The 72,089-nt window shown below is 36.1% G+C and overlaps 1 protein-coding gene across 1 annotated transcript; it reads right to left on the reverse strand.

The window, feature by feature from the left end:
* Nucleotides 1-2,547: 2,547 nt before the first annotated feature.
* On the reverse strand, nucleotides 2,548-58,660 carry LOC115946506 (rho GTPase-activating protein 7-like). The gene is made up of 5 exons (XM_034064810.1): nucleotides 58,441-58,660; nucleotides 43,554-44,721; nucleotides 6,673-6,822; nucleotides 3,901-4,041; nucleotides 2,548-2,628 (listed from the first exon to the last, which is right to left on the reverse strand). The coding sequence occupies exons 2-5, from the start codon at nucleotides 44,607-44,609 to the stop codon at nucleotides 2,548-2,550; spliced, it is 1,428 nt and encodes a 475-aa protein (XP_033920701.1). The 5' UTR covers nucleotides 44,610-44,721; nucleotides 58,441-58,660.
* Nucleotides 58,661-72,089: the final 13,429 nt, after the last annotated feature.

Consider the following 72,089-nt stretch of genomic DNA (forward strand, 5'->3'; position numbering starts at 1 on the left):
AATAAATAAATAAGTTGATATAAAATAAAGGTATGATTCATCAACCAAAATCTATCACATTTCAAGCGGCATGACCCACTGTGAAAAACCTGCTCACAAATTCATTGACATATTCCATGTGTGTTTGCACACCTCACAGGACATTGAATTTACCATAAAATATAATGCAGTGGGAAATGTAAACATTTCAAACAGTTGTTGCCCTTGTAGATACCATAAATTTTAGCTTCTTCTGTTAAGAATCAGTGAAGCAAAGCAGCAAGAAACTTGAACTCTATTTCTTAATTTACAAATCTATAAATTATTCTTCACAGAATAATTTGGCTTTCTCTATATAGTTGAAATTTTAATACCTAATATGAATCAAAAGCGCATGTGAAAGGGTAAATTATTTTAGTACACACAAATGAACAGTCTACAAAACTGTTGTCTAAATAATATAACCTTTTGTCCCAACCCAGTAAAAAGATTTATGAAAGTGGACTCCTGAGCTCATCCAGGGATTCACTGAAATCAGTAGTTGCACCTGAATCTCATTCTAGTGTTCAGTAAGACCAGGTCATTTTGTACTTGCAGGCATAACTGGTACCTAAAATTTTCTCATGGACACTGGTGCAAAAGCCTGTTGATTTCATATTTTTTTAAGCTGATTTCAATTCTCATGTGATTAATTCTTGCCAAGTGTATATCCTCAAATGTTAATATGAAAAAATCATTTGTCTATTTTGGAGAGTGGTGAATAAAGGCCAGAACATAGAAATGTGTTAATTACAGAAGCAAGAAAATTCTTTATTCTGTAAACATAAGTAATATAAAGACGTCAAAACCAATTATTTCTCCAATCCTAAACTGTGTGGGGAAATATAACTGCTCAGTCATGTGAATCCTTGTTTCACAAGGATTGTCTATTTGTGTACCTTGGCAAACACATACATTTTGAGTCAATTGTTATACTGTGAACCAAACACTCTATTGATCACATTGTGCTATTTCACCCTGACCATGAAATATATCAGCAACATCCTAAATTCAGGATGAAGGTTATTCAACTCCATACTTTTCATAAACCCAAAACACCATGTACATCTGGATAACAAAGGCTTTTACGCTGCACCCTATAACTTCCTATAATGCTTGTCATGACTGTATTCAGTAAGGAGTACTCTGTATGTGCACACATGCACTTTACATAGGGATTCACATTGACAAGACTAAATTTGACTATCCATAGGTGAATTTTTATTAAATGCTGAATAACTTGTGTATGCAAACACAACCCCCCATTTTTCTTTAATATCTCCTTTGATATCTACTATTAATGTGAAAAGTATAATTGATACTGAATTTTAAATATAATTGTTGATGTACTCCTGTTTAGATTTTATTAATAAACATTATTAATAATTATATTATTAATAAACACAACACAATAAGCTGTCCTTGGAGACTAAGGGTTTGAAATCTTTGAAATCTGCAGGTGTAAACACTAAAAAGGAAGTAAAATCTTTGAAACAGTCCATCACCATTAAAAGGTATTTTGCAGAGTTTCCAGTGCAGAAAAAAATTTATTCCCACACCACCTACTCTGACAAAAAACCCCAGAAACTATGAGAACAGTCTCCTTTACAGAAAGAACACCACACTGAGGATTTTTACAGAAGATTACATTGAAATCAACTGCACAGAGGCATCCCCAGTGTCTGTTCCGGGCAGTGTTTCAAGGACATGCCATTCAATATACCATATTTGAAAATTCATCCTGGGTAAAGCCCAATGCTAAGCATGGCAAGAATAAGGGAACTTCTTTTCTACTAGTACAGGTTTGCAGTCAAGCAACCAGCAGCAGGCTACCTAGCCATGCAGAGCAGAGGAACAACAGGCATAGAGATAAGCAAGGGTAAGGATCAAGGTATATATTCTCCCAGTGTGTGCCAAGAAAACTTCTGGTGTTAAATAAAGTTTGACTGCAGGTAAAGAGGCAGCAAGTTTCGAACAGCCAAAATCACAGCACATATTACCACTTAGTTTGTGGATCAGAAAGGCACACAAAGTCAAAACAATCTGGAAGCCCAAAGCTAAAAGGAAGAAAAAAATAATGAGGATCTTGCTTTTCCCAACCTGCAGGAGATCTAGGCTCAAGCAAAAAAATCATCTTGTACTTTGCAAGCCTCCTAAGCTAGAAATGAGAATATGGTCTTTGTCTGAACATATTTACTAATAAGAGCCCACCACCAAGTCTTACTACAGAATGTGGTAAGTCGCAGCCCTCAAAACTTTAGGAGAGAGTTGATTTTGGAGAAAATTTAACTTCACCCACTGGAATTTTAAAAAACCAGGGGGCTCTCTATTGCATCCCTACAACTTACACATCAGCAGAGATTTTTTGAATATGCAATGTTAGTCTACAAAGTAAAAAAAAAAGAAGGATCTCTCCAAAATCATATACAATAAAAATTATATAATAAATGAATATTCACAGATATGCTCAACACGATATATCCTTCACAGCAAAAATCAAATAAATACTTATTTAAGGTGAATTAACACTCAATGTCTAAGTCCAAAGGAAGTGAACCCCACCTCTGCAAAGCCAGGTGTTAAGATCTCCTCAAGTATTAGTAGAGAAACCTAAATTTAAAAGGGATATTTAATACCTTAGAGAGTGTCTGTGCTCTTCTCAGGATCTGGAAAAGTAGGATATCACCTTCTAGTGTAACGTATGTACTTATTTGAGAATTTGTGCTGCATTGTGCTCAATGACAGAGTGCAGAGCTCTCTATTTGCTATAGTTATGCACTGATGATAAATTACAAGTGAATTTATTTTTGTACAAGTGAACAATCTCAAATGTAAATGTTTATTAGAACTTCTTTTACTGACTCAATCAAAGACATTAGTTAACTTGCTATTATTGCAGTGCAGTAAATGACAGTTGGCCTCTATCTTACTTTTTATAAACTTGTTATAAATGTATATACTTATGCTAACCACACTTTATGTTTTAATATTTTATCCCAGATTTTCTGCTGGTCTGGTTATCAGCAGTGTCTGAATTTATGAACAGATGGAGAAGGAGTTATGCTAAGACTTTTCAGCCTAGGAAAAGCTTAGCAGAGTCTAGATCTCTGTGCTTCTTGAGGCACTGGAAACAGCAAGTGTAAGAGAACAGAAAGTATGTCAAGTTTCTAGGACATCCAAGGTTTTCTACACATGCTGAGAGCTGAAAGAAGGATTCTTCTGTAGATTTACAATAGTAAAAGTAAGAATCATGCTTCTAATGGCTGTATGTAGCTATGAATGGATGCAGAAGGAGGCTCCTTGCTATATCTGAGCTCTCAGACCTACCCTTCCTTACCACTTAGCATGCACTGGCATCTGCAGGAAGGGGTCTGCTGTTCAAAAGCCTCCCTCTGATCTTCAGCGTGTGAAACCACTTGCTGAATTTGGCCTTAGAATGACATTCTCCCTTCAGGAGGGTAATACCTCTGCTTACAGTACACAGCAGTTCAGCCTCTCAAAAGGACTAGGGTGACTGGGTTTGGCCATCATAAATCAGATTACATGATTCAACCATCTTTTTCTCTGGCTGCATCCTCCATAAGGTTTAGGAAATGTTCCAGGTGATACTTCAAGAAACCTTATCTTTCCAAATAAAATGGAATAGCTCTTTTAATCTATTTTCTCACATAAAACCTCAATTGATAATAATGTGTTTCTAAATGTGAAACTTCTAGGATTACTTGCAACTGAAATGACACCTTGAGACAACCTAATTATTAGTCCTTTTTCTTAGGTGACACACACATACTGTTGTACAATCAAGAAATGAAAAGCATAAAATATTTGACTTCCAATCTGATATCATGAGTGAAGTTAAGAAAATACAATCTTTGTACTCACCCCAGTCTTCGGTTTAGCTCCAGAGCTGGCTACTAAACAGGGAGATGCTACATCAGGAGCATGGATGTTAGGAGACAAGTTTGTTTGTGAATGACTTACTGAAGCAACATCCACTCCACTCTCAGAACCAGATTCAACATCCTGTAACAAAATGTTGCAAGTATCTTTAGTAACTGTGACTATGAAAGAAAAATCTAGTTCTTCTAAATAAAGGAAGTATTCAGACAGGCTCATTTAAATACCTATGCTTAACTCTCTGTGTAAGAGTAGTTCTCCTTATTGTTTTCCATTATGTACACATTCACTTGCTGTCTTTTTCAATGTGGTGGTTTGCATTAGCTGCTGTTCTGAAATTATAAATCACCACTAACATCAAAGGTATAATTCCCCTAAATATTATAATGCAAGGTAAGAGAAATCAGTTCAGGGCTGTAGAAGTCTGACATTTTTCTCTGATGTTCAGTATTTCCTGTGTGCTCCCACCTTCTGTCTCTGGCAGCATTGCAAGCTCAGTGAACATCTGTAAACCATTAGACAGCTGAAATGACATCACCATCCAGCAGTTTATAAAATTCAGAGGTACAGCTCTCTCAATTTTAGAATCAGCAGACACTTATCAGCCAAATGCTATTTCTGGTTAAAATGCCCTTACTTTTAATGACGCTGATTACATTCCTTTTTTTGAGAATAAAAAGAAGAAATATAGTATGTTTTATTGTTGAGGAAGTAAAATTATAGCGCGTGTTTGATTTACTGTGAAGAGTGAGGGCAGGGGATTATACTGCTTGCAGATAAATTGTGACACATATCTGGCAAAGAGCTGCCTATGTGTAGACCCAGCCATATACTGTCAGGTTTATTAGCTGAGGTGTAGCTTGTGTGACTATATCTACACAGTAAAAGAGCCTGAACTGTTAACCTAGCCAACTCCGTGCAGGCAAAATCAGTTTCATAATATCAAGTGCCTAAAATGGATGAAATATGGGCAGAGATGTCTCCGGGGTTGTGCTCCTGAACTGGAAAGAAGTGGCAACCCTTTGATGCAGTAATTCCAGTTAAGTTTCTGGTCTGCCAAACAGTAGATGCCAGTTAGACAGGTGCCTCTGCACCAAGTATGCAAGTGTGCTGTTTTCTGAAAGGGGCTAGAAATTGGAGACAAAGCTGCATTCCAGGTAGGACCATGCTTTTGTGTCAGATATTTCCTGCCAGTGAGTCTTGGAATGCAATGGAAGCATTGGGAAATGCAGTAGAGCCATGGAAATGCCTCTGTAGAAGTCAGCTCAGGTACAGCCACTCTAGAAGCTTCTGCTTAGTAGAGTTATGCTGCAGAAGCACACTTCCTACCCTATTATCCATGTTTCTGAATAATATTCAAATGCTTTTTTTACTATAAAATCAATATGAGATTGAACATAATGCATGAATGTCCTGAAAAACAAATCTTTTTGATAATCTGATTCATAATACTCAAAAGCCCCCAAATTCCTAGAAAATCAGTATATATAAATAGCATATATTCCATGCTTGATGAAAGATCTTTCTGGAGGGTTGCTCTACAGCATGGAAACAGGTGCCACCTCTGATTATCATTCAGGCTTACTTATATAGGCTGTCTCAGCTCTCTATTGCTGTAACAAATTAGCTAAAATGCTGGCACAGATTGGTGGCATACAAAGAACAGATGTTAACACCGTACATTGTATTTCAGTTTTCCTGTACCATCAGTGCTCAAGAAGACACTGCAAAAATGTTGGTATCCACAGGAAAACTGTTTAGCTATTAAAGTTGTAATTAAGTTCTGTCCTTTAAAAATGATATGATATATAATCTTCAGCTGACCAAACCCACAGAAACTTAAATAAAGCTTTTTCTCATCTAAAGACCACTCACTTGATTATAGAGCAATAATGAAATCTGACTTTAATAGGAAAACCCCATCATTATTTAAAAGAAAATGTCCCAAACATAAAGAAATGACCTGAATGTTCACCTCGAGATCTTGGTGCAGTATTTCTCAGGTTTCTTAAATTGAAAAACAGCTGCACCACATGCGGGTGAAATTAGCAGGAAGGCTGCATGAGAACACCTCGGGTTAGCTATTTCATGTTCTTCGTAGCTACATGTGTAAACATTTCTCAGGAAGTAAGAATGCATCAACCATGTTTGTGAGCTGCCCAGTATCCCTTAAGACTACTCTTAGCAAAGAATTATCACATTTAAAAAAATAAAATAATTGAAGAAATTCAAATAACTAAAGTACACACTTCTGCCAGAATCTGACTTTGAATGACAGAAGATTTAATATGTATGTATACCAAAAATCTCATGGACCCTCCCACTAGCAGAAAAACAAGACCTGTAGCTCAGATTTGCTTTTAGTTCTAACTACATAATTTCAAATGACATACACATGTGTTCTGAGATTGGTGTGATCCTGACTTTGTGCTGACTCTACATTTACAGTAAGTGATAATTAGAGAGACAGATATTTTATGAATTTTGTAGATCTCCCTTTTTTCATCTGGAAGCTCTGAAGCTCTTCATTTATGAAATGAATTTATGAAATGATGATGCCAGAAGGAAACAACGAATGCCAATTACTGCCTTTGAAACATATATACATATAGAAAAAAAATACATGACAAATTCTTTACAAAAAGAGATTTAGTTCTGAAACCAAGGAGCTGAAAAATATGAGGACTACAAGAGAAAAAGTGAAATAAAACCAGAGTCTACTTAGAATAATAAGAAAGGGTAAGCGAACTGGCTTACAGGTATATGCCTCCGTTTGTATGTCGGGGTGCTGGATGGGGAAGAGCCTGCACTGAGAGCATTTTCAATATCCTGGTCAAGCTGGTCCAGTTTCATAATTAACAGCACCATTGAGTCCAGTCGTGATCGATCCCGATCTTCTGTTATTTCCTAAAGAACAGAACATACAATTGCTAAATCTGAAATGGCATTAGACGAAAAGGCTAAGCTTAAGAAAGTTCAATTTCTAAATTTGGCATGAAGGTAGAGTGAATAATAAGGAGAAAAATTTCTTTTTCAGGAAAAATACTGTTTTGTGTAATCAGTTCACTGAGCATTGACTTACTGCTGTGAAAATATTTTATATTAATATTTAATATACATCCATTATCAAAATTCAATTTTTAAATAGCACAATTGTTTAACAGAAATGCATCATTACCATTTTCTTGATACACATACTCTTTAAAGAGTATGTAAGCCATTCCTCTAAATATTCACCCCAAGTTAATTTGATTGCACAAATACAAACAATGAAGGTTAATGTATGATCAAAGTGTAGAAAAGGAAGCTCAAAGAAGCCATTCTCCAGCTGAGGATAATCACAACTACTTTTCCTTGTGGAACTCATCAGCATAACCATGTTTTGTCAATTCTGAGAAGAAATTTGTGTCTTGGAAATTCTTGAGAATACACGAGATACAACAACAGTAAACACAAAATCACAGATCCTCTGACAGGAAAGAGAGAAAGATGAGGGGTATTCACATAGCAATCTGAAACACCTAGTTTATGAAGTTTATGTCCCTATACTCCATCTGTAGCAACTGGAGACAAAGAAGGTCCTCAAAACAGCAACTCAAAGCAAGACCTTCAGTTACATGGACTACCTCTCAAGGAGTTCCTCCCCTCTTTTCCCTTTTTCATAGAAAGCACAAAAGTTAGCAGTGAAACAACCTTCCTCAAAATTCAGGAATATAAAAAAATCCACTGGTTCTTATGTAGATTTTCATAATAGGAAGTTGGAAAATATGAAGTTCCATTAACTCACTTAAAATATTTTTTTATAAATCCTTCTCAAGAAATGGAAACAAATATGTTAAAACTAATTTACTGTGTCCAAGAAGCAGAGAACATAAATGCACAAATCAGCCTTTTTTGGTAGTCAATAAACTGTTTTTCAGGTTATACAGTCACTTCTCTAGTTAGTTAGATTCTATAAGCAGTTTTTATAGGCTGCTTCAAAAACATTGCAAAACATGAATTAAATTATTCCTGCTAGGTTAAAGGAAATGTATAGAAAAATAGTAATATAAAACATGGTGTACATGGTCTTTATGTGTAGACAAAGGTGATGAAGGTTAGTCAACTAAACCTTAGAAAAGCAGATATACAAATCTGTCAGTCCATGGCAGAGTTATGAACAGTATACTTAGCAAAGGCCAAACCCAGGAAAACTGTGTATTTAATTTCTTATTGCAACATGATATTTTGGATTGGGTTGCTGACAAAGCTTATGAATTTGCAGGACCTCCTGATGAACCTGAACTGAATTCAGAATGACTCTGAGAGAATATTCCCCCAAAACACCGAAACAATCAGTAGAATGGGTTGAGTTTCACTTTCTTTCAAACTGAAAACATAGTGTCCCAAATGATTCATTGAAACTGCATGTATCTTCACCTTAACTGATGTTAAATTGATGTCTGAAATTTGAAAATGTCAGAAGAGTTATTTTTTCTAATCTGCATGGGTGCAGAAAACCCAATGGATCAAGTAAGTGTTTGCTAACAAAGGAGACATGACCTCCTTTGTGGCATGGGGCTATGTTTGCCGTGGTGGGTGAGATTGTAGCCAGCTTACCCATCCAGAGGGGGCCAGTACTGCTACCAAAACTAGCCTGCCACATAGTCCCTGTGTGTTTATTAGTTTTGCTTGGAAATACACCACTGGAAAGGTTAATAATTCTAAACACTTGACTTAAAAACTAAAAATTGTCATACTACAACAAAATGAGTGGTAGTGAATGAGTGAGGTTTTTTTAGTTTGCTTGGTTTATGTTTGAATTTTCTTTCAGACTAGACAGATAACAGGCATTTTACATGATGACAAAGAAACATCTGACATTTTCCCCAAACAAATAGTTTGACTTTCCTGCCAAGAAAAGTATAAACTTGCTCAGCATGTAACAGATTGATAATGCTAGAGAATCCGCTGAAATAGAGAAGTGACAAAACATTGCTCAAAGTGATATTCAGGCTTGGCACAACAGGCTGGCTTTGCAGGCGAACACCTCTTTCAGAAAAGAATAATATTATCACTATGGAATTTAGCTATTCTGTTCAGAAGCCATAGCACTGGTTTGTGGTTCTGACTGCTGTTGACATCAACCTTGTCATAAGAAGTTTTAACACTCAACTATAATTTCTACTTTTACAATTTACTCAGTAACACAATAATCACCTTCTCTTTGGCTGGGGCTGTATTAAGTCGTATACATGAAAGCCTAAGCATAATACCAAAAATTTAACACATACAAATAAAAAAAGCTAATCTTGAGTTGGAAACCCAATACGACATACTAAATAAATATAATCAGAAAATTAATTTATGTTTACAGTTTTACCCTTGATATTATCTAATAAATTTCTGAGAGCTTTATAACCTATTTGTCTTTTTTGTACCTCCCTTGTGTGTATATTCTGAGATTTTATTACTGAAGTGTGATATGATCTAAAGCCAGGAAGATATTAGCAATTAATTTATTTTCTTTTGAAAACACAGTATTTCCTTTGTATCCAGTCTTTCACATTTTTCCTCAATGACACCTAGTTACCTTCCAAATTAGAATGCAAAAATATAAAAATCTTTACCATTATGAAGTCAAAACTTGGGCTTTTACTATCGTAATTTCTGTTTTAAGACATTTGCATTGGGCAATTCAGGAATGTATCACATATACAGTAGGTCAAACTTGAGATGTTATTTGTCTGGAGATTTTATTTTTTAACGTGTCTCCACACAAAGAGGAAATACTTTAGGTCATGAACTGGAAAAAAACAATACTTCTTTTAATTTGTATCCTCACTGGTGTGATAAAAAGCACTAGTTAAATTTGAATATATTCATATGTTTAGAACAGAAAACATTGTAACCGTTCCCAGAAAGAAGGATACTTGAATTAATCATAAATTAAGTATTAAACCCCCAAAGTTTCTTAAATATTTCTAAAAAGTATGGAAGTACATCTTCCCCCCCCCTTTTTTTAAGGTTGCAACAGTTTTATCCTTATATTATCAGCACCTTACAGTGATTTTAACCTACTTGAACAAATAAACTATTAAAGGAGTACAACACTATTTAAGTTTGAATTTAGTACATCCATTTCGTCTTATCAGGGCATGGTAAAGCAATTGAAACACATACCCTTCACTCACTTGTTCTTTTAAACTCTGTATTTCTCTGAGTGTATTGTTGCCTGTCTCCCATAGCCTCCATTTTACATCACATACATGCATTTTCTTCCTAATGTGTAACCCTTTTCCCCACACACCTCTTTCAGCTGGGTAGAGGTACCTTTTAAGAAGTATGTACTGTTAAGAGTAAAACCTAATTTTCACAGCAAAAATTTTGTACAGAAATAGTTAGCATACAAAACTAACTTTGTGCTCTTTTAATATCCTCAGGGGGATTGAGTCATTCCTACCTTCCCTGTAAGTGCTCCTTTTCAAAGAATCTGCTGGTTTCCAGACCAGAGCAGATGCTCATTAGTGTCACTGGGATCCCCTATAGTTAAGGAAAGGAGGGGACATCCCACTCCAAGTGGTCCCTTGTTAGAGCCAACAGAGTACCACCAGTCTTGCTCCTCCCTGACACTCATGTCAGGGCTGCTCATAATTTCTTTGGAAAGGAAACCTTGATTTTCAGAGGCAAGCCTATTGCACAACTGACCAGGCAAGCTTGATTTCCCACAAGAGAAAGAGATCTTTTATGGAAGAGTTGGCTGAGTTTTGTCTGGTATTCTTGATCTTCAGCCAGCTGGATTGACTTAAAATCTTGTATTTAATATTATGTATTTCAAATAGCATTAAATTACTCATTCCTGTATATCCTTGCAAAACAACAACAACAACAAAACCCCAAAAAAAACAAAATACCCTTTTTGAAAACCAGAAAGTTATGAAATCACTAGAATCTATGATTCTACACTGTGAAGGTTTTCATCTGAACTAAAAACAAAGAATAAAACACAATATGCTATTTCAGAATTAATCTGTTGACTTCTACTAGCAGGTGTACAAATAAGATGTGTAATTTTCATCCTTCTAAATTGCGGTATACTGTTCACAAACTTTGAAAAATACCTCAGAATTTTATCTGCCTCTAAATTTTACGCTCTACAGTACCACATTAGAATCCTATTCTTCATCATATGGGAGGGATTGCAGATGGAGAACATTAAAACACAGTGAAAAAGCTAAAGCACTCTATTCGTTTTTGACATAAGACACAAGGCCTAGACACCAGCAAAAATCAGAGCAAGATTACTATTATAAATCATATTTTGAACTAATATTTAGAATAGGTTGGAAATGGAACAAATAACATAAGCATACACTGGTATACACATGCACAGGTGAAGAGACATACTCATGCAAGCGGCTATCCCTACTCATTCACATGAGGTTTTTTGGAAAGTAGATTTTCTGTTTTTTCTTACAAGAACTTCAGATAGCTGACTCAATTTCTATGGCTATAAGTATTCAATAGACCTGTTTTCCATGTGTTTTTGAATTTCTGTTAAACTCACAAATAATTTATGCTTGCAAAAATGAAGTCTTTCAGGAGCACTTAATTGTTATACGATATAGCAATTGTGATTTTCATTACTATATCTTTAAGTGAAATGTAATAAATATGATTACATCAAAAAGTCAATCTCTGAATAACATACTATCTTATTAAAACACATGCTTTTTATACTTCCATATAAAAAAATAAATAAATCTATCTATATATTTATCCTTTGCAGCATAGGGCTTCAGGGATACTGCTGCACGATGTCAGCCAAATAAACTAACTAGCAAAGATGTTATTTTATTAATGAAGTTTTGCAATTCACTATTGATGAAATGGAAAATCACTCAAAAACATGAGACAAAAATAATGAGGAATCATTATTACATGACTGTGCTAACTCAGCAGGGATGGCAGGCAATACTCATGAAGTGGTTGCTCTTGAAACACAGAAGCTCTGTAGCAAGAAACTAAGTCAATCAGGGTCGTTTTTTAGCTAGTGTCATATTGCCATGGGTAGATATTAATGGAAAACATAGATTTCTCAGACTGTCATTATGGAGTTAACAGCATACCACCTCTCCTGCAATACTAATGCAAATTATAATTGTTGGCACTAATTCAGGTAACCAGTAGAAACAGAATTAAATGTAAAATTAGCAACTCTAAATGGTATATCTTGTCCAATGTATAAGATAATTATCTTACAATACAATTTCATAAACTACAGATGATGGGTGAAATCCAGTTCTCTATCTTTCGAGTTACATTTGTTCACAGTAGCTGGTCTGATGACAACTAAGTCCCAGTAATCATTACTGTTTAAGATCATGTAAGGATTATGACTTTGAAATTTGCCAAAATCAAATCCCATAGAGGCACAGAATACAAGATGAACATAATTTGTCTTCAGTGGGTGAAAAAAATATAGTAAAACATAAAACCATTAATTGTGCTCTTTCCAGCATAAACAATATTCAATTGCTTTCCAATTTCCTTCTTGTTCTTCATATTTTGTAAATTCATGTTATACTTATCCTAAAAGTCACCTTATATGACTACACTTTTCTGGCTATGACTTGCAAAGTAAGCAAAAAACTAGTTTTTACTTTTACAGTGACCCAATTCTCTTTGCTATGAGAGGGAAGACTTACAATTTGTGGCAAATATTATGACAGTAATCTGAGTACTAATTATCAGACTGGAAAAATAATGTGATTAAACAGAACTGTGATTAAATAGAATGTTAGTAATAGTTGACTGATACTGCATTTTTATATCATTTATTTTATTATTTATATTATATACTCAGATCTAGTAATTTTGTGCAAAACCAACAAGAAAATACTTCAGTGAAGTTCTTACTGGTTTGATATTACGCTGTAAATCAGAATGTCAAACAAGACAACATAGTGACCCTTAATCAGACATGAAATCAGCATAAGCAACATTGTAAAATTTAGCTTCGATACGTGTCTGTTGGCATGTGTTTTACAAATACACAAACAAGTGAATCTGTGTACTTATATTTTGTATGCCTACTTTACAGACCAGTAGAAAGGGAGATGGAAATCAGTATTTGAGTTGTGACAAGTTTTTGGACTCCAACTGTTCAAATTCATCCAATCTGGAAGTGCTTGAGAGTTACAGTTCTCTGGATGCCTGATGTGGCAAAACAACTTAGGACATCCAATTCTTAAAAGAAATTTAGGACTTAGGGAAATATAACTGAATACATGATCGATACAACAGATTTCATCTATTTGACCCATTAGTATACTTCATAACTTACTAGTGATTTGTTCCTCCTTAAGACAAGAGACTCCTGGAGATACAAAGGTGGAGATAATTATGAGCCAGCAATGCAACCACATGCAAAAAGAGACCAACAGATCTACACTGCACTAGGGAGAACATTGCCAGCAGGACAAAGGCTGGGAGGGAATCATTCCCTTCTATTCAACCCCGGTGAGACACAGCTGGGTTCAGTGCTGGCTCCAGTACTGGGCTCCCCTGTACAATAGACATACTGAATAGATATGGACATACTGAATAGTGGACATAATAGAATATTATTAATTAGAATGAATATTAGAATATTACTGAATAATGGACATAATAGACATACTGAATAGACATGAACATACTGAATCAAGTCCAGTGAAGATGATTTAGGGTTTGGAGCATCTTCTGTATGAGGAGAGGCTGAGAAGACCAGAACTGGTTAGTCAGAAACTAAAAGGCTCAGGAGGGACCTATCTGATAAGTGAGTAAGAAGATAGAGCCAGGAAATTCTTATTGGTACTGAGATAGGACAAGAGGCAATTGTTTACAAATGGAAAGCAAACACAACACTTTCAGTTTTACACTGAACTGAAGACAATGCAAAGAGGATGGGGGAAGAGGAATGAATTTTAAACCTAGTTTGTCCTCCAGTATATCAACAAAAACACAGAAATAGCTAGTATCCATACGAAGTCTACTAGTGACCCTCTACCTCACAATACCCAAAAATATTGCAGTAGTAGTACTGAGCAGATTCAAATCAGGTTTAAGACAGACATGGGAATTAAAACCCACTAACCACTGTACACTCTAATTTCCCCCAGGTGAGAAATAGAAGTGTTTGCCTTATATGTTTATCATGCTACCCCAGTAAATTAAGCATTTTAATACAGGTTGCACTGTCAACCCAATCTTTTTAGATAAGATGTCTGTTCATTAATATGACTATGATTTCAATAAATGAAAAAGCAGCCTATTAAAAAAATACATCACAATCACCTTGCTGATAATACCTTAATCAACTTGCTTATTATTTGTGTGCATGGAAGGGAGGGTCTTCACTGAGTTTCAAGTCCAGCTAATAAGTTGCAGAAACCTTCCTATATTCACTTTTCTTTGCAAGTGAAATGTTTGCGTAAAGCTAAGAAACATTATGGAAGAAATGTGCTGTTGTACAAAAATTATAACAGTTCCTCATATGAGTGGAGCAAGTTTAGCTGTTTACTTAACCTTGTAATCTTGCCATGAAGGCTTAGCTCAAAGACATCCAAGTTATCATTCATCTGTTTCGGTTTTTTCTTTCCCCCATATAAATATTTAACTGTTTCTGCCTTTTACTTTAGTTTTATATAACTTTTTTTGAGTCTTGGGGGTTTGTTTATATTCCTATTTATTTACAAGTCACATAAACACACACACATGCATGCATGCACTCTGACTTGTGCAAAGAGACTTTGTACATTAATGGTAGGTTTAATTTTGGCATTTTCTAAATGCAGAAGTAAATATTACAAATTTACCTGGAGAGCCTAATTAAAAAATAGATTGGGCTGGCTCATTACCAAGAGTGGCCTGAGAATTTTTATATGCTGAATGACAAAATGTAGGAACATTTTGTAATAGCCTGTAACTCACTGAAATCAGCCCAGTGCTTATGTCTTCTGAGAAACCAGTCATTTATTTAGATACCTAGATAGAAGAATCTCTATTCTTCTACAAGAAATTGGTTTTGAACCAACTCTGGTTTTGCTAATCTTGCTCAAGTTAGCAGTTTACATGAGAGATTCACTTGCCTTCTCTGCCAAACACAGTTTCCAATCCCTCTCATGTCTGGAGGAAGCTGTTAGAAGAGAAAGGGAATCAAGGAAAGCTAAGACAGGGTATTAAGCAAAGAGTATTTTCTTTCCTTGCACACTGAAGCATGACTAGATTATCAGCACTTCTGTAAAAAGAAAACAAATTAAATACGAAACTTCGGAGCTGATGGTGTAAAAAAAATGAGGCGGTGGTTTCAATGTGGAGAGATCTGCTCAAGTTCTTGTACAGAAAGCTATAGATACAGACAGGTGTATACCAACCATATTGGATGTCAGGGAGACCATGTCTGAAAGGACACCCAGGATCAAGGCACAAAAAGTATGAAAACAGATACATAAGACCTACTTTAAATGAGCCACTAGTTAATGTGCTCTACTAGATAACTGACCTACCTTATTCATAAAGTGAGGAAAGTATTACAGCATCACATGAGGTTCAAAACCCATAACCTACTCTCCAGCGTCTTCCAGGTGAGAAATAGAAATGACTGTCTCAATTAAAATACTAACCTATTAAATTAAGAGTTAAATTAAGAATGCAGGCTGAAAGAGGTGAGGTGATGTGATATGGGGTGGGTGTGCCCTACATGTGATAGGATATGGCCTGGCTACAGCCCTATTGTCAGGACGGACAAAATGGAAGACATAATACAGTTGTTGTTTTTTTTTTTAATTTATTGTGCTTTTCAGCATTACTAAATTGCAGCACTGCAGATCTGATCAGGCTTGTAGAAAAATGAAGGAACAAGTAAGTACCATTAGGGTGAAAATGGTATTAAAAAGGTAAGACAGTGGCTAGCAGAGGAGGAAATAATGCTAATCTAAAGAGGACACTTGTGGCACAGAAAACAGAAAAAAATGCAAAAGTGGAGCAAACTCCACAGAAGTCTGGCACAATACAAATCTTTCCACTATTAATATTCTGCCCCTGAATACACCACCTTCCCATGCAAAACTCTTTGGAAATCTCTTATATGTTTTGTTGTTATTTCTGGTTTATTTAATCAGAAAAAATATATATATAATGCACTAACTGAAGGTTTTTAAAGTAATGCAAGTGACCTGAGAGAACTGTTTAAAGATTTTCTTAGGCTTACTGCTGCGGCAGATGTAGCAATGGATAAAAAGGCCATTGCAAACTCACAAAAGCTGTAACAGAGTTATATTTTTCTTGTGCAGACATTTAGTGACAAATAGAGGAGGGAAGTTGAGAATTTAAATTCTCTGTAATAAGACTGAATTTGTTTAGAAAAAGTGAAATTCAAAAGAACACTGTTTCAGAGGCAGAATGTTTTCTACAACAGAAAAACTGGAACAGATTCTCAGAATGCTATATGGGCTTGCATGTGACTTGCAGGACAGAATTCAGTTGCCAGTATATAGAGAAAAAGATCTGTAGAACTGAATTACCTTTTTACTATAAGGTTAATCAATGTGAAAACCACTGAAATCAGTACAACGATGGTGTTTATAGCACATGCATCTCTAAGAGCAAGACTCTGAATAGGGAGACCAGTGTCTCTTCCTGCAACTAAAGACAACACTCAGAAAAAGTTGTGGTCAAATATAACTTGAAGGTCCCAGTGCTTAAAGATCTACTTGCTTGCCTCTGACTACACTGCTGCAGGACTAGTGCTTTGCTGCAAATCCAAGTGTTCTGCATAGCTTCTCTATGTTTACTCCTTAAAGACTGATTGTTAGCTATATAAATGCGCTTGATTTTGCCTCTAGCAATGAATTGAGCTTTTTGGCTACACCTCATCATGGATTGTGCAAGCTGATCATTTCCTTATTTCAAAGATTCTTTTCAAGTACTAGACAAACTCTAATGCATATTGACTGTTGTATAATAAATCCACTACTAAACCTTACAGTAATGATTTAAGATATACTTTCACCTTGCATAAGTCTAGTATTTCAAGATTCAAGTGTGATCAGAACTCATTTAATAACTTTTTATTTTGTCCTGTTTATAGCTTTACTCCAAAATCAGTTTAAAAAAATAGATCTCTAAATCATGATATGGTACAGGTCATGGTTTCACAGTTACTTTATTTTTCTCCAAATTCACAGTTCTACTACAAGTTGTTTTTCTATTACCCACACTCCCAGGCCACCCCTCACCCCACCTTGTGCACTAGCACTAATTTCCAGTAGTAAACCAGTGGGAATCCAGCTCAATATGGTCCCTGGGGAAGGTGCAATGCTAAGCAGGGTCAGTTCCCTAGTCTGGTTCTCCATACAGCCATGCAAATGGCAATGCTGGCCAAGGAAGGCCAAACAAAGGCAGGGCAAAAAGCTGTACTGATTTTTCTTTTTTGCAAGTGCCTGGGTTTACATTTGTGCAAAGTACACATAACTAACCTTGTTGTTACAAAGGAGGTTATGCTGATTTTACAGGCAGTATGGGGTCTGGGAGCTTCTCAAATGTTTTTCTTCGGGACACCACTACAAAGAACTTAGGGGTCTGCACGTTTGAAATTTAGTTGCTGAGGGTCTGAAAAGGCATATTGTAAAAAAAAAGAAGTAGTCACCTTCTGTCCCCTGCCCCTCAATTTACCCATGTGTCCTGCTTTACCTTTTCCTATATATGCAGCTGATGAAATGCCAGAGATTTCTGTGTGTGTGTCACAAGTTTGTAAGAGAACACAATAGCATGAGAAAATCAATTGCTAATTTTTTATATTCAGTGAAAGGAGTATAAGTGCCTTGCTTTCTTGGAAAAAAACTCATTCTTGGGGAAAAAACCCAAGTGAAAATTGAATTGTGTTGGTGACAACTACTTTCCTATTAAATTACTTCTGCACAGTAAAATTTAAACTAAGGATAGTTTCGCGTAACAATCCACCACACACTGAAATTTATGAGAACTGTTATTGGTGACTGAGAAGGTGGTAAAAGTCTTGATCCTAAATGAGGATAAAATTGCATTTGCCAATAAGACTGAACCAAATTTAGAATTCAGGTTTGGGCTAAGGCCCAACACCCTTGAATTCTGAGATCTTGTCTCAGCAAAAGTATTTCAAACAAAAGGGTTACAAAATTAAATGTTCATATCAGACTTCTTAGCTTAATTATATGGAGTCCTAGTCACAGGCAGATCAACTCCTCAAACTGGGACTGGGATCAAATAAGTGGGGAGTGGAAATGTTGATCAAGGAAACTATTACTGCTTTTCAGCCACATGAAGAAAGATTCTAGATAGCTTGAGAAGTGTTCATAAAGCATGCTCTCTCATTTTGAATTCTTAACAGGTAGTAAAAAATGGCAATCAGAGGTTTTGACAAATTACAGAATCAAAGGAAGCTCAATCGCCCTTTATATGGCACACATCATATTTTACAAGGAAGATATTTCCTGGATTAAACAGCCAAGATGCTGTAGTCATGTCAGCTTCTCTTAAATGATGCCTTCTGCAGGGCTGATAATTTCCCAGATTGGATAAATATTACCAAAACACTGTTTACCTCAGACACCCCTTAATAGCATCTGTCTTCTATATTGTTGTCTGAAATTCATCAAAGCTGAGTGCCTGACCATGTGGTTGACTGGAATTTTGTAAAAGCCTGTGGTTCAGACAAGGAATTCCACTTTTGTTTATAATGTATTCAGCTATTCCATGTATGCCTTTGAAATATATTTATGCATACTGAAATTATTTTAGCTATTAAATGTTAGTAAATGGGATTGATTTGTACACAGTGTACAGGACTGAGGACTTGCTCAAACACACACTAGCCTGTAAACTAGCCTTCAGCATTGACTATCCATCCATTCACATCAAAGGACATATCCCATATAGCACACAACAAAAGACAAAGACATTCTGAAAGCATCATTCTTCAGAAACTACCTTTTTGAGTCCTTGAATTAATTCTCCCCTAAAAAGGTTTGTTTAGAGGTAGGCCCAAAGCTGCACCACATGACTGCTACTAAAGAAATTTTCCATATACATTTAAAACCAAATATACAAATTGTATTCATTTAACATTCACTGCTTTCTCAACAGTAAGTTCAGGTTCTCAAGTTTAGTGTCTATTTTAATCTGAAAACATCAACACTAACTGCTCTAAACATTACACAATATAAAATATTACATTATTACACATTTATATACACTATTAATGAGTTAACAATAGAAAGTCATAGAATCATAAAAATACATGTTGAAGGGATCTTGATATGTCATGTCATCTGTTTCCCTGTTAATGATGGGGCTACTGTACTTGATAGACAGTTCTCCAGCTCCTATTACAAACCTCCAAAACTGCCCCAAGCAAAGATTTTATTCCATTGTTACTTTCTTTAGCACTAAAAACTTAATTCTAACATGGAATCACAATCTTTCTGTATCTTGAACTACTTCTTACTTTTGCCAATTTTTGGCCTGCATGACAGAACTTTCTTATACTTAGAGATGGTATTATGTTCTATTATCTTCTAAACCCTCGTCTCTTTTTTCAGGCTCATTTCTTCCCCTCCAAACTGCAATGGCAGGGACAGGCTGATTCTATTTCTGGTTATTCTCACACGTCTTCTTGAGTTTCTCTTGTACTTTCCTCCTGAAGATCAACTTACAAACCCTCTTTGCTTCACTGCAGGTGAAACTGAAGTAAATAGTGCATCTTTAGGAATGGAAAAGTATGCTCAGGACACTGTCAGTTGAAGCTACTTCACCTCCCAGCATTTGCGAGGTGAAAACAAGAGCAAGACCTGCAGGCAGTAAGCAGCTGTCAGATCGCAAGATAACAACAAGCAGGTGAGATGAACAACTGTCAGGGAGTTCAGGTATAGCCAGTCTTTTTTTGCAGGCTGTGGGACTGGCAGGCAGCAACAACTTCATAGCCCTCTGCTGCATTGCTGCTCACTGACCTCCATGGGTGCAGACTTGCCTTGTGCTGCAAGGCCTCAGGCCCCAGAACTGATGTAGCCAACATTTTCCCAAAGATGCACAGGGGTAAGAAGAGAGGCAAATAACAAAAGATGAAGCAAGAATGGATCAAGAAATTCATCCCTCTGGCACACCCCCCAAAAATCTACCAGTGGAGCAGGTCACCCAGAGTTCTACAAGCTCCATCCTGGGAAGTTTTCAAGATAAAGCCCTGACCTCAGCCCTTATTTCAGTAGAGACGTCATGAGGTCCCTTCCAACCAATTACTAAGGCTGTCCTTAAATTTTACATCGTTGGGTGGAAACTAATTATTATCTACAAAAATTAATGCTAAAGTCAGATTGGGTATAAAGTATTGTTAGTATTACTGAATTCAGGTTAAGCATTTTGCTCAATGATTGACCACTTAAGAGTTTGTACTGCTGTTGGATAGGTATTGCTGCTTTCATATATAGCCTTACACATAGGGAGTATGCTTGCCAGTCATACCCTGGAGCCATGCCCACAGGCAGATTAATTACGCTACATTATATGATAACTAATCCTCTTCAGGAAGTAAAACAAATAGCTTCAAAAGTGAATAATACTGTATAGTCTTTCATAAAGCACCTATAACTTATTGCAACTAAAGTGAAAATTTAGCACCAAAAGCATTCCATAGGGATATCACTATATAATTATCTTTCACATCATGTCATAACTCAGCCATGATGGATATTATGTGAGCTATACCAAGACTGTCTGTCGATTTTTACTTCCTCCATCAGTAACAGCAAAAAAATATGATTCCAAATTCTATGCACAGGTATCAGATGGAAAACCAGATTTAGATTTTATTCTTCCCCACTGATTATTTTTCTACTTCCAGATTTTCTTTAACAATGAAAGAATTGTAAAAGTCTCAGACAGTGAAGGAATAAGTAGCTCAAAAAACCTAAGTTTTTCTTACTATAAAAACATCTCATATGGATACATCAAGGTGATGAGAAATACTAAAGGAAACAAAAATTATTAGAAATATTGATGTGACAGATTATTGTGTATCATACCTGAATTCTTAACACATTTATCTAAAAAAACACAGGCTATGTTTGCACTGTCAATTAAGACAGCAATAAGGAATAAACAAGCAGGAAATGACAGCCTGAGCTGAAATCTGAGCCCCCCTTTCCAGGGAAAGAGCTAACTAGCAATGTGCTATCTGGACTTGAGTCTTGCTGAGACTGGACTGTAGCCACCACCTTTTCTTTTTTGTTTCTGAGAGTTTCAGCTGGGCTGCAGCAGGTAACAGCATTAGAGCTCAGCTCTGACAGTCAGCATCAGAAGGAAGGAAGGAAAAGTGCTGTGCTCTGCTCTGGTCCCAAGGGGCTCCAGCCTCCCAGCTGAGCCTGAAGCACGGCTATGTGCCTGTACATCTCCCCTGTGTTTTGGGGAGCTGATGACTGACAGCTTCCCTTCACAGCTGCTGCCTCCCAGGAAGAGAATGGGAGAAGTGCCCGTCTCTCAGAAAGGATATGCTGCTCAAACTGAATTCAGACGGTCAGTCTGTGTCAGTGCGCCTGTCCACGAAGGACCCAAGAGACTACAATTAGGAGCCTGGCAATTTAAATGAGAGGCAAGGTTTGGTTACATGTTCTAGTTCTTGACTAACACCCAACATATGTTATTGTAAATATCAAACAGTGATGCAGAAGATTTATATACATATATATATATATAAAATTAATTTATATACAGAGACAAAAGGGGGGGAGGGGGGGAGGAGGGAATGGATACAGAAGTTAATGTTGGTTCCAAGTGTAGCTTTACCAAATAGGAGGTTTTAGTTCAAGAGTCCTCTCAAAGAGGAAACAGAATGGAAAAAGACAAACATGTCACAGACATGATTAAATTGCATATATTAACAAACGTTCAACAAGCTTCCATTCCATTCTGAGCTCTTTCCCAAAAGGATTATTGGGGTGAATAGGATTTCATTCTTACAAAACAGCTTGAAAACATTTTGATGATTAACTGTAATATGGTTTTAATTATTTTCAAACTTTTTTCCTCACCTGAATCTGTATTTCTTGCTGGAAGTCAAGACTTCAGTAACTAGAGAATTCCATTAATTATGGCTAGAAATATTACAAAATCTCAGACCACATTGCAAAGAAAATATTGAAAACAAATATAACATTTGGAAATGTACTAGATTTGTAGTAAGATTTTATTCTGAAAGACTAATTTTGAATGAAAATGTAAAAGTAAACTTTAGTCATGGAAAGAGAGTTGGAAAAAAAATACAGGGAAAGAAAACTCATTCTGAGTAAGAAGAAAGATATGAAATGAAAGAATAAGAAACTTGAAGTTGCTCCAGCATGAACAAAACAACAGTATTGTTGATGAGCACCTTGCTATGATCTTGGCACTGCATTTCTGATGGATTTTAACTGACCAAACAGGCAACTACAAACACTCAAGCAGGATGCTGCTAACAATGAACAAGCTGCATTGTAAAAAATGGAATAAAGCAGATGGAATAAATGTCATGCTTGCCAAGAAGGCAGGATGCAAACGGCCTTGAAGAAAGGAACATTCAGGACAGAAAAAAAAAAAGAATCTAGAATTCAATATTCTGGATTTTCTGTTATTCTTCACAAGTAGCCTGAAGTTTCATGTGATCACTGATGTGTAAGAAAGGTTCAGATATATACAGCAAATATTGAACATTACCATTTTGAGAAGGTATTCAATAAGGCTACTAGCTTGGATATGCTGCAGGGAAAATTTATTAATCTGGATTGAATTGTACCTGTTTGGGAAACTCAGGATGATGTTATAGCCATTTCTTAGTGACATGGATACCGTATCAACAGTTCAGGTTCAAGAAAAATAAATAGAGCAAATTACACAATCTATTCAAGTATTTTCAGAAATGCTAGCTTGTCCATTGCCTTATTTATCCCTGCTTCAGGCCACTGGAAAGATCTTAACCAACCTCTAGTGAAATATTAAACTGAGTTTCTGCAAAATAAACATTTCTTGTGAAGCATATATCTCAAAATGCGGAAATCATGGTTTTCAAGAATGCTGGATGAAAATCTTGCTTCTAAATCTTCTTTGACTTTGTTTCCCTGACTTATTGAGTTATATGGTATGTTAGTCTGTATTGCATAATTGAAAATGAGTCTGGCATTTGTGGTTTATTATGGTTGAGCTAACAGTAGCAAAATCAAATATAATGACCAATAAGCATACATTAATGAAGCAAGGGACTAGGATAGCAGCTGTTGGCAATGCTAAGTCCTGCTTTGCATCTTTGATTCTGAACAAACAAACACAAAGAAACAACAAACACTATTAAAGTTGCAAAAAAACTTCAAAAACCAAGTTGTATCAAGCACTTACGTATAATCACTAAGCCACAGTATGGCTGCAGATGGAACAAAGTTTGTGAAATAACAAGAAACGATGGCCTGAAGTAAATATATCTTTCTTTTTCAATTATTTCTACATAATTTCTGATGTAGAATTTCTGTGAAAAAAACCTGAACCAACCAAACAACAACAAACCCCAACAACAAAACCAAAAAACCCAAACATCCTAAGATTTCCAAGTCAGAAAGAGTAAGTGGTAATTCAGCTTTTGGAAAATAGGAAACACCTGAATTGCACTTGAACAGTTCTCAGAGACTAGTTTATCAGGTTCTGCAATTCGGATAATGTGTAATTCATGCTCATTTCTATTGGATGAAGGCTAGTAGGAGAGCCTGAAGAAAGTATCTGATTAATGTCTCATGCTAATAAACAGTGTCCTTCTGTTCAATTGCACATTAATACAAGGACACAAAGGATGTCTAAAGAAGTTGCGATGATCACAGAGGCAGTCTAAAGCAATGAAATCAGTCACATTCAGATCACAATTAGGCAATAACAACCATTTAATAACACCAAGCCTAAGATCACCTGTCAGTCTCGAGATCTAAGGGAAAAGAAACATTTTGGGATGTTCTGAAAAGAGCTTTTAGACTGTGAAGGCAGTGGCAGGACTCAGGGAAGCATGGATACTGAGCAAGACAGGCTGGTCAGAAATGTCCACAGATGAGTCAACTGGGCTTTTCAAGGGTATAGACATAGGCATTTTGGGCACAGGAAGAAAATTCTTGCCTTATCTGATGTGCAAGATGGACCTACTGGATGAGTCATAGCTCTCGTGGTCTGAAAGTTGTGTGATTTAAGCCTCAGCTGACTACAGACTGAGTGAAAAATCAGTGACTAAAGTAATGGGAAGGAGTACTGTGCAGTTAACTCACTGACCATGATATTTACTGTGAGACTCACAGGCTGCTCCAGTATTACTTAAGTTTCAAATAATGCAAAAGATACTGTAATCTATAACTGCAAAAGGATGGGACAGATTATAGTAGATTCTAGAACTGATAAAAAATGTAAAAGTACTTTCTCTATTGTTAATGAGCATCATGAAAAGGTCCCAGACATGTCTTTGAAATGCAAATATGAGCTCCAAGAATTCATAGTGTTGCATTTTTAGATCAGTTAGAGCACATCATTGAAACAATGTGGTGTTCCCATTAAATAACAGTGATAGTGCTGTATAAATTCAATGCATTTTGAGACTAGTGCTAAGTGGTGAAGCTACTGTAATTCTTGGGTTTATTGATAATATTAAGGATTATGCCTCTTAGACCTTTATTTATGTCCAGGATTCTGAGGCTGGAACAGGTTGCCCAAAGAAATGGTAAATGCCCTTGGCAGTGTTCAAAAGCCCAGGTTGGGCAGAACCCTGGGTGACATGGTCTAGGATGAGGAGTCCCTTCCCATGGCAGGGGGGTTGGAACTAGATGATCTTAAGGTCCCTTCCAACCCAAACCATTCCATGATTCTTATAGACCTTATATAACTAAAGTGTAAGAAATTGCAAAACATAAGAATGATCAATATTTCCTATAATTATGAATTAAACTTGAAAGCCCAGCAATTAACCTGACCTGATTTTCACAAATCTTGTTTCTGTTCAGACTACATTTGCAGCAGTTCAGCTCTTCAAGTTAACAGAATAAAATTATTTCCTTGCCATTTCTTCACAATTAGTGTTACTGAAATGAATGAGACTAGTCTTTGAATATGACATAGCGAATAAAATTCAGATTGGTGAAATTGAGATATTAACAATGAGGAAAGTATTCAGGATCATATATTTATATAAGTAAACAACTACCTGTAGAAATGGGGAAAAAAAGGTGTGTGTGCGGGGGAAATGTCAAGATTCAGGGAATGCTGGTAAACAGAATTATCCATGAATAATGTATTACCACAGGGTAGGAAGCAGACTATTAGCATTAGTGTTTCCCATCTGCATATTCCAGCTTAGCTGGATTGCAGTAAAGCATTTAAATGTTAAATCTTTTAAGCAAAATATTAAGCTCATAAAAATCCATAAATCTCAAATCTGGATAATCTTTTGCACTTATACATCTATGGAAACATCTGATCATTCTAAGGTTTTCAGTCTCTTAAGCTGCACAAGCATATGTTATTTGAATTAAGCTTTTGTTTAAAGCAAAATAAAAATGAAGTTTCCACACTTCATTGCAGCTGAGCTGGCTTCTTTTCCAGGTGACTCATTCCGTTTTGCAACTATACAATAAGAAGCCTATAGTATGTCACTAAGAAGTGTCTGCTTACATATACAGAAAAGAAGTTTAATGAATCATGAAGCCATGACGCAGTAACAATTGCATGTCTCACGCAAAAGGTACAAACCCACTACAGAATGCAGTGAAAACATTTGTTTCAAAGTCTGCCCTTAATGGAAGCATTTGTATGTTTACCTTATTTTCCTTTGTCATAAAATATGGTTTTTGTTGGTAAGAAGCTGAAATGCCACTCTTCATTTTAGACTCAATCCTTTGTTTTTGAGGATTAAAATCTGATTTGGTTTACTATGATTCACACTTGAGAAATGTGAATTTTAAAAGACACTCCCAGTTGAGCACAGAAACTTTGGGTACTGGGATATTTCTTGAACTTTTTTTTGCTTTCCCCAAATGTACATGTATGCATAACCCATATTTAAAAGTGTTCCCTTGCTTCAATGCGTGCACAGTCTGAGCAATATCACCTGTTATTTTGAAATACAACTGCAAAATTGCTAAAGTCCATCTTATTTACCTTTTCAAATGCATGTTAACACTCAAAAATGGCACTGTATACTTTGGATTTGATTTACATTAGGAAAATGTCTATTGATTGTATCTTCGTATGTTGTATTAAATAGTAGGGCAACACTGTTTTTACGGATATATTCTCGACTGAAACTTTACTAATTTCTTTAAAAGTAATAGTTCATCTTCTGTATGATGAAACAATAACATTACTCTTTCTTAAAAATTTCTCTATATTCCTAAATAACCATATTGTTCTACGGTTATTTACTTTTCATAAAGATAGAAATAACAAGATGTTTTGCTACACTTTAAAAAAAAAACCCAAACTTTTAGATGTATGTTTTCCTGATACTAAAAGAAATAAACACTGTCACCACATCTTGTGACAAAAACGTAAAACATGTTTAAAGGTCGGCATAGCTTTTGCATGAAATATGTCTGCAGAGAAAAAAAATTGCTTGAGAAAGGAGAATGAGACTTTTGGAATAGTTAACTACAGAGCAGCTGGCACAGATTAGCCTATGTCCTCATACAATCAAAATGTTTCTATTAGAGAACTTGAGATAACTAGCTTGAGAGCATTTAAGTGTACTCCAGTATTATTTTTTCCCAATTTAGTCAGGCATTATCTCATGAGATATGACTGCATTATCCCAGCAGAATTGAAGAATTACCAATCCTACAGTAATAAATATCTATGTATGTACTTAATATCAGGTTATTGGGCTTGATCTTTATTTGTGGTGTATTCCAATTTTTATTGGTTTAACATAAGACACTTCATGACAAAATCAGCTCAGGGGCAGAAAGAAACATCGCATGAAAACTGGCTACTGATTCATAAGTGAGGCCAGAAGAGTCTCGGACATGCACAGCAGAAATATACATAGAGGGAAAGAACCCAACTGAGTCTACAGCCAGCACCAAAGCAAGCTGTAGTGAACTTTATAGTCACCACCAGCTGGCCTTTCTAAGGAAGCACAGCACCAAGAACACAGCAGACTTCAAGTGTGTTCAAGGCACCTTATAATGAGTGGTGTTGGACCAGTGATTGCTTGCTTTGAAGAATAGGGCATTTGGAATCTAAAAGTATTTCTTACCACATAGAAATGTAATATTAAAATAAATATCACTATTATCAAACATGGCATTCTATGCGTGGGAGAAAGGTAAATGCATAATTGTTCTAGAATTTTCAATAAAATATTTGCAGAGTTGTACTGCTTCCTCTAACTCATGTTAATGTCACACATAAATGCCCATACATCTGTTTTACTAAGTGTGTTTATTAACACGGCAAAATACCATTTGGCTCTTCTCCATTTAAAAATGAAATAATAGATCTTATTATCAGACCTAGATAACTGGATGACTGTGGGTGAAATCTGAGGGCCTTTGAAGTAACCAGGGGTTTACTAGCAACAAAATTAGCATTTCACCAAACTGATCTGAATCCTTCTGCTGTATTTATCATCCAGAGCAACCAATCCCAGGAGAAGCCTTTTCAGTCTGAGAGTTTATTTTTCTCTTGTCCAGGCCTCAGTTACTCAACAGATGTTTATGCTTAGGAAGATAAATATTTCTAAATATGCAATTAAGTTCAGTAGTCATATTGACACATATACCCAGCTTTTACACTATTCTTGAAGAGAGATGAATAGAGAGCTGAAAACAACACTTGCTTATAGAGAATGACAGAAAAGGGCACTGGGAAAAGCGTCACATAGTTTCCTCAAGCTACACTATGATGACATCAGAGAGGCAAAAAGCATGTGCAAATGAGTAAAAGAACACCTACAAGTTATTTCACATGGGACTGTTCAGTTTAAACCACTCTGATTTTAGAGCATGCGTGCTTTTCGAATGAGAGATTGCCCTCAGTGGGAGTAAACTGTGAGTTTTAATACAGAATGGATGGGAGTGTAACAAGCAGGAGCAATACTGTAGCTCTTAAAGATAATTTTTAAGGCTCCTGAGGAACTTCCATCTATGTATAGTAATTGCATAGATCTATATATATCTATACATAGATATGGTAATTGCATAGATCCTATTAGTTCAACTTTTCAGTGCACCTTTAATACAGTTCATGTCACATTACATGTGACAAGGAAAAATACTAACCCCATTTTAAGGATGTGGAGATGATAGGCATGATAAGACCTTTTCCTAAGGCTAAAGCAGGACTTGACCTAAGCAACAGTGCTGCTACTGGGTTAAGTTCTCGGTTTTTAACTTTGCTTCTCTGATGCATCCCTGGAGTGGTAACATTTGGAAGTGTATTTAACTCTCTGGTTAGAGAGGTAATGACTGTGTTTGCTATGATTGTGTCTGTTGGGGGATGTTTCATTACTGCTTCTCATGCTTCAGGCTCAGCTCTGACAGTGTAATCAAACTAGAAAATATGTAAATCAGAGTTTTCTTGATATTTATTGAATGTATGTATTGTTTTGTTATATTTAACAAGAGGATTGTTTTTTTCTAACATTCTTCTGCTGCTCCCTTCATCTCCAGAGATTTCCAAAGCAGCTCTGTGTAGCTTTATGTTTATCAGACTTTTTTCTCCTTTTCCTCTCTGAGACAGGAAGCTGAGGGTTTTGACCTCATCTGGATCTTTCCCAGTGTCAGGAGGTGGTCTGTTCAAAAAGATTCCATGACACTGATCTCTTCCTGATTTATCAGATTGCTAGGTCAGTAAGCAAAGTCTCTACTGTTTTTTCCACAGCTGTGAAATAACCAATGGAATCCTCTGAGAGCTAATTATCAAATCTTGAATATTTCTGTTAAGGAAAAAGTGCTATCTTTCTGGTTAGTAAATTTCACTGCAGTGTAATTTAGCAAAGACTACCCAATTGTAGAAGCTCTGGCTCACATTAAGCTGTTCATTTAAGTAAAATGTTAACGCTGAAGACCTGCTTCTTTGTATTTTTTCCTCTGCCCTATCTTTTCCCATAGTCACATCCCCCTTTTACTGTTTATAAAAATATTATAGAGCAGCTGTCATGTCCACCAAGTGACAAATAATAGCATTCTTCTGTATGACTTACATGGATATGCGACACTGTCACAGATTTGTTATTTTTCTGTCTTTATCCTCATCACCAATACACCCAGCCTTTGTGTTACTATTGCTCCACACACGACTGGCCATATCCATATCCTGTTCATTTGACATTAGATACAACCCAGTAGAAACATCTCCATCACAAATTAGAAAGCATCTTTTCTGACAATCAGTGAAATCAAAGAAATATGGAAGGAAATCTCTAGCAACTGCCAAGACAACTCTCTGTAAACACCTGGCAGAAGTAATCAGAGCACTCCTAAAAGTTCATATGTCCCAATCTGATCTAATTTATTTAATAGAAAACCTTGAATTGAAAAGCATAATTAAATGTTTATTTATTAACAGATTTCACAGATAGTTCAAAATTTCTGGCTACCAAAGGTCAGTCAATAGGCTTAAGCTTGCAAAAATCCCCAGAACACCGTCAAACTCTTTGGCTACTGTCTTTCTTTCTCTTAATTTCAGTACATTATATAATTTCAGCTGGGATATTATTTTTTAAGTTACAAATTCAATGCAATTCTGCTGGCTATTGAAAATATTAATAAAATGCTCATATTGCCTGCATGCTATACCCTCAAGATTTAATAAAGTATTGGAATTCAATAAATTCTAACCCCTAACCCCTTCTCTGCTTTTGATCAAGAATAAATGCCTTTTCTATTTTGATTTATTTATACTTGCACTAATGTTATCATCAGTGATTCATCTCCCAATCTGCTAAATTTTCATTAGATTCTCTAAAAAACACCTCAAAAAGGTAGGATGTTGACTGGAGATTATGTGATAAATATTATATACTGTTTTTAATAAAAGCTTCTACAATAATTATTTCTAGAATTTCTCATTTTGCTTTTTAAAACACGTAAGACACAGATGGAGTTAATTTCTACAGGACAGACTGATCTAGCACAAATGAATGCTTATCTTATTTCCCTACAGAACATGTGAAGTGATATAATCACAAAGCAACTGTTCCACACACTGCCAAAAATTAGCAAAACCACTGCCACATGATACATACACATATGACGTGGGGACTCCCAGAGAAAGGTAGAAGATTTTGTGTTTTGGTCACGGTAGAGAAGACAAATCTCACTATTTGTCATGGAGTAATGGGAACCACTCAAGCAGAGAATGATCAACACTATAATCAAGTAGATGCCATAGATTCCTCTTGATACAGAGCCTCCTTGTGCATTACTGGGTTAAGTCACAGTTCACATTTGCTGGATCTGCTGAAATTGTGGCCTGGGTGTAAATCTCAGTTGGTGTTAAATAAAAGAGCATCTAAATTAGAGAGAGGGCTCAAATCCAAAATACCCACTATAAACTATTCTTACTATTACACAATCCTATCCACAACAGAGATTTTTCCCTGTCTGTACAGAACTACATTTCAAATTCAATCCAAGCACTGTATACCACTGAATCAAATGTTAGGCTTAATAATAAACAAAGAAACTCTTAAAATAAACTATAGACAAACATTTCATTTGCATCTTTAATTAAGCCTTAGCTGCCTTGAGATGACCAGGAGAGAGCAATGATTTTTAGCAGCTGAATTTCTCTTTTGTCTCAAAGAAATCTGGGGTAATATCAGGGGTAAAACCATCCCTATTTTCAGCTCCCTTAACACTTGGTGTTTAATAATCCCACAAGCCATTTTTGGTGAAAAATGTGTTCCAAGAGGGAACAAAAATGTGTTCCAAGAAGGAACAAATCAGCTATTTCTGTTTTAGTCTGTCCATACACTTTCTAGTCCCCCTCATACAGACAAACCTTACCTTTGATGTTCATAATCCCGTCCTTACCAAAGACTGAAGCTAATACTAATGGCAATGGTGGAGGAATTAACTTTATGACAGGGTCCTAATATCAAGGGCATACAAAAAAACCCCCAAGTAGCTCCCTTCTACTACAGGCAGTAATTCAGAAAAGCAAAAGAAAGCTAATTAGAGATAAAAAAACCTTAGCCTACAAGACACAGCCTATATTTTAAGCACACATTAAGAGCAGTTTAGTGCTTATACTGCATAATTGTTATTTCCTCACTCATCAGTTATTCAGACTGAGCTTGATTATGCTTGCATTATATTCCCTGTCTAGATCCCCAGTGGTATATAGTTTTGTTTTCAAAAAAGTTTTATGTTGAAGTGGAATAGGACACTGACTTGTAAAATGCTGGGAAATGCACATCAGGAGGATGCATTCATGGAGAGTTGAACAGCTGGCCAACAGAATGAACATATTACCACAAGACTACTGGGAATTAGAGAACTAGAAAGCACAAGTACAGGGGGAAAAATATTCTTCACTAGCTTTTACACTGAATGTGATATATTTCAGACAGCTGAAGCAAAAGCTGTAAAAATCTCTGTAAAAAAAGCTGTAAAAGGAGGCTGCCTAATTTGTCTAGGGGCCAAATTTTAACCTCATGTTAGAAACCCATATTCTTCTACCAGGGCATATTTATCAAATTCAGCTAAAAGGAATCTGTAATGAACTGACATCTTTAAAAAAACCTGTCTTTAGAAGATTTGTTGGCAGTCAATATTGTCCAGTCAGAACAATTATGATCTTGCAGACAGTCTGGTTGGGGTAGAGGACATAGTCAAAAGTCTTCACTTTGCAAGTGATGGGAGTACAAAACTAACTACATCTGATAACTAGTCTTTCAATTCATACATCTTGCACTGTGCAGATATGAATCTGCTTATCTCCAAGATCCTTTTCTTCTTTCTAATATCTGATTTTTTTTCCCTGTTTATTTGCAATCCTAAACTACAGTATTTCTTTGTGAAGCACTGCTTTAGCATCTATCAAAGCAGGCATGCAACTATCAGACCACGCAATCCACACTGTGAATTATATGAGATAGTGAAATTCAGTGTTGCTTACCATGCTTTATATTACATCACTCAGTGAATTTACTTCAAAAACATGCTCCTGATCCAAGCTAAAACACTTCACCCACTAGCATGTACTCAACCAATATTTCTGCTCTTTGGGAGCTCATGTTTTAAAATTCTGGTTGTTGAATCACATGCAGTTACACACTGAGAATATAAATTCTAATTACCTTATTTTGGGATTGCAGATGATTTAACACCAACAACAAAGAATTCGTAATGATTTAAAATTTACACACATTCATCTTCACAATAAATATTTTGCTCAAACATAGATTACTTTATCATACCAAATCAAACAAAAAAGTTATACAAAACTCCAAACCTAGACAGAATGCAATTTAAAATACAGAAAAAAATTGCCAGATCAAAGGGTTCAGTGATACCTGTAGTTCCACATGTCACATCTCATACAATTTTACTAGTTCAAAGACTCAGAATTATGAAGAAAAAACATCTGTGATAGACTTATATAGGATAAGCCCCTTCAGCCAAACATAATGAATATCGAGGCAGGTAAAAATAGATAAGGCAAGACAAAAAAAACTCAAAACAATCACAATAAGAAAAGCAGACAGGTTTTTTATTCTTTAAGCCAATCAGACTGCTGGATTTCAAAGCAGAAGCTTTTGACACCTGCATTTTGCTCCAAGCTTGTTACTCAAACAAATATTATTTTGGTAGATGGGATCAAAGGACAACTAGGCATCAAATAAGAATGGGACTCCATAGCTCTTGAAGATTCCTAGTGTGCATAAAAATAAAATGTATCTAAGAACATATGAAAGTCAAAAAAACCTCCACCAGGAACCGCAAACAGAATTTAGGCTTGAGTATCTTGACATCACTTCCTGAACTCCTTGATCTTTTTGTGTCTCACAGGAATTGCTTGTGTTGGTTTCTGGCCTGTGTATTCATACAAATACTCCAAAGCAATATTAAGAGACACATACGAGTTGTTTCATATTTTAAAGGACCAGTTACTTCAAGACTCGGTGATTCTGGGTTTTTTTACTGTTTCCTCCCCTCACATCCCTGCAGTTGCAGAGCTTTGAAATTAAGGAAGTATATCTGTACTCAAAGAAAACCAAATTAATTTCTCAAGTGACTATTTTTTTATAAGTTAGTACTGCAACAGTAATCAAAACAAATGTAACAATAATTTAAACAAGCACATATATTCAGATAGTGGGTCTGTGGGTTCCTCCTTTCCCTCTCCCAAGGGACATGTTTTAGCAGCAGTTAGGTGACATCATTAGAGGTCACAACCAGAACTTCAGAGTTTGACAGATGGGCTACAATTGAGCTACTCCCCACTTTGGAGAACACAAAAATTTCGTAAGTTTTTACAACAGCACACTCTTAAAACAGAGGTCTGTGGAAAGCAAAACGACAGAAAAACTGTTGCTATTTCAGTTGTGTATCTGGTAAGATGGAAAATTTTTCAAGTCCACACAGATGGTAAATAAATTTCTGCTACATGAGACAGTTCCTGGAATAAAGAAATTTTCTCAAATAGCAAGTGCCAATTTTTTTTTTTTTTTTTAACAAGACTTATTTTTAGCTTTCCCAGGGACTTACTGAGAGAGCTGGAGAAGTGTCCTTTCACCTTTAGAATCCTGGTCTAACTCCAGAAATAGCCTCTAATGTCGTTCTCAACATAGATGAGCTTTCTTTACACTTTAAAAGACATTTCAAAGCAAAGATCAAAGCTCCACAATCGTACTTTGCTGCTGGTAAATACTCCCTCTGAACACAGTGGCTAGAAAATAAGAATTTCTATTCAAACCCTGAAACAATTGTCAATGACTAACACTGCTGACATTTAAACTGTGATTATTATGCTTCATGAGGCAATGCCATTGACACAAGAGAGCTTGTCTTCCATGAATTAAGCATAGTGGAAAGGACTGAGAGAGAAGCCCATATACAGGGACCAAGTCACTGCAGACTGTACGCACTAAGGAAGCACAAAATAGTTAGGGTTTTGTCAGTCTTATAGATGGATTTAAGATTTTACACAACTGTAGAAATGGATGCTGCGCTAGGGGACTAGTAACTACTGTCACTACTGCAAAATTGCTCTTGAGGGTGTCTGGGACAGTTCTCCCTCTCATACCACAGAGGAGTCAGTCATGGAAGTTGCTCACACTTTTCTCCAACACCTTCATATTCCCTTCCTAATCTGTTCATGTGACTGCATGGCTCTGCTTGGCTGCTGCATTGAGCCTGAAATCAAACCGTGTGAAATGTTGATGCTTGCAAAGAGAAAAATACACAGTATTCTCATGTCACCGAGTGATCTTTTCCTTACATATGCATAAGCTCCAAAGGGCTAAAAAGTTTAATGCAGCCACACTGAGTTTAGTACATGAAATAAGGAAAAAAAAAACAATCAAAGCATTTTTGAAAAAGCAGGAATGAAGGGAAAGAATTAATGATCTTAACATACTGATGAGAAAAGTCTGGGAAGGATGAAGAAGAATTTTTTTGTGTGACAGGCAATGTGGATGACCTAGAAAAAAAATTAATTGACATTCTACTTTAAGGCTTCTGTTATTATTCCCAAGAGAGCAACGTTCAGGAACATATACATTTCCTCTGAATGTGATTAAAGCTAATTTCCCCAGCATAACTATTCATAGACTTCAGTCTGCAAAAACAATTGATTGATTTCAAACATATATTGCAAAAGAACCTACAGTCAGAATTACGACTTTTTAAAAACCTAATACATTGTTTGTGAAACATGCTAAATTACAAGTCCTGAAGAATATTTGCCCATAAGAATATTAATCAAGGTACAAATATGGAAGAACCTCTCCCCAAATTATCTTTGACTGTGTTACTAGCAGTACTGAGGAAGGCCTAGAAACAGGCAAACTGACCAAATGGGAGTTGCTCTTGTGAGCTGACAAAGGTTTGTGCAATTAAGAGCTAAACAACCACTTCACGTAGAAAAAGAAATTAATTTTCACCTTCTTATTTTCAGGCTTATCCCACCTACAAGACTGTCTTCTCAATATCCCTGTCTTTTTTGTCTTATTCTCTTGTTCATGCTCTATTTTACTTTGTGCACAAGAGTAAAACTTAAATAAGGCAGTACTCATCCACCACATAATCTTGACATCATCTTTAACAAAGTAGAGAATATTTGTGAACATGTGAGTTTACTATACTAGAATAAATTCAACAGATACAGTGAGGTGTGATGTACACATACAGTCACTTCTAAATCAGTGTGATTTAAATACAGCTTGGCATTTAGCAGAAGTGTAGTGTTTCAGAAAATCGGGATGTAGGAAAATAGTTTAATTTACATTCCCAGATTTTTGCTTCTGGTCATGCTTTTTCATTTTCAATGCAGTAAGGATGTCAGCTTTTAAAATACTTTGAACCTGAAATTGCACACAACAAAAGCCACGAGCTTTAGCACTGCCTTTGTTTTTCCAAGTAATTTATGCCTTCATATCAAACATCCATAAGTCCCATAGCAATGATTATTAGTTCATGCAAACCATCCTTTCTAAGAAGGTTGAGGATGCCACCCAAGAGATTAAAACATGTAGTACAAGAACAGAACCAGCTCCTTAAGTTTTCTCTTATTTTTGAATGACTATACTATACATTTTTTGTTAAAGCAAGACTATCAGAGTAAGACACTCTGGATATCCAAATAGAAACCTTTGTTTAGTTAAATGTGTTGCATGCAAAAGTGTTTGGGAAGAAGACAACTTGCAGGAAAGGATAAATAAACTTCAATTTAAGAAATATTTTACATATTGCACTTGCTATTCTAATTCTTATGTAAGGTGAGACTACAAAAAACTGAAAAATACTACAGTTATAGCTGCAATAAGGCACACTGTAGAATGACAGCCTCATGTTACAGTGAGCCAATTTTTCATTAACACAGTGTGCATAAGCCAAGTTCCTTATATTCTGTTGTTGTAAAAGCACTACATGTCAGATGTGACAGTCATGAAGAAGAGTAAGGATCTGGTTTACATTTGCCATACATTTGCTTCAGCACACACTGACATACATAGGGAAGCTATATTGCTGCCTGGATTTTTTTTTTTATAGGAGGAAGAATATCCCTCTAAAATTGAATTCATAACCTTTTTAGGCTATATCCTCTGAAGCTTGAAATAGTTTTTGGCAGCAGAACCAGTATTGTTTCATTTTGTAAAGCCATATTCAATACACCCTATCTGTAGTACAGACCCCCTTGTCTTTACAAACCTTTTGTGTTGCTAGTAAGAGAAAGCAGTAAAAGGACAAAAGCATGAGCAACACATTTGTAGGCATTTCAATCATATGCACTACCATGAAGGAGGCAAGGAACAAATAACCAAAACAAATCACCACAAACAACAAGTCCTTGGAAAGCACTTTGCAGATGGTTCCCACCCTGCTGAAATTCAGCCCATGGGATAGGGGTGTATGTGTCTGCTTATTTGCTTTTACCTACTGCATGGGAGTTAGTCAGATAACTGTGGACTTACCCACTGCTATACTAGTATGGCCAAATACTCCTTAGCAGCAGCGGCAAAGACCTCAGTGCTGCAAAACCTCAGTCCCCAGAGCCTGCCAAGCTGGCTGCTCTTCTGTGCCCCCTCAGACACAACACCACCAACAGAAAAGCCTTCGGTTTTAGCCAGTTCATGTTTGCACTGAAGAGTTGTGCTGAAAAGGCTGCTCTGCCATAGCTACCACTTCAAAGGCCCTTTAATCTAGGCAGGGGTTGCTCTAATATTGACTTTCCAGGTTACTACTGTATTTACTGTTTTCGATGGAAGCTGTATCTGTGTGCCCCTCTGATCTCTGTGTTTTCACTTGATTGTTAATTCAAAGTGAACATTCTGCTCATGAAAGGGCCACATGAACAGTTCTAGGAAGCAATGTTCATTTTTAAAATTTTTCTTTAACCAATGGAAAAGTGTGTTGTGGATAGTGATATCATGTAATCCAGAAGGTTTTGCCCAAGTGTTTTATTTCCACTTCCCATTTGCTAAACTGTTAAATTTGGGTTCTGAGAACTGTTCCCATTCATCCCTTCCAAGACAGCTCCCCTCAGAAATGTGGTGCTACTTACAAATCTGGTGTCATTTTAGGAAGTGGTCATTGGTCCATTTAACATGAACTACAACTGAGAATTTATAGGCTAAAAACAGGAAACCATTTTCCCTTACCATACAGACTTTTTAAAAGATGCATTTTAGAAGCAAACAAATGTTTTAAAAGTTTTTTTTCTTCAAGTCAATTATTGCAGACCTGGACATAAGTAGAAATTTCTGAGTATAAACTGCACAAAACTAAAGCTCTTTACATTGGTTCTGAGAAACATGTAATATCACTTTGGTGAAGCGATAGTGTATGACTATGAACCATGTATAAATACAAATAGTTTCATGACCATTTTAGGTAGCTCAACTTCAACTAATGCATAGCTTGATGTGCAACAGTCTCTTGGTTTGCAGTCTAGACAGCACTGGCAGCCTTTAAAATTTATTGCTGAACACTGTCACAAAAATGTGTCAAAATAAAATTTGCATAAGGGTTATACTGTCATGGCCTGGCAGTCATCCCATCCTGTTCCAAGCTTGTTTTAAATACTTTTCAGATTGTTTGAAATACATCATACTTCAATCCAAACACAAAGGAAGTCTGTGGGAAAGCGTTCTTTAACTTCCCAGATGGAGATAATACTTATGATACATATTTTTTGTGAGAGCAACATGGAAAATTCATGGTCATGTAACCACAATAATAGGAGTGCTTTATCACCACTTTCTACTAATTATCATAGATAAAATGCATAATTTTAAAAAGGTAGAGCCAACTGCTTTACTATACTTATAGTTTTGACTCGAATGTTCAGTATTAAATGGTAAATTTAGGAAGCACGTTTTCAATGCAGAAAAGGAAAGAAATATTCATGACAGTTAAGAAGGTTTCAGATGTTTTAGAGAAATCATACTATTTGTTTTGCTTTACTTTCAGCTCTTGCCAGATTCATACCAATGCCTTTAAACTTACAACCATTTAATAGCAATGTGCGAATGCAGCAAATTCTTTGTGGTGAAGCAACTGTGGACCTCAGTAATAGTTGCCCAATGTACTACTACTACTACAGACTATAGCTCTGAGATGTGGGTAGCTAACATGAGATGTGGTAATCTAACCTTTCAAAGAGCTGCTATGGCTCAGGATCTCATTAGTTTTTGTTGGTGTTCATATTCACATTATGAGTTTGGAAAAACAGAACCATGCTTTTTTCTAAAACCTTTAGAAAGTTCAAAACTTTGAAAAGTTAGAAAGCCTGAAAACAGCAAGAGATGCAGAAATGGAACAAAAGAAAATTCAATTTACATAGATGCTAAAATAGATTTCTGTGGTTTGAATGTTCATCTTTAAAATGAGAGTATCAGATTTTCAGTATTTGTATTTGCCATTGTTCTTTGCAAAACTGGGGAAAACCATTCCCTAGATGCCAAGATTCTATTATTCATCTCTGTATCTGAAAACAAAGCTATTCTGGCATAAGCACAGGTCTGAATTTTACAGGAAATATAGTTAGAGAACCATATGATTTGAAAGTAATTCTGCTGTGATACTGCTTCTATAGTGACTGGCTTCTGTAGTCTCTAAGGTTACAAATTATTATATCACCCAAGTTCAGCAAGGTATTTAAACATACCCTAAGAACACAGCAGTTCCACTGGATCCATTAATGCTTTTTAAATTCCTACATTTAAAGCAGTGAGGCTTTGCTCTCCCCATGACCATACTGAAGCCATGAAGCCTTGGTATCCTATAACCACCCAACCCACATATATTTTTGTCCAAATTTTCATGATCCTTATAAACTAAGAATTGCAGATTTATTTTTTTCCTGGTTGTTGAATTTCTCCAGTAGAATATTCGTAAGATAATTATCTTTAAAAACTACTCAATGGGAAAACATAAACTGTGGGAAATGAATGCATTTAAACATCATATTTTGCAAAAGTGCATTTAAAGATAATTCACTCTGAAAATCAGCAACTTCTAGAGCTGTCATCTTCCTTTGGCTGACAGTTTCAGACTGAATTTCAGAAAAGGTATATTCAGTTCCTATGACAAAATCAGGATACAGCAAAATGTATTTAATTTTTAATTAAGATTTACTGTACATTCTTGTTGGTTTTATTCATACTTTAATCTTCTTATGTCTGCCTTTCCTATGCTGACCTCTCTCAGTCGTTATTGCAATAACAACTAACTACTCAAGTAGGAATATTTTAGACTGGATCCCTAATAAACCAGTTTCTATTAAAAAAAAAACAAACACTTTGGCAGTCTTACAAGATAAATTAAAAGTGGTATAAAAAAAAGAATCAATCATTAAATTATCCCCATTCAGAGTCAAAACTGAGGTAAAGGGAGATTAAGACTTCAGAAAGACACACTTATGACAGGCCTGGAAACCATCTCTGGTATTTTAACTGCAATAAAATAAGAAAAACTAAAATTCTGGATACTGTTGTTCACAACAAGCTCACATAACTTTTTAAATAACCATCCATTGTTGAGAAGTGAATGCTCAGTTGAAAAGCATTATGCATTGTGAATGGTAGAGATGGAAGGGAAAAAACTGCTAGGAAAACCATTTCAGTAAAATAGGTAGCTCTTATGATGTTTTTGGAAGCTTTCCTATTGCCTCTCCCAGGTACCTTACAGGGAAGACTAAGGCGGCAGGCAAAGCTCCATAGACTTCCTGTGGAGTCATTTTACAGGGTAATACAAGCAGAAGCTCCTGGAAGAACATAATTTTCTAACTTGAAATAAAGAGCATAGCTTTAGCCTTATAAGACAGAACTTTAAATACAGGCTGTAATGGAAGAGGGTCAGCCTTCACACCGCATGGGCAAGCATAATATTCACGTAGCAAATATGGATGGAAAGACAAAACCCAACTATGCAAACTCTTTTTCCCCTCACATTAGAATAATTATAATTGATGAAATAATGAAACAAACTTTATTGCAACAGTCCAGAAAATGTAAATCCATGCTTTAAAAACTCACAGCTTTCATGTTTGGGAAAGGCCCTGCTACAAAGAACTGTACCACCCCAGGTAATGTTCTACTCAGGTTTATTTCTACATTTACTGCCGTTCTTCTGATAATATTTTTCTTAAATTAATTTCCATCTCATTGACACTGCTGTCACTGTAACATTAGCTGGGTCCTTAAGTATCCTTTGCAAACTACAAAGCATTTTATCTAGAAATCTGGATTAAAATAGTAGCAATAATAGTGAACACTAGGAAACAGTTCTGACACTTTAGCCTGGTAGGAATGAGTTTGAGGCAACATCTACTGTTTGAAAATGAGAAACTTTTACACAGGCCACAATGAAGAATTACATGTAATAAATGTGAAAAGCACCAGTTTCATAAAAGAGAGATAAGGAATTCATACACCAAAATGTTTACTTCATTCCCTTTTCAGTGACACATAAGCAAAATGTTTCAATGAGACTGAAATGCAGTCTGAAATTACCTGTGAAGAGAAACTGACACAAATTAATCACGTATACACCATTTTTAGCCCCTTTATTATCAGTCAACACAAAACCAGGGAAGTTGAGTTAGTGTGGGATTTTTCAGTCAGATCTATTATCATTAATTTCTCACAAAACTCAGGTGCTTCCTATTTCCAAGCATTAAGAAATCTTTCTGGGAAAGCAAAGGAAAAGAGGGTGCTTTTCATCAACCATTTGAATCATGATGACTTGAGGCAGCAAAGAATGATGAAACAGCTGGACCTGTTTGCAAAAAGCATCTTCAGTGTGAGTGCATCCATCATGAGCAAAGCAACTTACTGAAAGGGAACTAGTGCTGGTCAAAGATCCTAAACTTTAAGCCCTTAAACCCTCAAACCTGTATTGGTAGAGCAAGCCAAACAGAGCCACACTGTCTCACCTCAGCTGATCTGAAAATAAGAAGGGAGATCATGCTTTACTGCCACAATTAAAAGCAGTTTAATATATGTTAACAAGGAACAGGTTTTCAGAATTTAGTACCAGCAAGAGCAGAATGAGACTACTCAAACTTCCTAAGAATTTAGATGTCATGGGAGTAGCTGAAGTTCAGTACCTTTCTGTGATCCCCTAAGATGTCACCTGGAGGTTTGGGTGCCCAAATGCAATTAGCAATTCATCCCCTTGTGCCTTTTCCAATATTCTGCCCTTCATGAGCACATGTTTACATGCGACTATAATTGACACTCAGCATTAATCAGACAGTGGTGTGTTTTAGGCCTTAACTGCACTGTTTGAACTGCTGACATGGAGAGAAAAGGTTTTATATACCATTCCCAATCCCTTAAGTCTTCCTGTCACTGCAAAGCAAATACTTGGGTTTTATGGATGGATTCAGTTTCAAGTCTATTGATTTTCTAATGTCTTGTTAAAATTACAAAAGTGTCTTTCAGGGCAGGTTTGTAAATATATGCATATTTTTCATTGCAGATTATTACCAACACAGGCAGCCTTTTGTAAAAGAGTGCATGATCAGATATAAGTGATAAAATCCTGCATGCAACAACATTGTTTGTAGAAGTGTCCTGTAAACTCAGAGAAATAATCCCACAAGCAACAGAAGATCATATATTTTCCCTTTTGTCAAACATTTTACAGTTGCTGGTGAGGACTTACTTAACCAAAGTGGTACAAGATCACTCCTTCAGATTTACAGACTACACCTTTTACAGTGCACACAGCTTCGCAATTGTTGCAGTCACATAACTCTCAACCTTCCCTGAAGGAACTCCTTGTTTTGCTCTTTTCTATAGTTACATCTTTTCTTAGTTTTACTCACTGTTAACTCTCACTGGAATTTTACCTTTTTATATTTTATAAAACTCTTTTTATATTTTATCTTTTAAAATGTTTAATGGCACAAACACAAATATATTTTCAAAAATAATTCTTGCATTTAGAAGATGAGTAAGTGACGACTAAACAAGAGGCAAGGTGATACATGGAAACCAGAGGGATCAAAGCTATTAAAAAATATAGCATGGTATATCTTGCTAACAATATGAAATGTGTACATAGATATTAGGAACTATGGCTAGAAAAAAAGGAAATGCTAAAGTAGAGAAGCTGAGAATATGTTTATAATCCTAAACTAGTTCTCAAATATAATATTAATTTGATTGAATTTTGTTTTTAAACTTGAAATGTTTTCTACAGATGGATAAGTTTCGTATTTGTGATACTGCTGCTGACTAGCAGTTTCTGTTTCTTAATCGTAACTCAGAGACTAGTTACTGAATCATTTGAACAGTTACCACATTAATTGGGATTGCATGAACTACCAAAGGAAGACTGGCTTTGAGGGCTTCCAAGACCTTTTGCAAAATTTACTTACAGCTTCTAACCTATCAAATGCATGCTAATATTACTAAAGTGTCAACACAAGGAAGAAATGGCCAGCAGCTCAGGATGCTGTGTTGGCACAGAGTACTTCAGACATGTGATTTGTGCTTTAGTGAAAGAGTTACTGAGGCACTATGGATGATAAAACAGGCCCCACACCACCACTTAATAGAAACCAGACTTATTAAAGAACAAACCAACAAAAAAAAAGAAGCTGGATGATGTCAAAGGAAAAAAGGCAATGAGAAGTTAACAATTACAATTTGGTTATTCACAAGAATAAGCAGCATAACTAGGAATGCTAGACTTTAAGCTGAATTTTGTGGTCCCACAGTCAGCACTTCTCCTTCCATTAAAGCCAATGTGAGTTTTATTGCCAGGGAATCTGTCCATTGAAGTTTTGTAATGATACTCTTCCTTACTCTTTGTAGACAGTGAAACTCTCCAGTTGCTTCAAAACTTCAAAACATTGTTTCAAGCCCAGCAATATTTTTTTCTTTTTTTTTTTTCATTTTGCAAGAACATAGGCTCATGGGGCTGAGCTGAAAACCAAAGAACTTCTGCAAATTGTTTCCACTCTTTTTTTACCCTTTTTAAAGTTTTGATGCATTTTTTCTCTGTTCTGTTTTTTCAGTAAGGCTTCCAAAACCCTGGACACAATCAGTTTCCTAAAAGGAAAGAAATAATGACACCTGACAGCAGCAGAAGAAACAAAAATAAAATCAAACCCATAGAAGACACTTATTCATTTAGCATCAAACATATATGATATATACAAGTTATCTATAAAGTGAAAATAAGGTATCGTACAAGTTCATGGATTAACCATTTTCAGACTTTAAAAAGAACTCCTGAAACTCAGCTGTTGTACAGACACATTTTTCTCAAAACCATTTGAAGAAAAATCTGACAAACTAATAAAACAAAACTGAAAACCACATTTTATTTCCAATCAATTAGTCATGGAATCACCTTCATAAGAAACTGGGGGAAAACATTAGAAAAAATCTCTGCACTTTATGAGCAACCTACCTTTCTTTTGCGCAGCTTCACTTGACTGTCTGAATATTCTTGTGTGGTCAAATGATTCCTTACATGTAAACACTGGATGTCTTCTGCTGAACTGACATTTGAAAGGCATTCGTTTTCAGGGGCCACTTGAGGTTCTGTGAAACCACATTCATCCAGACCATTTTCCACTGCTGGGATGTGAGAGCAAGGAGAAGATTGCATAAGGCAGTCGCTGGATTCCACTGCTGAGCACAGTTGTCTGTCACTGCTGGTGCATGATTCAGAAAAAATCCCACTCTCTACCACATTACACTCAGACTTTCCTAGCCCATCTTTAAAAGCATTGGATTTCCAGCACCGTTGTGCAATTACAGCAGTATGAAGCAGCTGCTTCCCAGGCACAATAATTTCTTTCACATTTGGAGAATTAGAGCAATTTTCTTCCTCTACATCTACTACTTCATTTAAGCCTTCACAATTACAAAGATCTGGACTTTGGCCAATACTGCCACAAATGTCATAATCTTCCACCTCCTCTTTAGGAATTGTGTCACAGCCAGCTTCCTTACTTGTATCTCCAATTACTCCACATGCTTCAGCTGCCTTGTTACACTGTGTTATTGGTAACATCTGTGTTAAGGAGCCTGCTCCATTTAAACTCTCCTCTTCAGCTTTTGGTTCCCTTCCTACAGCAGTGGTGTGGTAATTAGCACTATCCAGGTTTAGTGCTGAATAATCATCATCGTCACCAGATACATGGACTAGTGTTTCTGTGCTGGCCTCCAGAAAACACTCCTCTTCCTCGTGGTTATCGTTTTCATCCACCTCCTTTGAAACGTTTCCCAGCTGCTTCGCAGGGAAGCCAATCAGCTCTCCACTATAACAGCACTCTGGAAACGAAGCGCACTTTTCTTTCCGGTCCGCACTCAGAACCTCATCTTGTTCCATACTTGTCTGCAAGTTAGCAGCTACAAGTCCGTGACGACATGCTGTATTATACTCCACAGACTCCAAAGCCAATCCCATCCACTGGGTCACATGCTCTTCCCAGCTTTTCTTTCTGATTGCTAGAGACATGTCATAACAGTTCAGCAGCAGGCTGCAACGTACCTTCCAAAGAGGACCAGAGGAGATGTCATGGCTGCTGTGCACTGCTCTGGAGGGAGGGAGGGTTTCATCATTTTAACATCTGCAAGAAATAAAAAAAAAAAGGCTGAGCTATTGAATCAACTCCAAAAAAAAAAAGGAGAAAAAGGAAGGAACAGTTTAAACAAAAGTGCAAAAGCAAGATAAGACTGCAGGCCAGGCCAGGCACTTAGAAGACTGTTTAAAGTTTTAATACTTTTCATGCAAAACTCATGACAACATTCATAATTCAGAATAACTTTTTTTCTGATTACTCTCCAATATCAAGTAAACAAAAATGGTATAAACAGGCATGTGGACAGGCAAATAGCTCCAGAGCCAAAATTTGACAAAAAGTCTTCACTTTGTCTGTCATAAGATACTTATTTCCATGGGTATAAATGGCATCATGCCTTATGGTTGGTTTGCACACAAAGTTACTCTGTATTTCTTTCCCCTCCAGAGATACCCATGGAGTGCAGAATTCTGGCTGTTTCCCAGAGAGGTAGAGCAGAACTTGAGGGTTATTCTGAGTTTACCAAAGTGATAAACCACTTGTCCTTATGAGTAGCTTTGGCATATTCAGTCACTCTCATTTTTATTGTTACTGTTTCTCTTCCTTCAGGACAAATTGTAATACATTCAAGTGTTAGGTTAAACTGAAGGGAAATCAGTTGTGTGGTAAAAAAAAATCAACCCTAGAAAAATTAATTTAAGCTTTTAAAATATTTCTTACCTTAAATATATATATAAATATATAATAAAACCTGAAAAAAAAACCAAACCCAAATCCCAAACCTTGATGAATATATTCAGGATCTACTAATGTAAGGAAAGGAGGAAACTCTTATTTAGGATGGGGCTCTGCAGAAGGGTATTTTGTGAGCCTGCATGGTCAGTTGTAACCGTGCAGCTTGGACTCCTGGGTTCTGCCAGTGCCTTCTGTCCCTGATCAATTATCTAGGTGGGTATTTTTCATGTATCAGACCTTCCAGATGATGGCATTTGAGATACATTGTGACACTGCATGTGCAAATTAGGACAAAGAAAATATGTCATATTAATTTATGCTTTATAAAACAAAATTAAGAAGTTAATTTTCAAATAACAAAACTTCTGCCCCAGAAAACATTAGAAATTCAAGGACCAGACACTTCTACTTTTCATTCCCTACATAAGAACTGTCAGCACTTCACATGTATCTGCTTATTGATTTCATCAAGAAAGAGGATTAAGTACTGATTTTGTTTTGGGTCATTTCAGTCCACTAAGACAAATTCTGACTGCTCACTAGGCCACAAAGCTGTCTTGACAAATCACATGCCTGAAGACATAAAAGCATTTGCCTTGAAGGAAATGAAGAATTATACCTGTGCAACTGAATATCTGTAAATTATGTCTCAACAAACTAACTAGCAGGATAGAGTTGTACATGCTCCTAGATCTTTAACCTCCTTTGAGAATGGCATGCTCCATTTCACGTTCACATTTTCCACCTCTGTGGAGACTGTGCTTAAAAAGAAAATATATTCATAGGGTAAGAGAATTCCATGCACAAGTCATTAGCGTGTGGGAGGCTGAGGAAAACGGAAAATAACAAGCAGAGCCAGGCCAAAAAAATTATCCGCTTTCAGAGGCAAAATTTGGTAGTAAGAAGTTAATGCAACTTTAAGATCCGCTTGCCTTTTCTGGTTGAACATGAGAATAAGCCTAAATATTAAAATGTAAAGTCAAATTATTGTATAAATTTGCAGCATACTTGCATTCCTATACTGACTTCATATTTATATTTACATGTGCAGGGTCCAAAATTACCAGAGTGCAAATCAATAGTGATAATACTTTCAGCTTCTGCTGCACCTTTTCCTGATGGACCCTAAAGCTCTAATGTAAAACTAACTAAATGAGTTTTACATCACAGTGTTTTGTTTTGACCTCTAAAAGGTTTACTCTACTGCCCTCCATTAGCACTGCTTGTAGTTGCACCTGGGTGCAACTCATTTGAAGCTTCCCTCTCTTCCCCTACTAAAAGAATAGCTCCATCGACTTTACAGATTAAACATGGCTGCTACTGCCATACAGGGGAATTTCAAATGAAAATCAAGGAAAGACACCAGTAATGTTAATGGCAAAAAGTTAAAAAATCCAACTTCCCAATGACATACGTGCATCCGCCTAACCTAAGATTGAGGCTGCTTATAATGGGTAGAAGGTAGGCATTCAAAGAGTTAATGGGTGTGTATTAATCTTGCTGCTGCTAAATGGAGTTACATGTGGGCAGAAAGGGAAGAACAGATCCCTTATTGTTTTTCATTTTTTGGATGTGGAGAGTTATATTTCATAGGGGATGAAAAACGAATAAATTTTACTTTAGGAACCCTTCTGTTTTACTTATGGTATCAGTAGTTCGGGCTTCCTCATAGAATGCAGAAAAAATGATTAAACAGGATAATATCAAATACTTTTCTTGAAATGAAAGACAAATAAATATATGACAAGGGCGCTTTCACTGTCCTCTAAAATATGAGCTTATGTTAGCACTGAGAATGAAAAATTTACCTTACATTCTCCCCCTCTCCATGCAGCTTCTGCTATCAAGCCCTGAATTCCCATGGCACATGAAGGAGCCCATAGTTTGGCAGAAGCTCATCCTCTCCCCCTCCACTCCTCAAGGTCTGCATTATCTGCCAGCTTAGAAATTATTTTCCTGCTATAATTGCTTGACTCTTACAGGCCAGCAAGAAACACCTTTCTCTTTTCTACCTCTGTATTCAGGGTAAACTATTTCGTTTGCACTCATATGCAGGCAAATGTTCTTTGGAGGATTCACTAAAGACCTCAATGAGATTCATAACTGTGCTCCTTTCTCTGCCAGAGAACCAAGTGCGTTGCCACTTTGCAGAAGAAAGTGCTCCTGCCTTGATTGCTGCTTTTCTGTTATTGCTGGTCACATTTTTGTTGACGTGCAACATCTACTGTCTTCTAAGAAATACCCTTCTCAAGTCCATTTGTACTCTTCGTAGTATTTACAGAAGATATAATTTTACATGGATTTTGTAATAATTTATTGATTGTCTCCTTTTACTGTAAAACATAATGGAAATGAAAAATAGGGCAAAGCTTCTATGCTTGCTTATTTTTGGAAGTTTTGCATCAAGTCTCATGGAACTGATAAAGCACAAAGTGATGTATAAGTAAGTAAGTGATGAACTGGTAGGCTCTACTACACTTACACTAACATTTTCCCTCAAGGAGGATTCCAGTGACTTTTTTCTGAGAAGCTCAAATTAAACTGTTTCCAGCAGGCTTTCAAAAGTCAGACAGAATTTCTTTATTTAATGAAATTCCATTCAGGTTTGGTTGTGCTTCACATTTTTCAAGATGCAGTTTACCTTCTCTCAATTCCCTTCTCAAGGAAACATGAGGGCCTACAACAAGCATCTTTAAGCAGAACAGCCCTTATATCTACAACTGACATCCTATGAAAGCTGTGCAAGCTGCAGCAGGAAGACCTACAAGTGGGAGCTAAAGTGAGAATGGAAAAGGATGGAATACCTGTGTCTGTGACTACCTGGATCTGTCACCAGTGGTCCAGCTCCCCTTCTGGGTCACAGGACAGGACAAAAACCCTTACAAGAGTTATAAGAGTAGGGAGGCAGAGGCACACAGTCAGCTCCTCCATCTCCTTCCTCAGCCTTCCAGGACACAGGAGTGGACTCCACTTTGGTTTTCCCCAGGGTGGAAGAAAAAGGTATGGAGAGAAATGTAGAGCCATACAGCAGCAGCAGCCACCACATGGGACGGGGCAGTGAACCCAATGCCATTAGGATGGAAGGGCTATGTCAGAAGCAGACATAAATAAGATTCCAGCAAACAGGATGACACCTTGGTAGTATCCTTAGGTGGCCAAGCTGAAGACAGCCACTGACTCAATGAACGTCCTAGCTGTCCTCACCACATCCACCATACTGACAATTCATTGCACCATGAATTACCTCTGCACTGAAACAAATACAAAAGCCTGGGGAGGGAGAAAATCACAAAGAGTACTGGAGAGGTTTCTAAGTAGAAATGGCAGGGAGCTTCAGAGAGGGCAACCCAGACAGAACTGCCCCTACTGTCCTGCCAGTGACATTCAAATTTTTTAATGCTTTACATGGGATCCAGATCTTTTCTGTGAAAAAAATAAGGCAAAGCAATGCTGACAAACTTACACAGAGATGAAAGACTGCTTCATTACATTTTTTACATAGCAGGCATGTGTAAGCAATGGAGATCAAGCAGAAATATTTATTCTGTTATCATTATTTTATCTTCTTTGGTTTGTGACCCCGGTCAGCAAACTTTGTTTAAGGAAGCCTGAGTGAACAGGGTCTGTTTCCTATAAACTCATCTCACATCTTCCTGGTCTGGCTTACATTCAGCTCTTTCAGTAACTCCATACCAGCTCTGAGACAGAATGTTGTTTACAAATAATTTGAGATAAGCCATAACCCTCTAGGTCTTCACTCAGCTAGTTATTTTAAAATATTCCCTGTTTTAGAATTTACAATCCTTCCTTACTTCCTGTACATATACCACCCTTTGGGTTTTACTGAAGTGGAGGCTCACCTTGTCTGCAGTTTCTAGATAAACAGCCTTTGTAGTACATAGGTATCAACCATACTAAGCCCTGATGTCCTAGAATAGAAATATAAGGCCTTTTTGTTGCAGGGTATTAATTTAGTGAATAACAAATGCATTTTCCCTAATTTCTTTAATATATAAAACATAATCACATGAGATCAAATATTAAAAGCAGTTTGAACTAATAACCATTTTGAAAATATTTCCAACTTTATTCTAAAAATCAGAAAAGGTATAGTACTTTTAAGACAAGTATATCTTCAGAACAAAACTATAAACCAGTTGAAATCTTTCATATAAATTTTAATGCATGTGTATGCATGTGATGCACTTACATGTTACAAATGTCAACACAGGCCAGTAATACAGCTGCTTCTGATTTTTGTTCTGATAAACACAAACATAGCCTGATAGTGTCTTTTTACATGTTAGTTGCCATTTTCTCTGAGAAGATCTCTTTTTGTTTTCAGCTGTAAATTAGTGGATAGAAATAGAAGTATGGTCTTTGTATAGCAGAGAAATGTCATAACTAATTAATACATGACTGAAATCCATAGCCCAAGTCCCACTAGCTCCAAGAGAGGAGTTGGGCTCCTGTAAAAGTATGTGATGCATACTTGATAATCTACATTTTCAAGATAAGCTAAGGAAGTCCTGCCTACACTAAGACAAACAGGTACATTAAAACTGTCTGACTCATGTATATTATATATATGGTTTTGCTTAAATAAAATAACTTGAAGGACTCAAATCAGTGCAATCCATATAACTATAGAACAGTGAAGCTTACTAGACACTGTTCGCCTATTTTTTTTCTCTTCTGCTTCACTCTACAGGCCTTTTGAGACAAAAATATATATAAAAAAAAGACAAAAATTAAAAATCCTAACCCATTTTTTTCCTTATACCTTGTTTGCTGTTGTTCTGAAAGGGTACATTAGCTGAAAATCTAAAGAATGAAAATTAAAAAGAGAAAAAACCCAAGAACAAACTACAAAGAAAAAAAGGAAAACAGAAAACCAGAAGTGAGAATATGTGTGGGGTTTTGTTTGGTTTGTTGGGGTTTTTTTTTGCTTTGGAGGTTGAGGGTTTTTGTTTGTTTGGTTGGGTTTTTTTTTTTTAAGTTTGTTATTGATACAGAGGGACCCTAACTGCAGTGGAGATATAGGAGAAAAAGTTGTAGATCAAATTCCCAGTCAATAAATATAATGACATGCAGTTATAAAAGTATCAAACTATCAATGCATAATAAAAGCCCCAGTGATATCTCCCACCAACCAGGAAACAAAACCAACCCTGAGCTAGGAATCACTGTGGCTGGTAACAAACAGAAATAGGATTTGGTTTTGTTTGTTTTGCTTATGCATGTAAAGAAATAGAAGCTACAATGTATAGTAAATACAAATTATACACTGCAAAAAAGAAAAACCACACAAGAAGCTAATCAAGGTGTGTACCTGAAGTAATTCTTGTGACTCGATAAGGATTTCCTCTTTCCTGTGGGGATCAGTTTCATTATTCCTTTGATGAAGCTACTTTCTTTTCTCCTTTATTGATTCTGACATATGTCAGATATCCTCATTATAGTCAACTGTCAGTGAAAATATTTAATACTGCTAGGATTTAACATTCTTTCTTTGAAGCACATTTAATATTACAAAAATTGTGATACTGTCTAGCATTATTATATGATCTCAATATGTTAAACAAACCAAACTATAAACTTAATTTGGAAAGTTGCTCTTTCAGAGACATCCAAAGTCTTGCTTGTTTTGTGAAAATATTATTGGTTCCTAAAATATGAGCGTAAACTTTGTCAATATGCCTCAATTTACTGTTGGAAAATATAAACCATCAGGGAGTTGCTTTACATTCTATTCCTCCTCAAAAAGTAGCTCCATTAGTGGTGCTCCTTATCACACAAAGAAGGGCTTCTACTTGTAGTCAACATGTGATTACAGAGGGTTTTAGCTTGGTTGCATTTGTATTTGGTTCATTTCTAGTGCTGAGCCTCAGACCAACTAAGCCTCTTCCTCAAGGATAAGAAAGGAGAAATGACAGGATCCAAACTGATTCACAGTTATCCAGGCTTACTTCAGATCTATATTACTTACACACTATTTAATTATCACATAAAAACCAATTTAAAAGACAGTTTAAAATACAAAACTTTATTTTTGTATTCTTTTGCATTGAGGAATAGTCAATAAGACAGATAAATAAATACTATTATTTCATATGTTTCTAATTTAATACTTCACTGTAATTTTGTTAATGGTATTTTTATATATCAGCATTACATTCTATTAGCTGCTGTGATAATCCATCACTACAGCGTCATTCCAGAATGAAAAGAGAAACAGAATTTATAGCTGACCACTAGAAATAGAAGAGGGTTTAAACCAAAATGATAGATCGTTTTTAGAAGAAAATCAGAGCCTTGATATCTATTCCTACCTGTGAGTCTGCTGGTATTAAAAATTTGGTATCTTGAAAAATATTGTACCATCCTGACTTCAACAAAACGCTTCTGTCTTTGGAATGAAGAAAAGTAATGTAAGGTGTAAATGTTTGGACTCTTGCTTTTCACATAGGTTTTTCTTTCCCTATTTATTTTTTTTCCCAAAATGGAGGTGTTCTATATGGAAATTTCATCACCCTTCTAATCCTTCCCCCAAAATCATCTCTTCACGCTCAGAGAACATTAAAAATAAGAGAGCTGGCAGACTCTTTACATCTCCTTTCCATTTCTTCCTTAACTGGAATTGTCTTGACAAGAAAAGACATGAAATGAGAAAAGGCCACAAGGCCACCCCAATTTTTTCTCAAACTTTTCCTGTTGGTTTTTTTTTTGTGATTTTTGGGTTTTTTGTTTTGTTTTGGGTTTTGTTTTTTTTTGGGGGGGGGTTTGTTTGTTTGTTTGTTTTCTTCAGGATAGAAGAAATTCTATTTCCTATCCAAGTCTGGTGAAAAACTTATTTTCTATCTACAGGAGGTCTTTTTGAAAACAATAAATATTAACCGATTATTTTCCTGATGCCTTGTAGATTTTAGGTTTTAATACAGTGTTTCCATTTAAAGAAAAGTTCCTGGTGCTGGTTATAGCCATGAGCTATGGAATCTGAGGCACTACTGACAATGGCTTTTAGGCAACCTATCTGCTTACTGAATAGTGTGGGGCAAATTCTCTTTCCAGTGCAGACGGGACTAAAAAGTATTTTTGACATTACTGTGCACATTTTGTAAATAAAGAACTGATTTTTTTTCCCATAAATAAAGACAAATTCTTTATCATCAAGAGGTAAGAGATAATGATTACTAACACGGCTGAGCTTTTTGATGGGAATGAACCATTAACAATATCATTTGAAATCTCATTTTGATGCACCTGTATAAAAGAACTGAGAACAAACCGAGCAAAAATTTCTGGAATGTAACTGAAGATGTGAAAACCAAAAATTAATCAAAATTGCTGATTTTCCATGTATTTCTTTGAAACTAAGGGTGAAATAAAATCTAATGAATGCTGAATGTTTTTTAAACACACTGGAGGACTTAAGTCCACTTCTTTCAACAAACCGACAGTAAAAATTTAGTTTGTTTTCCAAGTTGGTGAAATTTGGGGGGGGGTGGGGGTGGGGAAGTCTGCATCAGAACAAAATCTTGCAACTGACCATTTTTCATTATAATATTTTTATTTTAGAATTCAGGAAGATTATAATTCAAAAGACTTCTGTACAGTGTGTTTGTATCTCACCTCTTCATCATTTTCCTCTCTGCCTCTCTAATAGTCATAATGTAAATATGACTACTGTAGTGATAGTTAATAGACCTTCTCCATAGTATGTCCAGAGAGACCTCAATTCCAAGCTTATCAGCTGGTCTCCTAATTTTATGATGATACACTCCTATTCAGCATCAGTAGCCCGCCTGGAAAGACATATCCAACCCTGAAAATTACTCCTGAGTACACAAGTACAGGAAAAATAAAACAGATGACTCTTGAGCTCTTGCAGACATCTTCCCTCTATTTTAAAACTAATTCAGTTCTATTTCCTTTACCAGCTACCAGCTCTCACACGACATGCGAAAGCTTTTTTAAAGTCTTTAGCTACATAACCAATTAAGCTGACAGTGACTCAAGGTTTGGAAGTTGTAAGGAGGGCACTGACATCTGAATATAGCTATTGAATGGAACTAAGTGTAGATTTGTCTCTGCACATGGAATCCTCCAAGTCCAGCTTCTTCTGTGGAAGGTACAAATCTTTGAAACCATTCTTTCAGCAAAAACTTATTATTGAGAGCTGCCACGTCTCTCTGATAAAACATAATTATCTGAAGACAAACAATTCAAGAAAAATGAAAAGGGCTAGCTGCCATTTAGATGCAGATAAAAAAACCTGTAATAAATCTAACAGTACAACTTCCAGTGCTTTGAGCCTCTGAGGACCCCTCCAAAGTGGAGGGTTAAATGCTCCATACTGAACCAGTATATCCAAAGCAAGTCTTCCTTGGCCATTACATGTCTGTGTCTTGTGGGAGAAAATTAATGAGGAGAAGAAAACAAGTTCATATTTTATGATGGTCTTAGCAAAGATGTTAATAATACAAAATTAACGTTGTTGGATGCTTTTTAATAACTTGCAGTTATAAAGCTGTAATAATGTAACCCCAGCTGCTTTGGCTAGGAAAATTTCTCACTGGTTCACCTAGCATCTTCCATTTTCTGTTACCTCCCTTAGCAGAACAGCACTTTGCAACAATCCTCCATACTACTCTAGATTTTCTTCACTCTCCAGTGTAATACAATTTTCTTTTTGAACCTCACTACTGACTCTGACTTGTACAGAGTGAAACTTTGGATCATGAGGCAAACATTTCACATTCACAGGGGTGCCCACATTTGAACATTTATTTATTCTAGCATCAAAGTACATTTTTTTCATGGTTGCTATCTAGTGCAAAGCTCTCACCAATAAGACTGACCTACCCTGGAAAGCCTAGAGCTGGTAAAGAGTGAAGAGGGTGGGAGAACCGCAAGAGGTTCAGCAGTAACGGAAGTTTACAAACTTAAAGGGCATTTCATCTAAGCCTGCTGGAAATTAACACAAGGTATAATAAAAAAAAACGAACAGGAAATATCACAAATCTGAGTAAGAGAGAGCCTAGAGGGAAATGAAGGGTGGAAGTAAAAAGTGCATTGTATGAGTTTTGGTTTTAATGTAAATACAGCTTAAGGCAAACCTCTGTATTTGTGTTCAATGTGGCTGTTGTGCAATATACCAGAGGTAAAACTCCAGGCATTTCTCATTTCAACATAAGCAATTTTCCTCATTCAAGAGAAACAAGCATTTATGGTAATAGTGGATTTGAAATTCTCTACCAACAGACTGTTCTTAAAATGAGTGGTTTCTAAAAGCATCAACAAATATCAAAGGCAAAATATGGGCTGCAGTCAGCAGCAAAAAACCATATACAAATTCAATACTGGTAATTATTCCCATTTAAATAATATTAACAGTCCTACTATACATGGATTTGCATGTAAAAAAATCTATGTTAATTTGGTTCAGAGTATAATTTTCGTGTATATATATATATATATATACACACACACATACACAGTTATACATGCACATATGCCTGTATACATACACACATATTTTCTAGAAAGTTTGGACCAGATGTTCCTTGAGCTCCCTTCTAGCCTAGTATTCTATGATTCTATGATCTAAAAAATAAACCTGTCTATGCAGACAGGCTTAAAGTCCTTACTAAGCATTCACACTGATCACCATCTTTGGAGATATTTAAAATCGAAGTGGACAAGATCCTAAGTTTTCTGTTCTAGCTGGCTTCATTCTTGAGTGAAGAGTTGGACCAGAAACTTCTAGTGGTTTCTATTAGAGAGGAAATCAAGATCTAGCCCTTCTGAATAAGTTATTTCAATTACTCTTACCAGTATGGTATGCCAGTTTTCTCCTTTCCCTTTTTCTTTTGTAAAAGGAACAGAACACCAACATGAAAAACGTATTTTCTTTTTTCTACAGACAAATAAACAACATAAAATGGAACCAGATGACTAAAAGTAAAAAGGAGAATGTTCTAAAATGCATCTCCTTTCTGAGAAAAGAGAAAACCATTTGCAAGTTGTCTTCCTCCTTCTGCTACTGCATTCCTCAGGGAAGCTGTCAAAGAAGATGTGTTTCAGCAACAAAAATAATATTAAGAACAACAGAAAAATATAATATAAAAAATCAGCTTAGCACTTCTGAGAGTTTAAAAAAAATAAAACTAATTAACTTTTGAGTCTTAGGAAAAAGCCAATGGGCATCCTTTTATTGTTCCACTACCTAAGGAATAATTAGAAAAATATATTAAGCTCAGTGATTTAAAGGAATAACTATAAGCCTTGCTTACTCAAAAACTACCTACAAAAGCTGTTACCTTTGCTTCTAATTTTCTTCAAGAAGCAAACTCATTTTGTGTTATGTTACAGAGATCTTGAAAGCCCAAATATACAAATTTATTTTGTTATAGTGCACCTATTATGGAATTTAACACGGAGGTCAATGGGTACAAGGATCAAAAGAAAGTAAGTTTACAGGGACATAAATTTAACATGAAGGAAAGCTATGTGCAAAATTTATATTACATGAATGTACACACTTGCATTTTCTCAAAGCTGCAGATATAAATGCAGGTGCTTAATTGTTCAAAGAAGCCATCTGATATATTTACTTGGTCTATTTTCTTGTTTCAAAGTAAGAACATTAACATTTCTGAAGGGACAAGGAGAGAAAGGTGGGATTTTTCAGCCTGGAGAAGGCTCCAGGCAGACCTCATAGCAGCCTTTGCAGCACCTTAAGGGGCCTACAGGAAAGCTTTGCAAGAGCAAGCAGTGATAGGACAAGCAAGAGTAGCTTAAATCCGAAAGAGGGTAGATCCAGATTAGATACTAGGAAGAGGATCTTCACTGTGAGGGTTGTGAAACACCATAATAGGTTGCCCAGAGAAGCTGTGGCTGACCCATCCTTGAAGTTTTCAAGACCAAGGTCAGATGAGGCTTTGAGCAACCTGGTCTAGTGGAAGGTGTCCTTGCCCATGGCAGGAGAGGTGGAACTGGATGATCTTTAATGTCCCTTCCAACCCAAACTATACTGTGATGATTTTCTGTGATTGCTATATATATCTATAAAATAGTTTCCAGGATTGTTTTAGAAAGTAAAATTTCTGTGCATTCTTTTTCTTGAACAACAATATCTTGTTACATATAGTTATATATAACTATATATAGCAAGTATAGGTTAGTATAACAGAGAAGCTAGATTAAGTAGAGCTGGGAGTTGAACAGTGATTTGCCTTCAGGACTTTCAAATAAAACTTATAAATAAAAAAGTTGGGCATTTATCTTTGTTACATTTTCTTATAGTCTGTAAGAAACTTCACAGTTAAATGAGAAAATACTTTGTGAGTTCTATTCTATTGTCTACCCTACAGTTCAACAGTCTCAGGTGTAAAGTATTTTCATCTGCAAGTGAGTTCAGATGAGGTCACTATATCCTTTAAAACCCAGAAGACAGTGTGGCAAAAAGAGGACCCCTTGATATAGAATGATTTTTATTATTTGGTATTTCTGTTTAACTAGAGTACTTGCTAATACAAAATACGTACATTCATACTTGCAAGAGCAAGTATTAGAATACAGCACAGTAAAAGCCACTAACGTCAAGTCCCTTGAGACGTCAAAGTTCCAGCACAAATTTCGCAGGAGTGACACAGACACTCAGCCATTCAGATTCCTCTCAGCTTCTCAGTCCCACCACCTACATACCACAGCTCTCCCAGCTCAGGGCACTGAACTGCAGAAGGCTCTTCCATAAGCAAATGAGTAACTGTGGTTTTAAAATGCACCCCAGAATATACCCAAGAACATTTTGCTGTCTACCAGCTGTTCCCTGTCCCCTTCATACCAATGCCCTTCACAACTCAGAGTTGCTTCTCACCACCATGAACAACCTTCTTCCACCTGAATTGCAGTAAAGTTTATTATTTTCAGTCTATAGCAGATGAGATATTTGACCCCATTCGGAGTATTTATTAGTCCCTCATGCTCTTTCATGCCACAAAGTCATTCCTTTATGCACCACTTCAAAAATAATAGTCAATAAAAATACAGTTAAAAACTTATTCAAAGATGTGAACAGATGACTGTCGATTAGTTATCAGTCTGGCCAGTAACTATATGGAGACTTACTGAGGCACTGAAGAAATAATCTCACATATTACTTATAAGCAACAGATGTCCTTTCTGATTTTCAGGAAGACAAAGGATACTATGTAGATCATAATAAAAAATGCTTCTGATGTCCATAACAACTTAATAACTAAATCATGCTTTTACATAATATAGAAGCAGCTCCATTCACACATCAGTTAAAGATACTATCCTAAATTTCCCCCTAAACTCCTTAAAGTCAGATTCTTGTCATTTTTAAGTTAATAGTTTCCAGGTTAATAAAAATGATGAGTAAATTCATACATCTTCACCAAAAATTCTAGTCAGCTGACATTTACCTAATCTTGCTTTTCCTCTTCTAAATGCTAGCACAGCACACCCCAAACTGTGCATCTGACCGTAGGTTACTAAAAATAACCTAATTTAGCTAATGCCAAGAAATAAACCTTGGATTTTCCGATACAGAACATATACATTTAAGATTGTATTGTCAGTTATACCACAAATTTCATCTAGGACTGAAAAAAAGCAAGAGACCAAGCTCAGCAGAGGTATAACTGATATATCTACCTAAAACACTCCTCATCATCATTACTGCTGGAGGGAGGAGAAGGTTTGGGGAGAGGCAAAAAAACATAGCCCTAAATGCCCTCCCTGTTGGCAAACGAGGTGAAAAAAGAAATCGTTCACACATCTAGCTGTCCTATTTAATGTACATTAAAAATATGAAAGCAAGACCATGCAACTCTATTTATATATTAATGCAAATAAACAAAGTTCAGCGTACCCAGCATATTTTTAAAAGATGAAAAAATATGCACAAAAAGTTTTTTTTCCTAGATCTGGCACATTTTCATAAACAGAACTGTCACAGTCTACAGCTAAATGTACATTTTAAAAGATTATAATTTTATTTACCTCCAGTTTTAGTGCTGAGTTCCTGAACACAGAAAGCTCCAGTGCTGGATACTGCTCGTCTCTTTTCTGTTCTTTCTTTTCTAAAAATTGGTTTGAATCTTTTGATAGTTTAAAATACAGAAGGATTCCAAGACAGCCTTACCTAGATGAAGAGAACGTGGAGTTCGTACATAACCTTCCTCAAATCTTTGGTCAGTAAAAGAGAAAAAGCCAAAAACAAAACAAAACAAAAAAAAAAACAAAAACAAAACCAACAAAACCAAAAACCAATCACCCAAAAAGAAGGAGCAAACAAACAAGCAAATGAGACCAGTCCCAGTCAGCTCCTGCTAGCATGAAAGTTCAGATTTCGCTACTGAGATCATTGCTCTATTCTAAACAGTTTTGCTCAATGTGTGATTCTAACAAAAACACCCTCTGCAGCTGGAGGGAGCCTTAACTAAGTACGAGCCTGTCAAGCTTTTCCCAATGACTTCTGTCTACTAAATTCAGACTGATGTTTTGTGAAAGGGGCCTCAACAACCAGGCCCAGATTGCCTGAAAAGTATTTCCTGCCTTTGAGAGAGAGGGAGAGGGAGAGAGAGACAGCGAGCCTGCCTGCCTGCCTGAGCCAGGGAGAGGGAAAGGGAGAGAGCGCACAGAGATGGAGAGACAGAAAAGAAGACAAGACTGAGCATTTCAAGACATTCAGCCTAATACACTGCTGGGCTATTTCTGTCAAACAGGAGGATCGGTGCTACAGTTACATAATGTAAAAGTGGCTTTTAAACCCCTCTCTCCTGTTTTTTTCTTTTTCTTTTTTCTTTCAAAATATGTTTTGTGCATCTCTACTGTTCGTACAAAGATAACAGAACAAGAGGAGAACATCCCTGAAATGCCTGGTCAGCCCTGAAACCTGTGGCACCAGGTAGAGAGAAACAGGCAGAGAATGAGATGGTCTAAGCTCAATTAACACATTGTATTGGCAAAGGGTGTAGTGCTGCTCTGATTAGCAAATATACATGGTTAGACAGATACCGTTTACATGCTACGCTATTGTATTCCTACACAAAAAATAAGCTGGATCTGAGAAAATGAACATTGCATTTTAAACACAGTTATATTGCAGGCAGTAATATATGTTGCTTTAATTCTTCTGGGAATCCTCCAGAGTCACACAAATCCAGCTCTGCAAAAGCAAAAGGACAGACTCCATCTTGATCATATTAGTATTTTGCTGACATAAAACACTTGTAACTACTTCGTTCCAGTTTGACAGGGTGCCTGAATCACATCTCCAGAGTAACCCACAGCATCTATATCCTTTGCTCTATACAGATTTAGTGAATATCATCTGTTTATCTTTGCTTTCTTCTGCCTCCTCTGAATTACTTCCTCTTAGCTGTTCCAGCCTGAGAACTTGGATTACCATTTGGTTTTGATTAAAACCAGATGGACAGCTCTGCAGAAGTTTGAGGGTAAGCTAATGGAAATTACTAGTATGGCTTTAATTAGTGGATCTATTAATAATAAATATTAGCTATGCATATAACAAATTCTACTAATAAACACATGCAGAAACCATCTTTGGTTGCAGGTCTTAAATTTAGGTGAAATGCGCAATTATTATTTAATTTAATGTGAATCGTAATGGTAATGATCATGTATGATTTCAAAACGCAGCATGAAGATAACTCTCCCTCTCCCCCCCACTTTTTTTATTTTTTTTTTTTTTTAGGAAGAAGTACTGTTGCTAAATTTAATCCTCAGGTAAGTCAGTCATGCATCATTTACCTTCTCATGACCCCATCAACCACTGTAAATGCTTTGCATTAATTACTGGTCTGAGTAAATGATTTTAGTTTCACTAATTAGTTACTAATCAGTTTATTGATTGGAATCTTTGGCCTTTGGCTTGCCTTCAGAGGGAAGAATAAAGATGGAGTGGTAAGACACTGCAACACACAACACATGCTGCATGACACAAAATAGTGTCTGTACATTTAACAATGAGAGTCTCCATTCAGCTGGCCTAACACAACTGAGACAGGATATTTATCCTGAAAGGAGATAGGAAACCTTCATAATTACTAACTGCTGATACATGAGCTTTCTACCAGCCTCAAACAACTGCCTTTTAACTGTTTATATAATGCCTTCATTAGTTCAAGTGAGTCTTCTCAAGGGCATTTCTTCAGTCAAAGAAAAGCCAGCCCTATAGGGCTGTCTCCAGCTTCCACTAATATGGCTATATCTGGAGCTAATTTGACAAGCTTTAGTTCCTCAGCAAGTGGAACTTCGTGCTAAAGTCTGCTAAATTTGCTGAATGTGGTCTTCATCGTTGCACATTTAATTTTATATATGCATTTTTTTTTCAGCCTTAATATTACAGCATTAACTTTTAAAGTTAGTTGCAAAATTTTGCAGACCCAAATGGAACAGGGCTTTTCCAATGGAAAAATTGAATTTTTTTTCCCAGTACCTTTCACATACATGGATAGCAGAGCCAGGCAACCTTAAGTGGAATGAATTGCCAACCTAACCTTTGCATCTTTAAAGATTGAGGTCTTTGAAGAGTATAAAGGGAAATAGCATATGTGGTGGTAAACTGTGGACAGACAGAAGTGTACTCCCAGAGGTAAATAACTTTTCAGAATTATTTTTCACTAAATTTAGCTAGCCTGAGATCCGAATACACAACTTTTACTGTACTGTAAAGTGTGTGTTATACTATTTCCTGGAAATATTTCCAGTTTAGAAGTCAGTGAATAAATTGCATGCTGCAAAGGGACACATTTTATTAGCAATTATGCAATTGCATAAAATGCACATTTTTAAAATTTATTTTGATGGGAACAAAAACAAAATGCCTTTGGTTTCCTTACATTAAGATTTACTATGAATCTTGGGGTTTATAATATCAAAAAGAGTAGTGAAAAATTAAAGCACAGTTCCAAAAAATAAACTGATGTTTCAAAACAGATTTTATTTTTCCTAAATATTTTTCTTCAGCTGAATGTAACATAATGTTCCGTCAGGAAGTTTTGATTTAATAAAAAAAAAAAAAATATTTTGGGGTTTGGTTGTTTTGAGGATTTGCTTAGTTTTGTTTGGTTAATTTCTTTTTCAGAAGCTGGACAACGGAATAACATATTATAAATACATAAGTGAAGACATGTTTAAAAGTTATGAAATTATTAAGACACGGACGGCCCTGTTAAACAGTTTCACAAAGTCAACTTGTTTTCAAATATTCTAACACTTGATGAAGAGCTAAAAAAAAAAAGAAAAGAAGGACATCATAGATGATGTCTGTTTCCTAAGAAAGCATGGGACAGACTGTCTCTCATATTATCTTCTCCTGCTATCTCATTTATGGAAAAGTGAAGAATAAGCAGAGCTTGAATACTAGTTCTAAGCTGCTTTAATAAAACTTTATAATTATGACAATTTAAAAAAAGCACATAGCAGTATTTTCTGGTGAAAAAAAAAAGAATGAACATATGGAATCAGAACATCTATGTCTGAAAATCTTAATGCTATTGGGTTTTGGAAAATCAATAGGACAGAAAAAAGAAAAGAGGAATGGAGGAGTAACAAGAAACAAGGTAATTCACCAATGAGACAAGTTAATAGCACTGTAGTATTTTGTATGTGGGTGATAAAACACTTCAATTGTAGTCAGACTGACTATACTGTTAGAATTTAGCTGCTTGAAATTTCTGAACTTAAATCAAACAAAAACCTGAAGTCTTACACTCATTTGTCTTAAGCAATACAAGTTGCTATATGCCTCATAGAAAAACATCAAAGCTTTCCTTGACGTTTTTTTCCCCTCAAGAGTACAGTTCAGCCTGAGATGCTTCAACTTATGTTTCCCTTAATGAGTAAAGAATATGAAAAAAGCAACCCAACCCATCTTATTTTGTTTAAATACACCTGGAAACTGCTGGAAGTACAAGAAGACAGAGGCAGACAGATCTATTTATTTAACCATTTTTGAAGTTTTGATATTTGCTTTTGCTTCATAGTAGAATTATCAAATTCCATGAAGTATTTCACACTTTATCATTTCATTCTATACCAAATATATTATTTTGTTCACATCAAGACATTTCATGAAGAAGTTGTGACATGTTAACAAAGGTTATCATAAAGCCATCAAAGGGAAAGAAGAAAGTTAAGGCCATTTTGTTTTTTATTCAAAGATATTAATTTTTCCACATAAGATAAACTCTGAAATCCAAAGCTGCTCCTAAGGTAAGCAAAAGCACCAAAATAATAGGCCAAAGGAGAATTAACGCTGATTAAAAGAATGAAAGTAATTCCAAAATGCATAGGTGATAATCGTTGTGCAGAATTTACCTTCTTTTAGTACAGTTTGTTTCATTTCCTGCTTAGGAGTTGTTGATCATTCACATTCAGATTTGAATGACCAAAAGAAGGATTTTATTTATAATATGTTAGGCTATTTACAGTGTGTTTTTCTGAGTTTCTTACATTTTCTGTGTCATGGATTATTATCCATTGCTCCAAACAAATCTCACTCTTTTCAAGCTTCAAATACTGGTAGGAATTACTGTGCTATTATTTTGTAAACTTTTCTTCACTAATTTCCATAAGAAAACCTTTCAAGGAAACACTAAAGGTGGATGCAATTAAATGTCCTAAGTGCAATGAAACTTTCCTCAAATTAGCTCCCAAGTGTAACCATTACTTGACACACTGGTTGATGAACATACCTTTTCTTGTCTTGATAGACTGGTGATAAAACCTGCAAGAGCAGAATTACTGCAGTCCTCATGGAAATAAAAACTGTCACAATCTACATCTTCAGGTTTCCAGATAAATAACACTAAAGTTCAGCAAGATATTGCAAAACAATTTGGTTGGTACCGTTACACAGAGATGTAAACTGAAATTAAACTGCAATTTCAATAAATAGTTAAGAAATAGAATAGTTAGAGCTGGAAAGGACCTTAAGATCATCCAGTTCCAACCCCCATGCCATTGGCAGGGACACCTCAAACTAAACCATGTCACCCAAGGCTCTGTCCAACCTGGACTTGTACACCGCCAGGGATGGAGCATTTACAACTTCCTTGGGCAACCCATTCCAGTGCCTCACCACCCTCACAGTAAAGAACTTCTTCCTTATATCCAATCTAAACTTCCCATGTTTAAGTTTTAACCCATTACCCCTTGTCCTATCACTACAGTCCCTAATACTGAGTCCTCCCCAGCATCCATGTAGCCCCCCTTTCAGATACTGGAAGGCTGCTATGAGGTCTCCATGCAGCCTTCTCTTCTCCAGGCCGAATAGCCCCAACTTTCTCAGCCTGTCTTCATACGGGAGGTGCTCCAGTCCCCTGATCATCCTCGTGGCCCTCCTCTGGCCTTGTTCCAACAGTTCCATGTCCTTATGTTGAGGACACCAGAACTGCACACAATACTCCAAGTGAGGTCTCAGAAGAACCAAGTGAGAGACATTTCACGTGAGGTCCAGGACAAAAAGAAACCCAGTTCCAGGAAAAAAAAAAAAAAAGAAAAAACAAATCTACATTACTAAAATTCTTACCATGACTATGTCTAAAAGGCATGGATAAGAAAACGGAACTCTTCATCAGCCTGTAGATTATTTGCAGAAGAATGGATTACGATGGGGCTACGGAACTGATGGACAGGGGAAGATCAGTTGATGTCATCTACCTGGGCTTGTGCAAAGCATTTGACACTGTCCCACACAACATTCTTGTCTCTAAATTGGAGAGACGTCAATTTGAGAGATGGACCACTCGGTGGATATAGAACTGGCTGGATGGCCGCACGCAAAGTTATGATCAATGGCTCAATGTCTGGCTGGAGACCAGTAAAGAGTGGTGTCCCTCAGGGATCACTGTTGGGACCAGTTTTGTTCAACATCTTTGTTGGTGACATGGACAGTGGGATTGAGTGCACCCTCAGCAAGCTTGCCGATGACACCAAGCTGTGTGGTTCGGTTGATACGCTGAAGGAAAGGAATGCCATCCAGAGGGACGCTGACACGCTTGTGAGGTGGGCTGATGCCAAACTCATGAAGTTTAACCATGCCAAGTGCATGGTCCTACAGCTGGGTTGGGGCAATCCCAGGCACAGCTACAGGCTGGGCAGAGAAGAGATTCAGAGCAGCCCTGTGGAGAAGGATTTCGGGGTGTTGATCGATGAGAAACTTAACATGAGCTGGCTTTAGTGTGAGCTTGCAGTCCAGAAAGCCAAATGTGTCCTGGACTGCATCAAAAGAAGCATGACCAGCAGGTCGGAGGAGGTGATCCTGCCTTCTACTCTGCTCTCGTGAGACCTCACTTGGAGTATTGTGTGCAGTTCTGGTGTCCTCAACATAAAAAGGACATGAAACTGTTTGAACAAGTCCAGAGGAGGGCCACAAGGATGATCAGGGGACGGAAGCACCTCCCATCTGAAGACAGGCTGAGAAAGTTGGGACTATTCAGCCTGGAGAAGAGAAGGCTGCGTGGAGACCTCATAGCAGCCTTCCAGTATCTGAAGGGGGCCTACAAGGATGCTGAAGAGGGACTATTCATTAGGGACTGTAGTGACAGGACAAGGGGTAATGGGTTGAAACTTAAACATGGGAAGTTTAGATTGGATATAAGGAAGAAGTTCTTTACTGTGAGGGTGGTGAGGCACTGGAATGGGTTGCCCAAGGAAGTTGTAAATGCTCCATCCCTGGCGGTGTACAAGTCCAGGTTGGACAGAGCCTTGGGTGACATGGTTTAGTTTGAGGTGTCCCTGCCAATGGCATGGGGGTTGGAACTAGATGATCTTAAGGTCTTTTCCAGCCCTACCTGTTCTATGATTCTATGACCACTAAAGTTTGAATACTCTATGTTCAATTGTTGTTCATGGAATATTTATGTTTGGAAGGGACCTTCAAGATCATCTACGTTCAACATCTACTCCACAGGCAGGGACACCTTCCACTGGACCAGGTTGCTCCAAGCCCTAGCCAACTTGGCATTGTTGCTGTTTTTGTTTCTCTTAGTATAAAGTAATGAAATTCTTATGCTGTTACTCTTAATACTACTGTCTTCTCATGATGTTAGCCATATCATATGTGAGGTTTTCTACATGCATTAAATGCTGTTAAAACCAGAGAGAGACCATTTCCAGAAACAATTAGAAATTTACAGACCATCACCTTTATACATGGTTATATACCTTAACTTCATCACTGACAATGAACAGTTGTTAAAAAAACCTCAGTTTTTTTGCCAGCTGCTTCCAGCTTCATGTGTGACTCAATGTAATATCCAACACTGAGAAAAAAGATTATAATTGTAATATATAACAAAGTCCATTTGTATATTAATCTACTGCATGCATATCTATTAAGAAACTATTCAGAGAACATTCAAATGGTTCTAAATACACACTTGACAATGAAAAATACCTAGGTGATCATTATTAGCAAGAGTCTATGACAACCTTGTCATTATAGTCAATATTAACTTTACATTGGAGCTTAACAAAAAGTGATTAAAAAATTGGCTTAAATGTCGTATGTCAAATCTCCTTATAATGATCCATCTGCAACCACCTATTGACTTTATATGCTGCAACCTCTGCAAATCACTTGACACACAGAGCACAGAGGGACAAGTAGCTGAGGAGAGCCATCCAAGTTAAGCTTAAGATCACTTCTGTCTATACCTTAACTGAAGGGATGTCCAGTTAGGTTAGGTTATGTGGAGTATGGCCAGTAGAATCCATCTTGTAACATGCAAAATCTTGAAATATTTATTATTTTAGTACTGCTATTATAGAGAATATTATAAAACTCCATATGCATCTGGGGAAAAGCAAATTTTATTCAAATGTCTAAGGAGTATTTTTCACTCTTGAAAGTTGTGCCAAATATCCCATTAAAACAAACAAACAAGCATACAAACATGTTTTACTAACTTATCTGTGGCTTCAGTATTGGTAATATAACTTGGAGATTATTTCTCTAACTGAAGCTCATTATTTTAAAATGCACACCTAGCTGAATATGCAGTGTTATTGTCAGTTTTCATCCTGTACAACATAAAATGACAAGGCCCTGCTTGTTTTGCATTTGGATGTGAACACACTGTTTAATGTTTCTACAGACTCTATGAAAGTTATACAAACTCTGCCTTTATTTTCTTATTTGAAAAATACCCCAAAATTTGCTCTTTCCCTTTTAATTCCATTAACAATCTGTTTCATCTTCAGAGTCAATAAGAAAGTACTTACAGTGGTTCTGTGTTTGTTCTTAAAACAGACCAAGCAAGGCTGTTAGTCTGTTCCCTGAGAAAATTCTTGAGAGACATAAATACAGTTAGCACTGTTTTCTTGTAGAAACCACCAGTTACTCAAAATAAATTCAGCCTTCCCAAACAATAGGGAATTATTGGATTACTTCAGACAGATTTCTTCCTGGTGTTGTTTTATTTAGTGTCATTAACCTTAGCTGTGCTGACCTAAACCAGTTTGCATAATCATTAGAAAAAATATATTATTTGATAAGTGGCCATTTACATAATGATCAATTGATCATTTGATCAATTCCAACCACAGGATTCATTCAGCTCAAAATTTTCAGTTTTGAATAGAGAACTGGATGAGTAGATTCAGTGAGAGATTCAGGCTTCTTATAGGATAAACTTACATTCCAAAAATATATTTAATTTGGGTTAAATACATTTATGGGTTTAATATATTTATAACTTTAAATGCTGTCCTTAAGGAATTGAATTTAGGAGTTACTTAAAGATGAAGATTTCTTTGCCTTTTTTTTTTCCTAGAGAGAAAGACCAGTGCAACAGAGACATTCTAAATGAGAATAGGCTTATAATTTCAGAGTACAGATAATACTGGAACACAAATAACTACAAATTGCATTTCTTATAGGATAATCAGTTATTTGTAGCAGTTAGATGCATTTAGACATAGTTGGATACTAAAGCATGTACTGAACTCTGCATTTATGAGCAGCAACTGATAAACCTGATTAGACAAAATGAAGGTCTAAGCTGGCATTTTTTTTTCCATCGAAAAGAACAGCACAAAGTAGAAGGAGCTTCAGAACAATGACATACCTACAGAACCAAGCTTAGAATTTATAGAGAAAGTTGTCTCTCTACAGACATAAAGAGTTTTCCTGGACAGAGTCATTCTTACTCCTGTGAACTACAAGCTCATATTGGGGCTTTATTTTCTTAGTATCATGTAGACAGTCTAATTCTTTATGCCAAGAAAAATCTAAGATGCTCACTTCCCTAGCAGTTAGGTATTACAAAAATATGCTTTCTTAACTTCCTTGGCTTTATGAAGCATATTTTTCATTAATCAAAGGCAGCAGCTCTTCAATAAAACACCACAATATGAAAATCTGTTACATCAACATTACTGAAATTTAATATAAAAATAAACTGAAGTCTGTGAATAACTATACATGTTATCAGGATTTTACACACCGGAAGGAATTAGGATCTGCTTCTAATTGTTTTGTCAGTTGCCATATAGGCTCTCAAAACTGCTAAGAATGAAAAGGTGGCACAGCTACCCAATCTCAAAAACTTTAAAAGACTAATATAGAATGTGCTGCTCCTTATCCCTGGAATAGAAAATTCTTATATTAAGTGCCTTTAGGTATTTTAGCTAAAATAAATGTTTCTCAGAAAACGTAAATAGTAATATGACAACAATTAAAATAGATGTAGTCAGCATAAAAACCACAACATAATGTATTTAGACATAAGGTTATTAGCTACCTCAATTAAAAAAGATAATGTAACTTAAACATCTCTCCTTATTAAAAATTACTGAATTACAAATTGAAAAATATTACTATAAATAATTAATAAATTAAATATTCTTTTAATACTAAGGACATATTGACACTAAGTCATGGACCAAATTCTGCCTTTAAGTTTGAAATTATGGGGTGTGTAGAATGTGCATGAACATTGACTACATATATGGGTACAGTCTCAGTGTATGCCAGCCCACAGAGTTGAAAGATTTGCAAGTTAATTCTGGAGTTGGGAGCAAGGTTGTCACTCTGTCAGCTGCGGTGTATGTAGTGTTGAGCATTGCCTTAGGCTAGGTTTTAGATATGGAAACAAAAAAGAATTGTTTACTGACTGTTCACATTCCCACACTGTGTGGGGACACAACCTCCAGACCACGCACCTAGGCAAAGGGTCATCTCACCCTGTCCTGGCTCCTGTGGCCCATAGCTTCCTAGAGAGCTCCGAGAAAACAACTTTAAGTACTCCTGCAACTCAATTTGCTTTTGGAAAATTCAGTCTAGCTAAAATTATATAAGAATCTAGTCAGTGAGCTCAGTCTGTTAATAGGAGCAAACAAAACCAATTTAGATGCTTCAGACATTGATCTGGATAGTATTTGATACTCTACAGTGCATTTGTTTTCTAATCTCAAGCTAGTTTCAGCTAGGATTTTCTGTTGACAGACCACCCCTTCACTTGTAACACTGATTTTTGAAGTTTTTAATGTACGGTTTTTGCCTAAAGAGATGCAGAAGAATTTAGGATTAGAATTTGCTTTAACATGAAACTCTGGCAAATATATAAATATAATAATTCCATATGGTGCATATGATAGTCACAGGAATGTCATTTAATTCCCAATTGATAACTCTTAATTTGTTTCTATGAATATTTTTTGCAGTATTTTAAAATAGATACTACCTACAAAAACAAAACCCAAATCAATAACCATTTACATTGGCACAGGTTTATTCCAAGAACTGCTTTTATTTACAGACTAGAGGTTCCCAGCTGTGCATAAAATTTCTGTTAGCATTACACTTAACGTTGAGATCATACCAATTACAAGAGATGGAGAAAAACTGATATGCTACAAGATATCAGTTAGATTTCAGATAGGAAATGGGATCTGGGATGTGTCGAGAAGAAAAAAAAAATCACTGAAAGACTAAGAATGACGTAGAGGCACATTTTAATTTTTATTAGCACAATAGTAACCATAGAGACAAATGTGATTTTGTGGGAAACACTTTAGTATAACATTTTACTAATATTAAATGTAAAAATCCAAATGTTAATACAAAAGCATATATTAAATTGTACACTGCTCTTCTGTGATCTTATAATTTTATCCAGAATTCTGATGAATTAAGGAAGGTTCAAATTAGCAATTCACATTATCAAAGGCAGCAAACTGAAGACCACCTTTGTTTCATTTGAAATTTCAGGTATTAACAACTATTAAACAAAGATGCAAGTTCTGGTTTAAGTTTCTGATCTAAAATGTTAACCTTTTTGGTAACAGCAGGCTAAAGGTAACTACGAGTGGCATATTCCTTGTTAAGCGGTCCTGTACTTATATTCTTTCTTTGCCACTACAAGGAAACTACTCCTAGTTCCCAGTCCACACAAAAACAAACCCCAAAACCATTTAAATTAAAACTAGAGGATTTAGTGGTTTCCACATTAATTTGCCTCCAGAACCCATTAGGAAAATAAAATGCAAATAATGCCTCCATGAGATGAAACAAAATATCTGATATGTAACTGCTGAAGAAAAAATGTTGACTATTAAGAGTCAGATTTATCATTTCTTCATAGCATTTAGCTAGTTCACTTTTTCATACAAATGGCCAATTGCCTTATGAACAGTAGGGATAATTGTCTGATTTCTTATGGTATTGTCCCTTACACTTTGATTCTCAAAATCTAAAAGGATTTGAGCTCTCATTGAATACTCTCTCAGTAGCTTTCGCTTTCCTTCAACATTCTTTGAGCCTAATATAGTTAAACTGTCAGCAACTAGCCAGTTGCATCTCACTTATTTGAGAAACTGATCTTAAAAGAAAGTAGCAAGTTGGTCCAGCTAGATTTAAAAACCTCCTTCCTCATTACCAGCCTTCAACAGCTAATGCCATTGAAAAATAAAGACGTGTTTGGATTCCATTCATATAAAATTTTGTGTCCAGACAAGTTTTCTTCTTCTTTTTCAAAGATACCACTAAGCCAAGATTATCAGCTATTCACAGAGCTTTTCATGCAGCATTTGCTATACAAGTATCTCTGTGATGTTGTGGTCTATTTAGTCTGGCCTTTGGACCATGGTGCTTATGTCTACATTGGTAAGTAGTGCTGACCAATAAAAGTAAACCTGTAGAATAAAATAGCTGAGAAAGTGAGATCCATGTTATGTACATTTCAGAGGTTTTGTTTCTTTGGAACTAGTGCTAGTTGAGTGCAGGGCTGGATGTATCAGGTGTTCTCCATGTGATGCAGTTTAGTTTCAACCTTAAGAGGGCATACTCCTTTAGCCTGCTCTGTAATGTAACACAAAACGTAGACAATAGGCATGAGTAAGATTTGCCGCAAAATATGCTGCTAATTTGCAGTAAGTGCTAATGTAGATGTATTAGGAGAAAAAAAGAAGAAACCTCAGTAATGGAGTTGCTGAAACAACCTGTCTCAAGGGAAGTTTTGCTGGTTTTGTTGGAAGGAGAAGGAAGCTTAGCCCTTATTGATTTTGACTGGAAATTGAGGGGATTTACTGTCTTTAAAGATGCAATTTATTGAATTCATTAGAATCACCATTATATATTTTCCACAAAAAATGCACTGCTGATTTTGAGTAGAAAATAAGATCACACATAGCTTTCATCCTGAAGAGTTTTTGTTTCCCTTTTTGCAGAATAAATATTCTATTCATCCCTTGCTGATGCTTTCTTCCTTTTTCCATTCTTGATATTTTCATTGGCAATATTTGGTTCTTGTATGGTATTTTAAAATAGAGTTTGTTTCTCCAAATTTAGCTTAGTAAGACATTTTTTTCCTCTCTCAGATTTCCTACATTTCTTAGTCTGACTGCCATGATTGTTCAGAGCTTCCCAGCTGCTGCTCCTTCTAAAATGGCAAAACTGACAATGATAAAGACTGTTTTCACAGCTTTTTTCAAGACCGTATGTTTAACTGGAAAAAAATATATAAGCTCAACAGTAGGCTTTGAGTTTATGCAATATTTGGAAAAGATGACTGTTCCTCAGAGATGGCTGATCTCAAAGTACAAGGGAAAAAATAAATAAAACATACTGCAATAAATAACAGCATTGTGTCCAAATTGTTTCTTATTGTGAGAATGAGACTATTCAAAGATTTGAAGGCAATAGAAGCTTAAAAAAAATACAAACACTGTTTTATTCTCATACTCCACCATTTATAAGAGCAACTCCAACTAGTGTTTCTATATAAACATAAATTTTTAAGTTGCAAGTAACCACTCCTCTCAGCTAATTAGATAAATGTGAAATTTAGTGTCTTGAACAGAAGTTTATACTGATAAAACAATCCAGATTCAGAGCAAAATGAACATTGGCACACTACAACTCAGCGTTGGTCATAAAATCCTTTTTCATTTTATATAGTTTATCATTACTTGATTTACTAATTAGATTTATGTAAAGGAAAAAGGAGCAAAGAGACTCTAGAAAAGCAAAATGCATCATGGTATGAAAGTGGGAAAAAATAATAATGAAAACCTGATATTTTATTAAGTGATTTGAGAGAAGATACTGCAAATGATAATAAACTATGCAGAGAAAATGTTTTGAGGAAAGATCATAGCAGTAATACATAAGGGGAAAA

Source organism: Melopsittacus undulatus, chromosome 7, assembly GCF_012275295.1.
Source record: "Melopsittacus undulatus isolate bMelUnd1 chromosome 7, bMelUnd1.mat.Z, whole genome shotgun sequence".
Lineage (NCBI taxonomy): Eukaryota > Metazoa > Chordata > Aves > Psittaciformes > Psittaculidae > Melopsittacus > Melopsittacus undulatus.

Bases quoted from the DNA above. Each gene is read 5' to 3' on its own strand.
- LOC115946506 (XM_034064810.1), bottom strand. From the start codon at position 44,609: ATGTCTCTAGCAATCAGAAAGAAAAGCTGGGAAGAGCATGTGACCCAG. The intron at 6,823-43,553 runs GTAGGTTGCTCA...TCTGTTCTTTAG, and splicing joins TGAAGCTGCGCAAAAGAAAG to GAAATAACAGAAGATCGGGA. The intron at 2,629-3,900 runs GTGAGTACAAAG...TTTTAAATTTAG, and splicing joins GAGCTAAACCGAAGACTGGG to GTTTCTCTACTAATACTTGA.